Here is a 72,089-nt window from a genome sequence, read left to right on the forward strand (position 1 = left end):
AAACAAGTAATACTTTACTATAAGAACAATGTGTGTTGAAGATCTGAAGACATGGCCCATCGCAAGATCATCTCCAACGTTAAACTTACAGTAGTTATATCTATATATATTGTCTCTGTTAAATATAGTGTATATTTAAAGTATATGCATATAACAAATAAATGTCAAACACACACGTGTTTTCCTAAAAGGCTTAAGCATTGTCTTTGCTTATCTTCTTCCAATTGTTAAGTTCTCCTTTAAACATGCAAAGCAATGTTTGGGAGTGAGCGTGGATGATGGCTGTCCTCTAGGAGAACTCTACCCACTTGTGTGTAGATATGGTTGGTTACCCTTGGCACACTGATTACTCAATGTGCAACAGGTGGGCAGCCTCACCCAGCCCCAGAGTCCAATCAGACTGGGCCAGGTGAGGCTGCTGAAACCAGCCATCAGTCAAACACATACTCCCACACAATGCTTTCCATAATATATTTCATACATACAAGATACAAATAACCTATGCAGATCCATGCAAAATTCTATCTAGTTTAAAATATTGAAAATGTCAAATGTTTTGTTAAACCAATAGCTATTTCCAAATGGTGAAGAGAAATATATAATGGACTTGCTTATGCAAATTGACACAAAGTGCCTGGTGATAATTATTTGTGACTTAGTCGCTTTTATAAGTTATACCTTGGCAAAATTGCAAATCTACCAAATTGCATTCCCCACCAGAACATGATTTTAAAACCACTGAAATGTTTAGATTTAATCTAAACATATATGCATAAATAATAATACCATTAGGTTGAATTCATGCTCAAAATTAGATACAATTGTTCTGGCAACCTCTGAAAATGTAATGACCCCCTAAATAATATGCAGATCAATTAACAATAAATTTACCACAGATTAACCTTTTAATACAGCATTGATTTATTAGTGAACTGTACTGTTCATACATCATACATAAATGTCAATACAAATTCACTAACTTCTTCAATAACGCACACACACACACACTTGCTCCATGTAACATGGTGGAAATAACTAAAATCTTGCGCAACTTGCAACAATGTTTATGAAGGAAAAGGACCATATAGGGGAATTATGAACAGCTGCCCCCAGAATTGTATAGCTTTTATGTAGAGAACCCTTTGATTTACCTACGATGTCACCGTGGCGCCCTGCACTCGGGAACACCTGGAAGCTGGACCAGACGGGCCAAAATGCGTAGGTAGATCCGTTCCTTCACTTTGACCTCTGCCGATCTGATACAGCCATCTGCACTGGCCATCAGCTTGACCACCCTCCCGACAGGCCAATGAGCTTGCGGCAGTTGAGGGTCAACTATCATCAACACAGTTTCCTGGGCCAGGTTTTTGTTGGGTCTCTTCCACTACTGGCGTACTTGAAAGGTTGGCAGATAATTGAAATTTAACTAGGACTAGAAGTGGTCAGCCCCCATTTGGCTGTGGCGCCTGTGCCGCTTCACCACCTGTAGGGCCGTTTGTAAAGAGTGTATTTTGCGCTCCCAGGTGCGACAATAATGGGGAGCGTTGGTAGGTATTGAGTTTGAAGGTGATCTGATGTGCTGCCAGATGCTCCTGTAGCTGGATCCATGGTGGAGAAAACTTCCTTCAGCTCCCCTTACGCACCTCGGAAATGTGTTCCCTGATCTGACAGGATCTCGGAAGGGGTGCGTCTGAGTGATAAAAAACAGTCAGTAGTCAGTGGCAGGAGAAATGCATCTGCATCCAGACTGTTCAGGAGATCCAGGTAGACGCACTGTGCGGAGGCATTTAAATATCAACCCCCAACGATTCTCAACTTTTTTTTCCATCAAATTGTCAACAATTTGACGAGGTATAGCCCAAAAAAAACGACTCTGGTTGAGAAGAATCGAGTGTGGCGACCCAGCCCCAGGAATGTCTCTCTCACACAGAAATCACTACACGTCAAGACCCGTTGAAAGCCCGGTAGGGCGTTAATTCATTAAATAACGGAAAAACCCGCGGGGTCTGAGCCACGGTGGTGGGTCAGCTCCAGTTCGCCACAGTTTCAGGAGGTTGATGTGGTGAAGCTGGGTGGATTTGCCTTTCCCAGGTTGCCGTACCCTATAGTTCACCTCCCCAACCCGGTCGACCACCTCGTAGGGCCCCTGCCACTTGGCTAAGAACTTGCGCCCTGCCATCGGTATGAGTACCAGAACCTGATCCCCGGGCTGAAATATGCGCAGCTGGGCTCCCCGATTGTAGACCCGGGCTTGAGCTTGCTGGGCTTGTCTGAGATGGTTCCTGACGATGGGCCAGACCTGCGCCATGCGGTCCCTCACCTGCTCCGTGTGGTCCACCATAGTGCGATGGGGGGATGGCCGACTCTCCCACGCTTCCTTGGTGAGGTCGAGGAGTCCCCTTGGTCTTCTCCCGTATAACAGCTCGAAGGGGGAGAAACCCGTGGAGGCTTTCCCGGACTGCGAACAGGACATGGAGCAGGAGCTGGTCCCAGTTCTGCCCGTCAGTGTCCATGGCTTTCTTAAGCATCTGTTTCAGGGTTTTATTAAACCGTTCCACAAGCCCGTCAGTCTGGGGGTGGTACACCGATGTCCGGAGCTGCTTCACCTGGAGGAGGCTAAGCAGTTCTTTCATCACCCGTGACATAAAACAAGTCCCCTGGTCTGTGAGCACCTGGCTATCCCCAATAGTGTCACTATCCCCACCCGACTGAACAGGAGCATCAGCTCCTTGGCGATCGCCTTGGCAGTGGCGGCGTGGAGTGGTAGGGCTTCTGGACACCTGGTAGCGTAGTCCACTAGCACTAGAATATACCTGTGTCCCCGGCTGGTCTTCGCGAGAGGCCCGACAATGTCTAGAGCTAACCGATCGAATGGTACTTTGATTATGGGCATGGGGATTAACGGGTTCCAGGCCGAGGGTCTCGGGGCAGTACGCTGGCAGTCGGGGCAGGCCTGACACTATTGGATCACGTCTTTTTTCACCCCGTGCCAATAAAACCGGTCTAAAATCCTTTGCTAACATAGGGTCGGGGTACCACTAGTTGTTCGGTCACCGTTTTCCCGCTCTCCTACCCGATACAGCAGTCCTCCCCTTGTGCTGAAGTGAGGGTGTGGCAGGCAACTCACCGACTCCCTCGCTTGGCCGTCGTGGGCGAGGACGTGACTCCAGGCGTGCTTCAAGGCGTCATACTGCAGCTGGGCACTGGCGAACTGTCCGGGTCGATCCGTTCCTCCCCCCCCCCGTTGGAAGGAAATCCGAGAACTCAGTGAGAGGCGAGCGCTCGGCTTCTCCTGGTGGGCCGGTCTGTTCGGTGGCCGTCAGGGTGTCCAGAGTGTCCGGGGGGGGTTCTGTGGGTTCCACTCGGGGAGTTCCTCCCGTCGAGTGGCCTGGGGTGCCCGGTGGGGTGGGGCCATCTCCCTCGGGTCCGTCGTCCTCAGTGGACGATTCTGCTGGGGTTTAGTGGGCCACCCTAGCCCCGTAGGCGGGTCTGCCGGTTCGAACATGTCGACATGGGGTGCGGAATTCGGTCCTCGGCCAGGAGTTGACGGACGGTATTGTCTATCAGTACCCTGTCCAGGAGGCTGGGTCCCTCTCCGTCCGCTAGCCATCTGCGGATCAGCCTCCCGTGATTTGTGTCCGCACGGTGCCCCGCCAGTCAAATCGCCATTCGTGGAAGCGTTGGGCCCTGGCGGCGAGGCTATGTCCATAGTAGGCAAATATCGCCTGTTTCAGGGCCGGGTACTGGCTGACGCGCTCCGGCGCCAGGTCTTGGCTGGCCTGCTGTGCGGGTCCGGTGAGAAAGGGGGACAGGATGTGGGCCCACTGGTTCTCCGGCCAGCTCTCCCGATGTGCTGTCATCTCAAAGACCTCCAGGTAGGCCTCCACGTCGTCGTCCGGACCGAGCTTGGTGAGGCGGCTGGTCGGGGCAGAGGTCGGGGCCTCATGAACTGCCTGTTGTGTGAGGCATAATACCGCCTCCTGGAGGAGGATGAGGCTCTCAGCAGTGTCCCTCTAGATGGTGGCGGCCAGGGCTTGGTCCCGCTGTTGATGCTGGCTGGCGGCCGCGGCGGCCGCCCAATCCGGACTCTGCATGGGCATGCAGGTTGGTAAGCCTGAGTGATCCGTAGCGTGGTCAGGTTGCCTGCATTCTCCACCATATGTGGCGACCCGGCCCCAGGAATGTCTCTCTCACGCAGAAATCACCACACGCCAAGACCTGTTCAAAGCCCGGAAGGGCGTTTATTCATTAAATAACGGAAAAACCCGCGGGGTCTGTGCTCAACGCGAGAAAACCTAAAATCATACGGATGACTCCTTGAGGCACGGTCTCTCCGGCCGGGCCGGTCTCGTCCCTGGGGAGGGAGGTCACACATCCCGTCGGGATGCCATCATCCCGTCTCCCAGCCTTTCCCTGGGAGAACAACAAACGGCCTTTTAAAGGGTACCTGATCTTCCTCCCCCTCTGCCGGAGGTGTTCTTCATTGCGTTGATTAGAGTTACGCAATGGATGGTCTCTGGCTCCGGCTGGTGGATATCGGCGGTATACGCCATCCACCACCTCTCCCTCGGGCCGCCTGGCCTGAGGGTTTGGGGCCGGGTTGCCACAGGAGGTTAAAAGAGCCATCTCCACCTCCTGCATCCGACACAATTGCTTTGATGGTGTCTAACTGCCTGTCTCCAGCATAGGACCCAGTACTGCCGCCGACGCTCTGCGAAGACCCTGTCAGTTGCTGGGTGGAGTCTACGCCTGTCCAGGGTGTGTAGGCGTAGGGTTTATTCTAGAAGTTATTCTAGAAGCGTGCATCACTCCAGTTAAATGCCAGTTAAGCTGAACAGTACATAGGTCAAAACAAAAGGTCAAATTTGTCATTTTATTGACCCAGCCGATCTACCGCATTAAGTTTCCTACCAGAAAGACCCTTTCAGACTGTTTTTTGCTGTTTTCTTCAACATGGCTGTTAATAAATAGCCATTCCTTTCCCAGTGAACGGCCCATATGCAAGCTCTTCCTGACGGTGCAGCTAGACGTTCTGATCAGAGGCACTGGGAAAGGCCTGCACCTGCTGCCCCTCTCGGGGGATGGCAGCATAGTCATATATGAGGTAATGGTTCTCCTGCCATCTCTGCAGTCATCTCTGCCATGGTCAAAACTGCTTGAGTGCCTGTTGCTTCCCGGAGGGTACTGCCCAGTGAGGAACATAGGGACTTCTGGTCAGAAGCCACCAGCTTCTTCTATAGCAGTAAAACATCCTTTTTAATGTAGAGTCAGTAAAACAGGAAAGTATGGGAGCGAGGGAAGACATGCATGATGCAGCAAAGGACCATGAACAGGAATCAAACCCCCGTTGCTGAAGTAAGGACTGGGCTTTAATGGTATGCGCTCTACCCAGTGAACCACCGCACTGCCCCCTACAGCAGTTATCCTTAATGCAATGATGCAAATGTTCCCAAATGTGTCAACCCTTTGTCCCAGAGATTTGTTTATTAGGCACAACAATGGAAAAGTGTACACACTTTTTAGGAGTTGGAAACAGTACATGTGGAATTTTATTTTGTTCATATATGAATCTTGGTTGGTTATAATATGCTGCCCCATTGGAGTGACTGGATCTCTTCACCAGTCTGATCATTTAACAATGCAAATGAAGTCTTTAGTGTTCAGAAAGAACGTCCCTTGTTGTGTATCTTTAATTTAACATGCCAACATACATTTCCTTGTTTTGTTTTAAGTCTCCAGATTCATTGCATAGGCTACCTCTCACAACACAGTTCCAAGGCGATTTTAATAAAAAGTTTGCCCACACAACGTCTTAATTGCACATTTAAATCATAATCACCAAAGCGGATACTGGTAGCTCATGGCACTTCCATTTTAAGCTTGTTGTAAGTCAAGCAAAATCTTAAACTACAAACTTGGAAATAACTGAATGTCGATGAGCCTTCCTGGATACGGTCTTAAGAGCATACTATCGTATCATGCATTATTGCTATTATTACTTATAGTACTAAAATGATATTTAGTATTACAATTGTTATACAATATTCTATAAACATTCTGTTCACAAGATACTATGCATAATATATTCAAATAAATATTCATGTGCATAGCATTTATTTTGCATTGATGAAAAATTAATACTGCATTCTTTTTCTGTCTTGTAATTCTATCACGGTCACAAGAACTTATGCATCTTTAAACTGTGCTCTGTACTGATATGCATGGATTGGATCAAGATGTTCAACCTGACTCATGGAATGTATTGGGTAAGGGATGAGAGTAGGCTCATTTCTGAACTTACCTCCTTGGATCAAAAAAGTTTTATCTTATGTTATTATTCATATGCATAGTAGAATGATTGCCCTATTCATTATATCGGTTTGGTTCAAACACTTAAGGAAATGTAGATACACAAGGAGAGAGAGAGAGTGTGAGATATATTATATATGTCAGAGACCTACTAGCGGTACATATACATGTGAAAATAAGGATGCAATGAAACAGATCTCTTCTTTCCATAGGTTTTCTTTATTACCTTATTTTGCGGCGATAACTTAATGAGGAAGCAAAAAATATACCAGACAATAAAGTACTAAAAATCTGAGATAGAAACCATTCCTGAACACAAACCACGCGGATTCCCCAAACCCCCCCCCCCCCCCCCCCAATCCCTCTACAACCCCCCATCCCTACCCCTCCCTCCCCTGACACACACACGGCTGTGCTGCAGGCGTCTATGTGGCGTATCTCTTGGTCCACTGTTTGGCCGTCCGATCATGTTCTGCTCTGTTGGTGGTGTACTGGGTGGCGATGCTTCCCACGAGGGGATCAGCTGCATGGGAAACACACAGGAGGTAGCCATAAATACTAGATGAAAGTGGAAATAGGCAGTGAACACCGGTTTGGAACAATGAGAAAGTCCTCCACATTATGGGTTTTAAGGGCAATCACACTAGGCCATCTGTACCGTGCCAAAGTCCGTTTCACACCTGTACTGTGCTCAAGTATGATTGCCTCCCCCCCCACTGTGCACCGGCCTGTGCTCACACTAGGCAATCTCAACTGGGCCCGAGTACGGTTGCCTCTTGTACATACGTCACCACGTCATAATACGTCATCATCAAGCGTCCGCTGCTTTGTAGAACAACACAGAGAACACAATTTACACTTTTCTTACTTTGTTGCTTATTTGGAGCCGTTTTACTCAGATACAGCCCTCTCTCACTGAGTTTTTACACTGCCAAATATGCCGTTTTATGCACGCCTTTTTCGCGGCATGGTCGGCGCGTTTACACTCCACAAGGTAAATTGCTTGCTTGAGCTAGAATCCCAATTTACCCTCCCGGAGTAGAGCTGTTGCTGCGCTGTCTCCACAGAGAAAACGCAGCGATATGATCATGAGCAGTTATTGGAGAGAAACTGGAGAGGAAAGTGAAATCCGCAAGCCTAACTGGAGAGAAAGTGAAATCTGCAAGCTGCTGAGAATGTGAGAGAAGGTGATGCAGTCGTATTAAAAACAAAGACGTTGAAAGATGGTGCGATCTACGAGAGAGACGCAGAGGAACTGTCCTTACGAGGTTTTTGTCGGGATCAAAATCAAGTGGTCAGCAAAATATGTTGCTGAATATGTTTTTGCACTTGTAAATAGTTAATCGCGTTTGTAGCCTACACTCAGCCGTTAACTTATTCTTGCATGCGGGTGTCTTCAATCATAAAAAAATATAAACATTCGAAAGTATGCAAATTATTCTAAGGAGGTCTAAACTCCTACCGCCTTCTCCAGTGAACCAAGAAAGCCTGTGCCGTGACGAACGGGGGATTTTTGATCAAAAACTCAACTTCACTATCGCACCAACGTGAATCGCTTGCCGTCATGTTTATTGTTTAATGGGAAAGAAGGGTCGCATGGACTATACGTCATCCGGCTCAGGTTGCGTAGCCGTGTGTGAGTGTGTGTCGGCTCATTAGCATCTGTACTGTGGCCTGAGCACACCTCTCCGAAGTGTGCTCAGGCCACGGATCTGAACTGTACTTGAGTACGGTTGGCGTGCTTACACTAGCCAAACGATCTAGACTTCAGCACAGTACAGGTGAGAAACGGACTTGGGCACGGTACAGATTGCCTAGTGTGAGTGCGCCCTAACAAGGTAAATATCCTCCAGTATTCGTAAGATATCAAGGTTTAACTTTTATTTTGAATAGTGCCTTTCCCAGTATTTTGAGTCTGTGTTACATATAAGTGAAATAAGCTGACAAACAAGTCTCAGGCTTTGTTGGAATCAACACTCACAGCAGTTGATATCCCAATAGAGGTGCAGTGCTTGGTTAGCATTTAGTTCAATGGCTCTTCTTAAACACAACATAAACACTAGTTAATCTATAGCATGCAGTTATTATTATATATATATTTATGTCTCTGTGTGTTCACCTCCCTGGGAATTGTGTTCCAAGCTGTAGCTTAATATAGGCTGAAGGACTTTGCTACCGAACTGTGCTTGGTGGGTTTAGGAGGGTTTAGGTGGCCCTTACCTGGGTTACAGTCTGTGAGCAGGGAGCAGATGGACAGCAGGACCTTGGAGATGGTGAGGGCGGGGCTCCAGTTGTCCTTCAAAATGTCCAGACAGATCACCCCCTGGCTGTTGATGTTGCAGTGGTAGATCCTGGTGCGAAAGGTCACCTGCACACACAATAGGAAACAGTCAAAACCACCAGTGTTAAAACGATCAAGAAGTAGCTATTGTAAATGTTTTGGTGTCCTATAAAACACTAAAGCAAAAGTATAACACAAATATATTCAGTTGGTGTGATATTTTAATCTTCCGAACTTGCATGGGGTCACGGAAGCATTATGATTCTGAAATTAACTACTGCCCTCTAGTGGTGAACAAGAAAGCAACAACTAAACAATGGAACGGCTGTACAATAGAATGAGTGGAACAGTGGAACTCATGTGTAACTTTCAAACGATGTACAAAAGAGAAAAACTACTTTCTTTTTTAAGCTGAGCTATTTACAACTACTTATTATCATACATAATTAGGGACATATTTTGCAAAGAGGATATAGTTTCCTATGTTGAAAGAACTCAAGCTCGGATTTTTAACACTCTTTAAAAATGGCTCATTATGCGGGTTTAGTCTGGCTCACCTTGGAGGGTCTGAAGTTTTATTCTGGCTCATTTTAGGGGCATGAAGGGGGAGGGCTGTCACTTTTAAGAATTTTCCCATGCTCTAAGCTACGGTGGCTCATGGCAGCATTTTTTGTGAAAACGACTGCATTTCTTTAAATGTTGAGCCCCAGCCCCTTACTGAATTAAGGATTCTGATTCAATATAAATAAATATAAGGCTTTAACTGGTCTCTTCTAGGTCAGCTAGATTTACTATAATTAAGCGAGTACATCACTGAGAATATTAGTGAACGTCAACATGTTAAATCAAAAAACCTGAATTTATCTTTTTAATTCAAGTAAAATTAGATGCTGTTTTGTGTGTCTTGGTTCCGGGAGGCTCTGCACTTCAAATGAGGATGGAGCTTTATGATATTCTACATTATATAATATAAAACAAACTTTGATGTGGAAATCAAGTCAGGTTGAAGAAAAAAGATGAAAAACTCAAATTTTAATATAACAGGGGTTTTCTTTGCGGTTATGCCGGTAGTTTTTCGTCCACTGCGGTGGCCTTGGCAACAAAGCTATATTGCAACGATGCAATAATGTGTTTTTTACGTCAATCCTAGTATTGAGGCTTACTTTGAAGGGTTTGAAGGGGAAGTCAGGCTCACCTTTGGGGGTTTGAAGGGGTAATGTGCGCTCACCTTGGGGGGTTTAAAGGGGTAGTCTGGCGTGAAGGCGATGTCCAGGAAGAAGACTCCTCCCTCGTACACGGAGCCCGGGGGGCCCAGGATGGTGGATCGCCACTCATAGATGTTGTCTCCTTTGGGCCCGGCACTGAGGGAAACATGTCAAATCAGAAGATCCTTTATAAAATAATAATCATAATAGATAAATGAACCCTAAATTATTCAAAGACGAAATGGAAACATAGATTCATTCAATTTAAAGGCAGGGTAGGCAATGTGGATAGACCCGGCCAATGAGGACCGACTCTGAGGGCTTCCCTCCCTCTATAGGTCTGCCTGTCCTGTGGAAGGACAGACTCTGAGGGCCTCCCCTCCCTCTATAGGTCTGCCTGTCCTGTGGAAGGACAGACTCTGAGGGCTCCCCTCCCTCTATAGGTCTGCCTGTCCTGTGGAAGGACCAACTCTGAGGGCTCCCCCTCCCTCTATAGGTCTGCCTGTCCTGTGGAAGGACCGACTCTGAGGGCTCCCCTCCCTCTATAGGTCTGCCTGTCCTGTGGAAGGACAGACTGAGGGCTTCCCTCCCTCTATAGGTCTGCCTGTCCTGTGGAAGACTCTGGTCCAGCTCACTTAGTGCCAGCCCAAGATGGCAGGAGGCCGGGAAAGTAGGCCATCCAATCATTTAATTCGGCCCGGATTAAATGATTGGGCAGGTTTATCACAGGTATGGGACAGTGACCGATAACGGATGTTGGTGTTGATTTTTTTGTCAAAGCATTGGATTTATTGATTTATGTCAGGATGTAAATAAATCGCCTACTCTAGCTTAAACCAGATGTATAGATACCAATTGTAATCCAAACCATGCCATATGTTTATAGTATACAGCATTAAATAGTTCAAATGAAAGCAATAAAGAGCAAGAAAACACTGGACCTTTTTCTGAAATAGTTTCAAACAAGACAAACGTAGAGTTCGGGGGAGGGAGGGGGAATCAAGTGTATTTAAAGTCAGAATCGTTTATCTGTAGAGCAGCTGATGAAATTAAGTCTTCGTCTCAATTTTAAAAAGAAAATAAACAGACTTCTCAAAGCGAGCTCCAATATAAAGCAGAATACTGAATACCAGCATGTAAAAAAAAAAGACACAATCCTCTCTTTTTCTCTGGTCCATCTGTTTTGACAACCATAATAATTCCCCTCCTTGTTTCTTCCTTCTAGAAGACAATAACCAAGGAGCGACAACAATATACCACAGATGCAGTTAAATAGGAGCACTTGGAAAACCACTAGCTCCACCTGCCCAGCAACAAAGAATTTTTGCATCTTCATCATTGAAAGAAGTTCCAAGAAGTCTGATCATTCTGCAGATTACATGAAGTCTTTGAACACACACACACACACACACACACACACACACACACACACACACACACACACACACACACACACACACACACACACACACAGGTCAAAACATTCAGTCACACTATGATTCAGAGACTGGAGCCATTAGTCAAACTATCTGCTGCTGGTTAGACTGTACTGTTTCCCCACCAGACAAGCCAGGATTGGCAACCAGCATGCAATTCAAATGGTATCGCCATCAATAGTCTTGATAAAGCTTACTAAAGTGAAAGTTATTCTTTGTGTGTGCCTGCAGTTGTGATAAACATTCATTTGAAATTATATATACCTGAAATTGTTGTGAATATTTCAACACAACATAATCAACACAAAGTGGGTATTTAAAGAGCCAGTTAATCATATATGACCGATAACATGATGGGAAAGAGCCTCTCGGCTGCGCACGAAGGTCGCGTTTTTTTTTGTTTTGTTTCAGAGGTAGTCTGACGTCACGACCAGGGGCACCGGTGGCGCGGTGTGTGTGGACGTGCAGAGCTCTGTCTTGGCAGAGGTTGACTGCGTTGTCCGAGAGAAAGTTGGGCTTTCGTCCACTTCCTGGACAACTATAGTATAACGCTACGAGGTGTGATAGATTTCATATACAACCTTGCTTTTTACAAAGCTCATAACACTTGCAAAACGACGGTAGTAAACAGGTATCATAAGGTCGGCATGGGCCATTACCATGGGAATAACACAGTGTTGAATTCCATCTGAAACAGTAGGCTCACTGGCTCTTTAAACTCAAACAGTGTGAGAGAGACGTGCTCTCCTTCCTCAAGCATGTTCATCCTCTGTGCCCTCTCGCCTTCACACTAAGTGGGTATTCTTGACTCAATGGTTCCTCTCGACGGTAGATCAAAAGAGGTCAGCCACTACCGGAAGTAGACAAAGCTGCGTTAATTGCGCAGCTTTGTTTTTTAACTTCATTAAGATGAACTTAATTTTGACTGCACTAATTATTTGTTAACATATTTAAGAGTGCAGAATCAAATGCAAGCATTGTAACCAAATCAAAATCAAGGTGTGATTGAGGAAGTGGGGGTGAATGTGTGTGCTAAGGTTTGCCTCTGCAGCACCTCAGAAAGGTAACATGAAACATGGCACTGTGAGAAATTAACTAGTTCACGAATTCTCAGAAAATGTTTCTCGGCAAATATGAATAGACAGCTCAACATGAACCAATGAAAAATAAAGCAATAGGTCAGGGGTCAACCCACCTGCAGTTTGGCGGAGGGTCCAGTGTGATATCTGCCAATTCCTTCTGAATCCTGTGTGCGCAGACAAACACACTTAAATAAACCAAGCAATGTATTATTAAAGTGCTCCTTGAAAAACAGGGGAAAACAAATAAAACGTTTAATTTGAATAATTAATGCATAGTTGAACACTAGTATGTTTGAAGAGGGAAAAGGTGAATTCTGGAGAATGTTCAAAGAGAAATACCACACGTTTATTGATGGTGATGTTGTGAATGTATGGCTTATTTTACTGCACAAAATATAATTTGGTGGACCCTGGGTCAAAAGGCAACCCCACATAGTTGCTAACGGCATGCAGAGGTTTGAGAACAGGGATGCTTGCGCTACCTTTTGGCACTGGTGGACAGTAACTTGGAGGTCTTGCTCATGCTGGCTTTGCTTTCCCGTTTCTTGCAAGGAGTGTCCCTCTGGCGGTTCTGGATGGAGGCAGGAGACGGCGAGGAGGAGGAGCTGGTGCTGGCACGGGAATCCTCATCCGACATACCGGTTTGGATTGGAGAAGAGCCAAAAAACCTACACATGATATTGAAGAGCCATGTATTTAATAACAATGTAGACATGGACCCAAACTGTACATATGAGAATCTAGGTCTCCTCAAGCATCCACCTGGTTAACTTATTCAAAATGCATTGAAGATGTAATGAACCAAAAAATACGTCAGACATTATTCAAATAAGAATTATCCATTTTATAGGTTACAGACATGACTTCGTCTTCACCGGTCTGGTGAAAGGCTAGTCAAATCTGGGTCTCTTCGGCTTTAATTTCCAAACGAAACCATTCTCTGATATGAAATACAGCTGCATGAATCCTGTGTGTGGCGATCAGACCATGGGATAATTGAGTGGCTATGGCTCCAGCAGGGGTCTCGGACGGGTGTTTGGTAGAGGGAGGGGTCAAAACAATGCTAGTTAACTATTTGGTCATCCACACGCAACGATAACTAGCCTAACCAAAGTTAGCTTTCTCCAGCGATGTGTTAGCTGGCAAGCTAACCTGCCACTGTGCTAATTGTATTCTTTGCTAACGCTGACCAGTAACTCAGCTGGTCAGCCGATGGACTTATTGGCGTAAGAGGGAGACATGGTCCCACTATGAATCGTCCACTGGCAGAGGTTGGCCATCAAACTGATAACCCGATCAGGCCTTGGGTCCGACTACTCCCTGGAAGACTATTTAAACTATGGCGTGTTGAACATCTGACCAAAACCTTCAAAGAGAATCGTGGTGGTGTCATATTGTCAGTTTTGAGTATACCATGGTTCGCAATAAGGCTCAAACGATATCGTCACGTCATTGCCGGTTGGCATCGCTTAATGTATTGATGATATAAGCCAAACCAGCTCCGTCCCAGCAAATAGTCAGTGCCCTTATGGAGCGATTCACTAACCGGGAACGTCTTGTTTATTTGCTTCTTATGCTTAAGTCCACATGTGTAATAATGTTATATTTGGAGAAACATAATCATGTCCCCCTTCTGTCTTCCGGGATATAGCTTACATTCGACCTACAATCATTTTAAAGTGCTATTTTGGCTGAAACTTACCCTCTCTATTGTGTCTGGACCTCCGCCACTGTCTCGGTTGGTGCCTCTCGCCTGCTGCGGAACGGAAGTACCGCGGCTTCAGTGGGCTAGTCCCTTATCCAGGGTAGGTGGTCAAATTAGACCATAAACTGATATTTTCAGCTAATACATTATTAAACACACGGGGCCGTCAACATCTTCGCTTTATGTACGACTATACGTGGTATAAAGATACAAATCAAGTTCGTTTTGGTGGCATTTCATTAGGATCTTCTCTAAAGTCATGTCCTGAAGAACTAAATAGACTAAAATAGGTCATATGTTTGTGACTGAAAAGGCATGCATTATACTTTATTATATCCATTAGAATCGAAGCCTTTATGCTTAACTTTGTATGATTTATTGTTATTGCTATAGTTAATAATATGGCTCTTTGTTTGTATTGCTTAAAATGATGTGTCTTGAGTGTTTAAGTCTAAACCTGTGTAGACAGAATAAACACCAAGCAGAGACAGAACGAGCGTTGTCACAAGCCAACCACATTGTGTTTTATTGGGTGCTTCAGTAATACAAGTGCACAACAAACCACTCTGTAATTGCAGAGGTGGCGGGTAGCCAGTAAATATACAAGTCCTGCCTCTTTCACGGGCAGACCTATACATTTGTGGTCTGCCTCCAAAGCCTTTGAAAAAATACATACAGTACAAACAAAATCAGTGGGGAGTCGAAAAAGCTTTGACTTTTTTTTTTCTTCCATTGATGCAATTCCTCCTGATTCATGCAGGTAACATACTGTTGACAGAAATACAAAATGAAAACTTTAAATGCGCCAGGAAAAAACTAAAACGAAAGTAGTAAAAGCATATAATCTGTATGTTTTGTTCCAGGTGCCACTAAGAAAACAGATACATATGTATAGCTGAAGGACGACGTGTAATGATAGGTATATTTTTTTTGTTTCTTAATACAATACTTCCAACATTCTGATGTTGAAAAATAAAAATGCCAATCTACTCTTTGTATAAAAAAGAAGCTTTCAAGTCAACAAGGAACAAAAGACAGTTCTTTACACAGAAAAAAGGTAGATAAAAGGTTCAGGAGGGAGGAGGAGGAGGGGCAGGGCAAGGTATATCGTTGCACTTAGTGGGTGTGCTTTGACAGACCGGGGAAGAGAGAGTGAGAGAAGAGAGAGAAGAGAGAGTGAGAGAGGTAGAGAGAGGTACAGTGAGAGAGGGCAAGGGTGTTTGAGGGAGCGAATGGCTGGCATGTAGCAGCCTATGTAGCATATCTCTTGGTCCACTGCTTGGCTATTCTGTCATGTTCCGTTCTGTTGGTCAGGTACTGTGTGGCGATGCTCCCCACCAAAGGGTCCGCTGCAGAGAGGGAAAGGGATCAAGACAAAGAGACAGGAGAGAGAAAATAACAGGTTATGTTCCAAATTGATGCTCTTTTGCATGCAATTTTACCTATTGAACTATTTCTGGTGTGATTTTTTTCAATCTTTATCTTAGTTTTGGAGTAGACTACCAAAAATGTATTGTACACATTTTTTAGTATACAATACAAAAAATAGTAAATATAATATTTCTCCAAATAAAACAGCATGTGTATAAGCTCATTAGCTTTAAATCGTGTGCAATTTTATTTATAATAAATAGCTGGGTATGCGCCAATGATGAATGGAACCAGGCTGAAACATCTTATTCTAAACACCAATAAATATCATTATTGATCAACCACACATGTGACATGCGTGTGACATGTCAAAAGGAGACATTAAATGAAGGCTAAAACTGTAATTCACCATGTTCTAATGACCTGGAAGAAATGTTCAAATGATTACACGTCACCAAATGTGATGAACTGAACTATCGCTTTGATAGAGCTTCTGGACACTGTTGGCACAGCCCATACAAAAAGATAGAGAATCTCCATCACAAAACGCACTGCTGGTGTATAGGGCGGGATGATAAATCAATATTAATATCTATTGCGATAAAAATCTGCCGCTACAACGGGGATATTTTTCGATACATTTAACAGCATCGATTACTGACTCCACCCTGAGTCGTCGCAATGTGTTAAAGCAGAATACAACACGCTACATCAGTGGGTGAAGACGAACATCCACACAGCGACCCACAAACAAACTGAGGGAGTGCCCCTTTTGGAAATCCCAGTACTCTGAGCACCGTTCAGGTCATTTTGTTTGCAAAATGAGTGCCCCTCACTGGGGCTAGTTGATGCATGTTTGCAGCCCCTCCAACTCACGGTGACACCTGAGTGGTCATACTACTGCTCAGAAGAAAATGACAGAGTAAACAGAGTGAGAGGAAACGAAAGGATGACGAAATTGTACCCAAGAAAGGTCATACCACTTTAGATATTTGGAAAGGGTTCAGCTACCATAAGTATGAGCTCAGACTGGGTATTGGGTGCAGAATATGTCTGCGACCAGTCCTCAGCAGAATAGGAAACACCACCAACCTCTTCCACCGTCTCAAAAGGAAGCACCCCACAGAGCACTCTTGACAGAGCACTATGGTTCCAGCAGGAACAAACCCTAAATAATCTTCGAACATTAATAATATTATAAAATATATACTGCGATGATAATTAATATCGGTCAATATAAAAAAAACATATCGTTATGTGATTCTTGGCCATACCGGGCAGCCCTACTGTTGAACATAGCAGGCAAAAGGTATTCCCCTTACTTTACCGATTTATATGAAGTTTAAGTGCTGGCATAACATTCAAGGTTTACTAACGTACCTAATTAAATAATCCTACATCATCAATCAGGAAACCCTTTCAAATGAAAACCCAACCCACCCAACCCCTGCCTTTAAAAGTGCTTTCTGTTTATTTTATAATACTCTGGGACAGGGCAGCTGGCATCCCTGTGAGGAGGAGGCTGCACAACGTGAACCAGCTCAGCTCTGAATCGTGTGTAAGAATCTCCAGCGAGGGCACCACAGACTGAGGGTCCGGCCTTGGGGGGGGCCTAGCAGGGGGTCGGTGGCTCTTACCTGGGTTACAGTCTGTGAGCAGGGAGCAGATGGACAGCAGGACCTTGGAGATGGTGAGGGCGGGGCTCCAGTTGTCCTTCAAGATGTCCAGACAGATCACCCCCTGGCTGTTGATGTTGCAGTGGTAGATCCTGGTGCGAAACGTCACCTGCACAACAAGGATCCAGGTTTAATTCGCAGAGCACCGAGGATCAGGTCAACTGAGGCACTAGACATCATCAGGAAGGTGTGGGGTACGGAACGTTAATCAAGGCTTCACACATGTGTAAAAGCCTTTATTTCTGAATCATTAATACGCTCACCCAAATATCTACGGTCTCTATGTAGGCATCAGAGAACAAGACACCAAACCTCAACCAGACACATATCTGGAAAATAATTTACTGTCTTGGATGAAAGCGTCTGCTGATTGACTAAATAGTAAGTCAAGACAAAAAATACCAGATATCTTTTTTTTCATCATCAGCTTTTCTTCAACAGACGAACTTCAAGTCAGGAACACACAAAATGTTCTAATACAAGTAGTGTTGCTTGCACATGAGGGAAAGATATGAGACGCTTTCTTGGTCGGTATGAAACCAGATCATTTACATTCAAATTAGATGTCAAAAGGTCTGAGATACCAATACGATTATGATTTTATCTAGCTTTATATATCCTTATCAGCCTCATTCTTAGGTCTACTTCACACCCTGGCCCCCACGACGCAGCCCCACAGTATCCTGAGACAGCCTTGAGCTGTTTTCAACCGTTTATAACGCCTGGTCGTCCATCTGAAGTCTGCTAAACCCACCTGGTCCGTCAACACAGCTATCTGAGCCCACTCTTAAATACATGGAGAAATACTTCGATAATAACGGTTTTCTGGGGATAAGGGAGATTCTGGGATTGGGTTCAAATGTTTCTTAAATCGGTTGATGTAATTATCGCTGGTTACCAGATTCTAGAGAGGGACATTTCTGATGTAGAAAGGCGGCAGGCTTTGAGGGATTTTTATTCAAACGTTTGTCTTTAGTGATCTATTGCTGGTTATGCTTACATTTATATTGGAACCAGACCGAAAAAAGATTACTGAAGGGAAAAAAATCATTCTAATTATATTAAATATGAAATAGACAGAAAATACCACTGATGCACCACTAGAGGGCAGCAATCGTAATAAAGCCTTTTATCACTGTAATGAATAATGAATAGTGAATAGTGCTTGTGAGAGCTAGACAGTGCTGGAGCACTAGAGCAAGAGATGAGAGAGCAAGAGTGTGCCTTTGGGCGAATTAGCAATTTGATTTACAAGCAGAGTGACACCAACACCGTCATTGACCAAACAGTTTAGCCAACCTTGCTGTCCACCCCCACCTCTCTAGAAGCTGGACATCTGTCCCATCCCTCTTCCCAATACCCGGGCCCAACATCTGTCCCCCCCCCCCTTGCACCCCAACATCTGGAAGCCACCTGACCTGCCTGACCCTCCACAGGAAACGTGTAATGGACCTTTCGGAGTGCTGGACGCTATAAATAACCATGCCATGGCACAAAGCCCACCCCTCCTCCCCCGCCCTCCTTACTTCTCCTCCCCCCATCCTCCTTACCCCGTTCTCCTCTGCCAGCACCTCCACCCGCCTGTTCCTCACCCCTTCCTCCTCCTCCCTCCCAGATCCCCGTTGCTAAACACACGCCCATGGTGAGCCAGCCACGAGGAGCGGGCGGGGGGGTGGGAGGAGGAGGCGGTGCAGAGGAGAGAAAGCCGCTGTAGGACTGACTGCTTCCAGTCAGCCCAGGGAGCAGCAGTGGTTGCACAGGCCCATTGTGCACCGGAGCTCTGGGCCTGGCCATGGAGGGGGTGTTGGATCTGGATCACAGTGTGTATGTGTGTGTGATGGGAAGGGAGCTGTAAGGGAAGGGGAATGGGGGGGGGGGGGGGGGGTGGGGGGGGCGGGGAGACTACAGCCCTCCGGCTAAAGAAGCAGGCCGAAAGCTTTTGGGCTTCTTTGATTCTGCTGTCAAACCGGGAGGGAGCAGGGGTGAGTGCAAGAGAGAGAGAGAAAGAGAGAGCGAGAGAGAAAGAGAGCGAGAGAGTGAGAAAACAAGAGCTGGAGAGTGTCTGAGTTAGGAAAAACGTTAAAAAATGTACACAAAAAACTCAGTTGAAAGAATAATTGAGTACAGAGTGGGACAAAGGAGGATCCACCTCGACACATTGAGTTGTCAGTGTCAGCATCCGATCAAATGGCCTGAAATATGCTGGGGCGAACACGGAAGAAAGTAAACCGTTTTTTTATAATAACAGAATCTGAACTAGGTTCATGCATGACAACAATTTATGATCGATATAAACAAGAAGGAAGTACAAGCAGATATAGATGAACACGCAGTCACAGACATTATGATAATAAATAATCATAATATTGTATATATGTTTGGATGTTCAATACACCAGGTCTACTATATGCCTTTGACTTCTTTTTATTTATTTTTATTGTATTTATTTACTACTATTTAGTCATTTCAGTGGACACTTTTACCCAAAGCCTGCCATGGAGTCATTGAGCAACGCACTTTAATATTGCATCGTTCGTGGCTTTGTGGCCTTGGTCGCTCAGACACCTGCTGCCGATTCATCGCCGTGAGTGACGAGTGACTGTATCGTGTGCGGTCAAAAGCCTGTGTGTGGCAGCTGTTTCGACTTCCTTAAGGCTCACCTCCAAGGGTTTTGAAGGGTTAATGTGCACTCACCTTGGGGGGCTTGAAAGGGTAGTCTGGCGTGAAGGCGATGTCCAGGAAGAAGACTCCTCCCTCGTACACGGAGCCCGGGGGGCCCAGGATGGTGGAGCGCCACTCATAGATGTTGTCTCCTTTGGGCCCGGCACTGAGGGAAACACAGAGGGACACGAGACATTGAGATGTGTCCATCAGCCCGGTGCAGCCCCCCCTCACCATCACACAGACCTCACTCAAACCGCCTGTGAGTGGGAACCAGATGCTGTGTTCTGACAAGATAATGACGGTAGATTGCTTGACCCCAGGGGGGTACCCTGGCAGCTGAGGCTCAGGAGGCATGAGCATGATTGTCTCTACAAGAGGAGAGGGGCTTGCTCAGAAACCTGAAGCAGGCAAGTGTCTGGTGTAGCCGTTGAGCAAGGCAGTAGTACAGTATCGTCTTTTAACAAGGTGGTTGTGACCTTGGGTGGTTTGACGTTGCTGTGCATTGCACTGGACTAAATAAAGTCCTGTTTATTTCCATAAGGATTATATAGCCATCTAGTCATTATTTTTTAGATTGCCTTGAAGCCACCTGTGGAGATACTTTAGATTCAGGCACCAGACAATATTTTGTGCAGTAAAACAAGCAACACTTTCTCATCAGCCTGGTTAAAAAGCAGATAAACATTTCTCTCGGTAAACGGATATCCGAACGGATACAAATGTAAGGAAACAAGGCATGTGAGCGTGCATCTATATTTTTGATAGGTATGTTCTTTCTCGAATGTTTCTGCGGCCTACCGAGCGACCCACTTGGTCCTCTGCTGCGACCCACTTATGGCTCGCGACCCGCCACTTGAAAACCGCTGACCTAGATCATCTCCACGGCGTCTCCCAAAATACAGACATCTTCAAACGCGAAGCCCCCTTTATCTGCACACCAAGAGGCGGCGGAGCACAGTGCGACAGCTCCACAGCGGCGGACCACGGGGCCTCCTCCTCGAGAAGCCCACTCATCCTTCCTGACCAGCGTCTGGGCTGCACAGCGCAGGACTGAAGGTCACATCTGTTCCATAGGTCGGGTAATTAATGCCCCTTCCATATTAAGACCTCTTTCCCTCCCTCCCCCGTCGGCGCTGGGCGCAGCAGGACTCCCGAGCTGGCAGGGGGCCAGGGGAGAGCCTGGGAGCGGGTCCAGATCACGGGGTCTAGTTCAGGGCACTCCACCTCCCACCCCCTCCCGAATTTCATGTAATTGCCGTCCATGACCTCAACCACACACACACACACACACACACACACACACACACACACACACACACACACACACACACACACACACACACACACACACACACACACACACACATATATAAATGGTGTGGTTAATTGTCATTACAAATCTTGCAGTCCTTTGTGGAAATTGCGTAGTCAGTCATCACCAGTACAAATTGTGTGGTGCACAGTAGAAATTTAGAGGTCCTTTGTGAATATTGGGTGGCGAGTCTTCAGTACAAATAGTTTAGTGCACTCAATCAGGAGTGCCGTCAGTCCAAATTGTGTAGAGTCATCAGTACAAATTGTGTTGCGAGTTCTCAGTACCAATTGGCTAGTGTTGTCACTACAAATTGTGTAATGCTCACTGGAAATTGTGCAGTGCAAATTGTGTCGGCCATAAAACATATTGCTTAGCCCTTTTGCGAGGGCCAAGGAAAATATGAAACGTTAGTGTTCAATAAAATGTCATTATGCTCAAATGCTGTTTAAACGGGATACAGCATTTGTGAAATGTGTTTCGATGTGTGTTAAAAGCACATGTCTCAATTGAATCAGCATAGTGGATAAGCAAAAGACCATGCGTGTCTGAAACCCATGAGCAAATTCCAATTGTTTTTTTATAGAAATTAATAGAATCTGTATTTTATTCAAGAAGGTGGCTGGAAGGAATGTTTTGTCTAGTTTTTTTTTCACTGACAAAAAAGAGAAATCTTTACCAAGAGAAGATAATTTAAATATTGACATCTTTCCGAACATTAGGATCCGTAGTTCCCATTACTAATCAATTTCAATTCTTTAAATCTTCAGTACAGTTCAGTAGTGTGTTGGCTAGTGGTAGGAAAATTATGATTTAATCCGATTCTCTTTGTGTTGCAGCCTGTGAGATATTTCACAGTATATTATCAGGCTGAACGAATCAATAATCACAATCAGGACATCAAAATGGAAATCTCCACTGAACCGAAAAATATCAGTGCAAGGGGAAACTGTGATTCAGACCATGGAGCACTTCTTGCAGGCTTTGATCCAACCACACACCAGCACTTAACACACAACCTGATAATCAGCCAGAGATGCTACAGCGAGAGGAGCAGGTTCCAGCAGGAGGGCGTCTCAAGCGTGCCAGCCCAACACACACCCTTACAGTGGCAGCACACTGAACACACTATGCATGAGTCAACACACACACACACACACACACACACACACACACACTTCCCCTTTGCCACTTGGTTACACTAAAGCCGCCCTTAATTAACACTTTATGATCGAGATCTCCCTCCCTCTTTCACTCCCTCTCCCTCTGTCTAGCTCGCTCCCCCTCTCCATGAATCTCCCTCTCCAACCCTCTCTCTCCCTCCCTCTACCGATCTCAGTTTCTCTCCATCGCTCAGGATTTAACTGAGAGACTCCGCAGTCTTTCAAATCTCTTAATCTTGGCCGCTAGTGTTTTCAGGGCACAAGAGCAAATCTAAGAGGATTTTCTTCAGGCTATGTGGAGAAACATCAAAAATAACATTATTATAACGGGGAGGGGGGCTACATCATCTGTTACTGAGGTGTTATGAAGATAATAGACCCATGTTGGCCAATGGTTTACTCTGTGAAGCCAAGGTGTTGAGCAGTGACTTCCTGGTCTAAAGGATTTCACAGTCAGGGCATTAGTTTTACGCCTAGGTATTACGCACAGTGTAGTGTTCAGGCATTATGTAACAAAAAACCCATCCATATGGATCTGAGCCGTTTCCCATTCAGCCTGTGAACCCCGACATCAGACCGCACTCATATTCCCCGGTCAACCGCGCAGCGGGAGTAACTCCTGAAGATACTCGCCATGCAAAGCGCTGCACTGACGACGAGGCTAAGAGGGGGAGATATTGTTCTTTCTAAAGGCTTGGCATATCAATCCAGGCGCTCAGCAACACTCCTTACCCCCCAGTCTGCATAAGACCCAGGCTGTGCTAGAGATGAGCGGGCAGGGTAACCCCCTTAGCTTAGCGCATGCTGGCCACTGGGAGACCCTTTGACAACCGCACCTTTAAGAACACCTAGGGGGAGAGGAGGGGGAGGTACACAGAGCTGGACTGCCTCCTCATCCAAATGCAAGAATATATTTAAATAAGACTGTTTGCATTTAACATGCATGAATTAAGAACGAGATAGTAATGTATATCCCGTTTTAATTGTTATTACTGTCCTACTGCAATTCCTTCTTCGTACTTATCTTCAACCACCATCACCACCTCTGCATGCAGCTCATCCAACTCCACCTCATTCTCAACCTTAGGGTACGACTACATGAGATGCAGAGGAAAAGTTGACTCCGCCCCTCTCCATTGTTTGCCTATAGGCGATGCTGCGCTGAATGTTCCGTAAGGGGAGGGGCCTGCGCCCGGCCCCACGGCGCAGAGCTGTGGCGGGGACTGGCTTTGAAGTCTAAATAATTTCTACTCTGACCGGGCAAGTCGCACGAGGTAATGCGCAATCACGGTCCAAAAATAATAATCTATGAAGCTCCCCCTCCACCCTCCTTCCAGCAGTTTGCTCCATGCATTGCTGGAGAAGCTTAAGTCCTACAGGTTCTACCCCACCTGCGGGGTGTGAAGTAGTGCTAGACAGAGGAGACAAGACGGCAAATCCTCCTGTTACAAGAGCAGACTCCACTGGGGATTCGGATTAGCTGCTGATGGTGGTTAACCATCGTATGCTCATTTGAGTCACGGTGATTCGCAACTGCAGAGTCATCCCATACGTCTTATTTGTATAAGCCATGAGAACGGTATATATTCAGTGTAAAACCTGGATACAGCTTTCATATCATGGCAGTGTATTAAGTGGTTATTAGCCAGCCGAGAGAGACCTGTTACAGCTGGCAGCTGTCTCACCATCACCACCTCTGCATGCAGCTCATCCAACTACACCTCATTCTCAACCTTAGGGTACGACTACATGAGATGCAGAGGAAAAGTTGACTCCGCCCCTCTCCATTGTTTGCCTATAGGCGATGCTGCGCTGAATGTTCCGTAAGGGGAGGGGCCTGCGCCCGGCCCCACGGCGCAGAGCTGTGGCGGGGACTGGCTTTGAAGTCTAAATAATTTCTACTCTGACCGGGCAAGTCGCACGAGGTAATGCGCAATCACGGTCCAAAAATAATAATCTATGAAGCTCCCCCTCCACCCTCCTTCCAGCAGTTTGCTCCATGCATTGCTGGAGAAGCTTAAGTCCTACAGGTTCTACCCCACCTGCGGGGTGTGAAGTAGTGCTAGACACAGGAGACAAGACGGCAAATCCTCCTGTTACAAGAGCAGACTCCACTGGGGATTCGGATTAGGTGCTGATGGTGGTTAACCATCGTATGCTCATTTGAGTCACGGTGATTCGCAACTGCAGAGTCATCCCATACGTCTTATTTGTATAAGCCATGAGAACGGTATATATTCAGTGTAAAACCTGGATACAGCTTTCATATCATGGCAGTGTATTAAGTGGTTATTAGCCAGCCGAGAGAGACCTGTTACAGCTGGCAGCTGTCTTGTGAAGATTTTCCAACGTCAGACAGGCCATAATACTTTCAAAGAACCATTGCATCAGCAGGGCCTGCCAAACACTGACCTATTCAAGGAGCGTGAAAAAAAAACACACCAATTTTAAGAGCGATCTCCAGCAGCAGTAAAGTGGCCAATAACAGCCCTGGCGGGAACCGTATCTGTTCCCAGAGTTTCCCATTACCACAGTATTATTCACAGTATATCTCAGGAGCCACAACATTGCTGCAACCTTACCAATGGCCGTGGGCTCAGTTCCGAAGGCTGAGCCATTTCCCTGGTGAAGCACGTGTGAACATAAGACTCCCATTGGTGTCTTTATCAAAATGTTACCATCAGTGAATATGAGCTCGGACTAGCAAACCCTGAATCATCCCGACACCCACACTAGAAACTGCCATGCTACAATTAGCACGATGGTGCCACTAACACCTACCCCCACAGAACAGGATGCTCTATATATCTAGCCAAGGAAAAAGACAGTTTCCACCCTCAGACACACACACACACACAAACGAACAAACCGAGCGCCCCCTGGGGCGTGAGACATTGTTGAACAGTGACGCTGATAGCGTCGTCCTGTTTTTGTGAGGACTCCCAGTATCTGTGGTAAACTCTTTGTATATGTGGTTAAAGACATGTCTGTGAGGACCCTCTGTATCTGTGGCATCCTCCATGCGTTTGTGAGGACATTCTATATTTGTGTTATCCTCAATGTGTTTGTGAGGACCCTCTGTATGTGTGTTATACTTGATACGTTTGTGAGGGCGCTCTGTATCTGTGTTATCCTCAAAGCGTTTGTGAGGACTCTGCATGTCTGGTATCCTAGATGCGTCCGAGAGGACTCTGTGCCGATTCACCGGTATCTAGGGCCTTGTTTTAGGGCTATGGGAGACATTAGAGCGGGGGGGTCCGTGAGAATCCTGCTCCGAGCCCCCCTCCACAGAGATTACTGCATGTGTGGGAACCCACTTAGGGCTCTGCAGCCGCCCTTGCATCAAGCCCCATTTATGCCTGCTCGCATGTACAGACACACACGGGCAGTGTGGATTTTAATAGTGTGTGTTATCATTTGTGGTGTGAAATGCTTAAGCTACACCATGATGTGTATTTAAAAGAGATTGCCGACACATTTCCTCTTGAAGATAAAACCAGCAGAAGTAGTCGAGCGCTGCGCCGATGCAGACAGACAATATAATAGAGCATCAGTATCAAGGAGAACGGTCAGAAGGTAGCCATTAGCATTAATTAGCGTTTGCGGTGTCTGCTACCGGTGATTGCTTCTGCCATTGATCTCCTTACAGGCTGGGCAAACACCAGCGTGACTAAGTACACAGGAGACCAGACGCTTAAAATGAAAATAAATAGAAGAGCTAGTCGGCTGGGGGCGGACGACAAGAGTGAGCGAGAGAGAAAGAGGTGGTGAAAGAAAGTGAGCAACGAGAAAAGGAGAGAAACGGGTAGTGAAAAAGTAAGGAGATGAGGGATATTGCGATGCTAGGAGAGCGATTGAGAGATATTGTGATTGCAAGGAGAGATAGTGATTGAAAGAAGCGGGAAGATCTTTAGCCTTCACCGGATCCCCTCATTTATCCTCCACCTCCCCCTCCTCCTCCTCCTCCTCCTCCTCAGCCCTGATTCCTCACTTCCTGTTACCGCTCCAAGGAGACCGGGGAGAAGGGACGAACATTTCCATATAGATTGAGTGACCTTTCCCCGCTGTAACACAGTAGAACGCCCCCACCGTGCACTGCTTCATCATCTGTAAAACCTTATTTTCCCCCTCACAAAAGGCCACTGTGCAGATTGGTGCCAACTTCGTGCTAACCTTTATCTTGCTGGACGACCGCCCAACGATCCCTCACCTGTCCCGTCGCTATAACGTTACCCTGGAATCACTCTTTCAAGACGACACGACAGCGAATTAAGGTGGAAGATGTCCCAGAGTGATCACGCCTCGTCGCTTGGCCCGGCGAGGACGAGAGAAAGTTAGCATTGGGTTTAAGGTTCAAAGACTGTATTAGTATTTGTATCTGTATGATCTGATTGGACAACCCATGGACAGCCAACATTGACATGCAGCATGTTTTCAGATGCTTCGTGTCCACGTATTTCTGAGCTGGGACATACAGCCGCTGTCTCCCCGTTTCCACACAGACAGGGCAGACTCTGAATTTTATGTCTATTTCAAGGAGTACATATAACATTATTGTTACTACTTCTACAAACGAGTTTTATTCATGGTAGAAATTATTCATCAGCAAGAATTTTGGATTACTTATTCAGTATTGTCACCTCTATAAATGAGACTTTTAAATGGGCCTCTGTCGTCTGAGCAGGTCAGAATAAACTGAAACACAGCTTGTTCCTTTCCATTCCGTCCTTAATAAAAGCTAAGAGCCAGTTACTCCAGCGGTTATTTGGTCATAAATTATAGCAGGCAAAGGTTACACCTCCCATTCATTCAGCTCTTTGTGAATCTTTTATAAATTAAAAAAAGGTTAAAGCCAATACAGACAATACTGGTATTTTAAGTTCACAGCACTTTGGTCTCCCGTTTTAGTTTTGCATACCAAATATAATCTAAAAGACTGAATATCTGGAGAGCCAACAACAGAATTACCGACAAAATAATACATATTTCAATAGAAGCGATTTAAGATAATTTTCCCTCATATTGAATTTGTCAACTCTGTAATTAACATTAATTAAATTAATTTTGATTTACATGCTCCAAGATCTTATTTCATGAATAGATTTGGCAAAACACCTCCCCAAAACAAAATCTAATCACCAAGTCATTACTTGGGCATTTTAAATTCCTCAAAAATTCCTCCAGGTATAAATAAAATGTTTAAAACCACACCACTCCAAATATATCTGAAGTCCGACAGCAGATCGTTACAAGTACAGCACAGCCTATTTAAAAGGCAAATGCTAAATAAATATGATTCAGAGGTTGTGATGCCTTGCGTAAATAAAGTCATTATTAACGTTATTTGCCGTTCTGCTTCATTTCCCCTCAGCCACTTTCCTTAGTTTTTCCCCCCTCATGTGGTAATGACACATTCATACAGCCACACTGGTCCAATCAGCTCTTTTACTGTGGCTATCAGTGCAGTGACTCTAATGAAGCAATACTCTGCCTCCCTGACTGTGAGACAGAGCCCCAAGACCAATTACTGTGCAGCTCAACAACAGTACCCCCTTCCTCTCCTCCAACTCTCCAGCCCTCTTCGTCTCAAATGACATGCTTTGATTTTAATCCAACCTTTTATTGTTCATGTGTACAACGAACACCGTAATTACCATCTGGATGGTTTCAACGGCAACCACCACTTTTCCGCAAAGGAGAAAAATGGTGGAATGTGTGTAGCGAACAAACGCTGTTTGATTCCTGTGAAAAAGTGAATCAGTCTATTTGGGGGGGGGGGGGGGTGGGGGGGTTGATGGGAACTGAGAATGAGTATACAGTTTGGGAACCTACTATTACTATATAGTTATTTAGCAGATGCCTTTATCCACTTCAACTTGCAGTGCATTTTAGAAACATTATTAAGGAGCAGGCGGGGGCATCTTAAGCTCTACAATGCCAACTGGTTGACGTCGGACATTCAGGATCAAAATCAGAACTGCCCCCTAACCATCCTCAGTTGTTTTGTTTCATGGTAGTTGTTTGTTTTGGTATTTTCTCACCGGGCTGTAAGAGCCTGGTTTTACAGCGCTGTATATAAAATGTGGGATCTGCTTGATGTCCTCAGTGTTGTATTCTTATTCAGCGAGAAGCCTCACGCCCGGTAGAGACTTTGATGGTGTAAGGACCCCTCCTCCTTCTCACTCTCTCCCTCCCTGTTTTTGCACACTCTTTTGCTTCTGATCGCATGCCTGCAGTAAGAGCCTTATGCAGCACAAATGTTTGCCTCTGGCTACAAATGAATAATGCAGAGCGTGTAACATTAGCATAACACACAGGCATCGCATACATTCTCCACACAACAACATGAGTCATTCAAACATCACTTTATTCCATAGTGTGTGTGTGTATGTGTATGTGTATGTGTGTGTGTGTGTGTGCAACAGACAATGTGAAGAATCTTAAGTTTCTGATGAATGGCAAACTTCAAAAGCCACAAGACATTTAAAAAAAACATTTCTAAGAAAGGGAGGAAGGGAGAAATCGAACAGCAGAAAGGAAAGACCTTTCGTTACATTCGAGTACACAGTACACGGATAGTGTTTTAGAAAGCTGTCAAAACCAAGTTCGCTGAAAAAGTTGCAAAAAATACTGCAACACTCAGAAAAAGATCCCTACTCAGTTTTCACTGCCATCTTTCAAGTACATTTTTGTACTCAGGAGAACGACACAACCATGATTGAAGAACATGGTTGAGTAGCTAGGACTCCCTGATTTACCCCCCCCCAACCTCAACCTATGGGCAGTCATTCTGCCCCTAATGGCCAAAGGTCTCCCCACCCCCAGAGGTCATTGATGTGAAAAAGTGGTTCCATAACCCCACAGAGCATGGTACATCATTAGTCTAGCAGCCTGCACCATAACATCAGTCCTTAAGTTTAGCACAAGGATAAGATTATGGGAAAATCCAAACAGTCCAGAGAAAAGAAGGAGTGCCCCCTAGGATTTGATTTATTGGGCGTCATTCATTTGAGTGTTTATAAAATGGACATTATGAGGTCACTCAGACGGCAGGTATGTCTTTGCAGCAAGTGAAAAGCTCTAAAGAAAGGGCCATTATGTGTATGACTGTAGATGGAAATACATCAAGTTTTGAGATTGGTTTCCCCACTAAAGACATAATAGAAGCTTAAGAGCCCTTGTTTATTTTAGCATTTGAGGTATTCGTGTGCATGCCAAAGATTCCTCTGTTTGCTTTGCTGGTCGCCCACAGATTATCACGTCTGATGCGCTCAAAGTCTTAAAGTGCTTCCGTAGAACTGCTGTAATACCAGCTTCTATGTTGCCGTTTCATACCCAGTTTCTCCAGGAACACATTAATAACCCCAATGCTTGCAGGGAAAAGGGCCTTGTGAAAGAGGACATTGAGAATCCAATGGCTTGCATGAATCACCCGAGCTATGTTCGCTGTCCAACTAAACGCTGCAGTGAAAAACACTAAATAGCAGATGAACATATATCCACGTTGAAAGTCTGGAACAAGAGCAGCTGTTTCTCTACTGAATTCAGACTTCCTTAAGGAAGGAGTTAAGGAAGTTCTAACCCTGGTTAGAACTTAGGGTCTGGAATTTTGGGTTGTATGAGGAATTCTGATTCCAGTGTTTTCTTTGGCAGAACAAACAGTAGCAATATAGCAGAGTGGTTCAACATCGCTTCATCTCGAGAATTGGATTCACATCAGATGTTCACAAAGAGCTGCAAACAAACAATATTTGTTTATTTGTAAACAAACAATATTTGTTTGTTTGTAACCATTCATTAACCAACCATTCATTATTACAATTACAGAGGTACAGCCCAGTGTTTTTGATAGATTTCCATCAACTTTGGTATTAAACTTGGTATTTATTATTCAGTGTTTGATGACATAGATGTTTGATCTGTGCAACGATGAAATAAGTCCATATTGAGATGATGACGCTTTGATTGAAGTGCATCCCTCCCACAAATTCGTGATTGACAGTTGACTGCATTCATGAAATCCTTTTTCCCTCCCAGTCAACCAAGTGATCCACCAGGCTCATGTTCACATCACAGCGATCGTGAGCAATAACCCAATGGTCTTATCTCCAGTAACCGCAAGTCCTTCCTCAGCAATTATAACCAATGGCATGATGGCCTGCCCATGTTTACCATCGAGAAGAATGTTCTCCACGCTGAAGCGCCACGAGCATTCTGGCAGCATCTACCCCCCCCCCCACACACACACACACACACACACACACACACGAGAGCCTCTCGCCCGTTACCACCCCCCCAGACCGTAACCCTCCTCCCTCCGCCTCCTCATGCATATGGATGGTTCCCCCTGCTGTGTTTAATGGCAACGCTGTGAAAAATGATGCTAGGCATGTCACTCACACACTGAATTCCCCAGGGGCCACGGCATGAGGGCCATGAAGACCCAGATCCCATGCCCGGGAAGACCCCAAGAGGTTCAGAACCAACTGTCGACGGGGGGCAGGATAAATGGGAGGCTGGACTCTGGCAGGGACCCTGTGATACAGCAGAGATTTGTATTCATGTCCTACTATTGACCGCAATGTGGTCGATTTGTCGACACTTATCCAAAGTGGCTTACAGGGAATTCAGACATGTCATAGTATTTCACCCTAAAGCTACTTTGCCATTTTATCTTTACTTTGGACATGCATCAATTGGAAAGATCTCAAATTCGGATTGCATGCTGAAAGAGGAATGAGAAGCATAGCCCCCGTTAATATGGGGGGGGGGGTGTCCATCTTACCATCTCCGTACCATCGGCTACAAGTCATACATCTTAGGCACTACACTGTCCTTTCCCTGAGGATACGGCCACATCAAACAAAAACACCAGGTGGCCGTCTTGTGTAACCACCTTCCCCTTTCTGGTTTTAATGATGTCATCGGGGAAGGACTCTGTTTCAGACATTTTAAGGTTATGACATCACGCTGGGTGGTCTTCCAGAAAGAGGGCCCTAGGGAGGCAATTAGCGGTAGGATCAGGGTGTCTTATTCTCCGTTTCTAGTTCAACAGGAACATCACTTGTGTTCAAATGGTCAATATATTTGAATACGGCCTGTGTCTGTTGATCATGTGGATACCAGTGAGCGGAACAGGGGAAATACACTTGAAATGCCTGCACCACCTGTAAAAGTGAGCCACATACAACAGTGGAATGGATGGGTCATGGAGAGAGTCTATACATTTTTACATACAGGAAAAGATTACCTGGAGACATTTAAAGCAGCTTGTAGGACAGAGAGCTTGACAATCCAACAGGCAGAAAGGGTAAAGACAGAGAACAAACAAAGGGAGCCCATTCAATCTTCAATCATCCATATTCCTTCAAGAATACCATAGCTGTTGTTGCCTTTCTATGGTCCTTTAATCCATTTCTTTCAATCAATGTGATAATATTTGAAGTGTATTCCAACTGGTCTAGACCTGCTCTGTGGAGACATGGAGGTCTGTTTCTGAAGATGTGTGTGTATTAACGGCGTTATCCACACACACACACACACACACACACACACACACACACACACACACACACACACACACACACACACACACACACACACACACACACACACACACACACACACACACACACACACACACACGAGTACCGTTTCAGAATACTTTATGGGGAAAGTGTTTTCTGCATTCAAACAGAGAACCCTGCCCTGCATTGCCTGGGGTGCAGGCGCCGGATTCGTCAGCATGACATGTTAATAGAGAATCACAGCTTCACGCTTCAGGGAAAGAGTTCTTACAGTTCCAAGATATCGATCTCATCCGTCATGAGTCCAAGCAACTGGTAAATAAAGATGACCTCTCTCAAAGTGCGACCAATCATAGCATTTTTAGCCTAGTGTTTTTTTTGTCCTCTTTGAAATATTGCTCATATCTCTAGACTACTGTGCTTTGTTTTTCCAAAGGGCCGATACCGTCTGTCTCAAAGAGGAGGACCCCGTGGATGACATACTAAGATGAAAGCAATGGCTGTGTCGATCGTCCTTGGTTTTCAAAAGGACCCCTCTTCCTTTGATGCACGACAATTCCAAGGTACCAGGCAAACTGTCACAAGACATCCAGGGAGATGAGGCGCAGAGAGGTATTCATACACGCGGCAACATTCTCAATTGGTTTCTAAAGAACCATTTCAAATCGGTTTCTAAAGGATACCTCTTATAATAAAAACGAGAGAGTCATTCATGATGACCTAGTGTGAATGACACCTCATAAATATGTGATCCTGAAACCTTGAACTAAATCCTGACTCGTCTACCTCACAAATACTACTCAGCCATTCAAAATACTTCAATCTAGAAACCTCAGTAAGATTATATTCCTCTCCCTCAAAGACTTGTGTTCCACCTTAGAAAGACCTCAAGCATCAAAGTCTGACAAAGGCACACAAAGACACCCTCCCTGAACAGTTCACACACACACACACACACACACACACACACACACACACACACACACACACACACACACACACACACACACACAAACACACACCAGTTCCAACCAATTACTATTCAGATATTTAGCAGACACTTTTATCTAAAGACTCACAATTAAAATTCTTAAGTAGATAATTAAGGAAAAGGGGGATATGGCATCGTACTCGTAAGGAGGCAGACAGAATGGGCTGCTTACATTGGCGATTTGTTGAACAGAGTACATTTTGGCTGAGAGTCAACCCCTAACCAAAACACTATCCAGTTCTTCCAGCAGTGCAACGTTACCACCAAATAATAACAATCTCGTTCCCCATCCTGGTGCTCAACTTGGGTGGGTGGGGGCTCAACCCAGCACTCTGTGGGAGGACAGCAGTCAGTTCTGCCTGACGATAAGGTAGAGAAACCCTGCCTCTCCACTCACTGGAGCTCAGCCAAGAACTGACTGACAAGATGTATACAATGTAGTATTTATGTAGTGTGAATGTCAATCCAGAGAGATGGAGACAGATAGACAGCGAGAGAGGGAGATGGACGGGGCGGGGGGGGGGGAATGGGGAGATTAGGAGTGAGATAGAGTGCGAGTGCGTGAGAAAAAGCAAGATATAAAAAGGGCAAGATAAAAAAGATTGTGAGAGACAGAAGGAAAAATGAGGGGAAGAACAAGATAGAGTTATGGGTGGTGAGATTGAGAATAAGAAAGAGCTAGATGGCAAGAGAGGGAGACGAAAAAAGAGAAAAGGGTGAAATGGTGGGAGATGGGAGAGATTGGAAGGAAACACATCATCGTCTCCTGGCTTGGTAGCCAGAATTCACCAGGGAGAGAGAGGGAGCTATTCTACCCCACAAATCAGTGTCCATCTGGTGAATTGTACCAACAGGCCGTGACTCCATTTGTGGCGGGAATACGATGACTAACCTTTCAGCTCCCGTTCAGCCAGGACGGGCAGGCAAGCTCAAAGAATAACAACACTGGCTCCAGCCCTAAGCCTCCAGTCAACAACCAGCCTAGCAAACACACACCAAAGAAGCACATCTGGCTGATGCACAGGAACAGCAGAGATAGATTTGTATTCGTCCATTTGATATGAGTAACACTCAGATAAATACAGATCCCAAGGGAAATTGTTTCCGCTACAAGCGCTCTGAGGAAGATAATGGAACCCATTTGAGTAGCTGAAAAACTTAATATGTAACGAAAATACATATATGCATGCATAGACTCTGATCTTCCCTAATCTATTTGGATGTTGTCGAAGACCGTTATTTTATTAGGATTTGTTGCTGTCCACTGAAGTTTACAGAACAGATTAGGGGGCGGGTGATCATGATTGTTTCCCAGGCAACTCCCACCCCTGCCAAGATGGTGGCTGTGAAACGTTTCTGCCGACGATATTTTACTTTGAATGACTTGTACAAAGTAAAATAATAATAATAATAATAATAATAATAATAATAATAATAATAATAAGCCTGTGTACTCGTGCTTAAAAATGTTAGGCTACATAGTTCCTTCCACCTCCTCCTCCTCATTTTCCTCTGAGTAAGAGGGCTTCTGACTGTTCATGGTCCTTGAGGAACCATCTTCAGCTTACAGTGCAATAAAAGCAACTCAGCCTAGAGTAGAGCTCAACCGACTAGCCAAATGTGTCTTGATGCGCCACCGTTGACGGCGTCAAAACACATTTGGCTAGTCGGTGGAGATTGAGAGGGGCTGATTAAGACTAAAATAGTCTCGGGGAGTAGCGATGCCACCTCACCGGGAAAACAACCAACACATTTTGTTCAGAAAACACAGGGATCCGTGAACAACACAAAGCCAGTTTAGGAAAAAAACAGCCAGTCCTTTTAACACACATCAACTTCACAGCAAATAATAGTATCACACAAAGAGTAGCACACAACCAAATATACATCTTTCCTAAAGTACATATAGTGTAACATACATGCATAAACCTGGCATAGCAGCATCCTTTTCTCCTTTTATTCGCCTCAAAGCAGTAATTTTGGAGGCGACAATGTAACAAGAGTTGTAATCAATGAAACATTGCTATATGTTCAGCACGTGAATAAAGCACATACACACTCTCCACAAAGGCTTACCTCTGGCCTCTGTGCGTGCGTGTGCGTGCACCACGGACAATGGTTATTGTGTGCCGCAACGTGGCTGTGCTTGTTTGAGGTAGTGATGCACGAGGGACAGAACACACAAACACACAAACACACACACACACACACACACAATTACACCGCCCGACCCCCACACATGAACACACACACACTTAACACCCCTTCTAATACAACTAACACAAAGTGAAAACATCACACTTGCTTGCTTCTGTTTGTACAATAGCCTGCTTTATTTTCCGTTTCTTACAACCTTCACCCTCATGCGCTATGGGCCACACGGCCGTGACCATCTTCAAGCAGTGTCCAACTCAGCTGAACCACTTTAATCCCCCAGATTACCACTGCATCCAAACAGAAACCCTCAGCAAATAACACCAAAACAACCGACAGAGAAACAGAGAGAGAGAGGGAGATGGAGGATAAAACCAACTCTACCACCTAGAAAGCCCTTGTTAATATGCCTTGTGTGTAAGGCATATTAGGGCCTCAACTCCGACCAGGAAGATCTAACACATCTTCTGCATGGTGTCTTATAGGTGAGACGTGGTGACGCGGCAAAGAGGAACTACAAGAGAGTGAGTGGGGTCTTACCTGCAGTTTGGCGGGGGGTCGAGTGTGATCTCCGCAAGCTCCTTCTGAATCCTGGGAAACAGACAGACACAAATCAAACACGCTGCACTGTTTTGACTTTGATATTTTAAAACTCGCTTTCAATGTGGAGAGGCACTGAAGGATGATTTTTATAAGAGCTTTCAGCTGGGTTATAGATCTGTTCTCGAAACAAAGCAGCAATTAAAAAAGAGCTTGGATAGGACATGGCATTGTAAGTAATACTAAACCTTTTGTGTCTACATAGTATTATCACTGCCATGAGAACTGAGGACGGTTTGTACAGAACATTGATAATAGATTTTGTCAAGAGAGAAACTCACACCACCCCTCCTCCATGATGAAAAGATTCATTGTGAAGTAAAACCATCATCCAAATATACAAATGCCCTTTCAGCTCGCTGACAATCAGTGTGTCTAATCAGTGATTGAATTCAATTTTTTAATTCATACAAAAATATAAACTGTGCACACGAACAAGGTGGGATTCAGCCCAAGCGAGAGGGAGATTGGAGGGGACTATAAGTGTCACTAAAAAAGGAAGACGTCGGCAACATTGGTCTCTGTCAACGATAGCTAAATATACATAAAAGACACCCTGGCCTCGGCCAAGCCTTGTTAAACCGGCTGCAAAATTCTGTTGTCACCCGCATCTCTCAATTAATTACAGAGGTGTATGTGTGTCTCCATGCACGTGATAAAAGAGGTCTTTATTCATAGTTTCACAAGTTCATCCAGAGCCCGGGCGTGCCAGCAATGTGTTCTCCATAAATTACCCCCACAAATAGAGTGAGGCGTTCTTCCTAAAATAAGGCTGCCTGTCCCCCGGAATAACTCCCCAATCCCTGGCCACAGCTCGCCCCTATAGGACCCTGCGGTCCTGGACCCACCTCTTGGCACTGGTGGACAGTTTGGCGGCGGTCTTGCTGGAGATCTTGGTCTCCTTCTTCTTGGGCTGGGCCTGTTCGCGCTCCTGCTCCACCGGGAGCGACTCCCTCTGGTTCCCCTCCAGGTCAGAGCTGCCCCCGCTGGTGCTGGGGCTGTCGTCAGGTCTCTGGGCTTCACTGGACATCTTGGGCCCTTGAGGGATAGGAGAAGCATAGGAGATGATGAAGGAAAGGACGACTTTAAATGGTGTTGATAATACACATGTGACGGTGGACGTGTAGATGTAGATGAACCTTGGGCAGTTTTATCAGATCATAAGCTGTGAAAACATAAAAAATAAATTTGTCCGACCGTTGTTTGTCATCTCACGATATGAAACTGGTTGTAGACATTTATAATATAGTTTACAATAAACTGGTGTTTCACAACGACTAGTTATCGGCGACATTAATTACTGTCCCATTGTGTACGCATTTAATTATAAGGCTATTTATTTATTGATAATAAAAGAGAAATGGTCCGACGCTGTCCAGTTTTACGTCCACGTTTAGCAACTGATCGGTTACTATGATCTTCATGTAAATAGTGGTACATTTTGTGACCATTAGATCAATGTGAGTGATGTAATGACACATAATGAGCGCGCCGATAGGGATATTGTGCTTTTTAAAGTGACGGACGGTGTGTGTGTGTGTGTGTGTGTGTGTGTGTGTGTGTGTGTGTGTGTGTGTGTGTGTGTGTGTGTGTGTGACCAGGATCCCTTCAAGGGGGGCATCCATCTCCACTAATCTGCCAGGAGGAGCTCTGTCGCGGATTGTTATGTCAAGCGGACGACAAAGAGCTAAATAAACATATTGGGTAACGCATAACTGAAACCGAATAGCATATGTGAAAACCTCACGGAGATGGAGGCAGTTAATCAAACCATAAGTAGCTGCGAAACGCTCGCCTTTCCCGGGGGCGTTTCTCGATGGGGACATCAACCCGGGGATATATCTCCTCTTCAGATCGATGTATTGACTTCTCGCATTCAATACAACGTCTACGCCAGGTCATTTTGCGCGGATCCAGACCACGATCATTCAATGTTGTTTACTATTATTCGATATTATGCAAAGCAAAGACACTACTTCTGTAGCCCATCTCGAATAATACCACCGCAACGGGTTTCCCTCTGCGCCAGGGTGATCATAAACACAATAGGTCGAGGGACCCCCTGTGGAAATCGATCCGGCCACAAACGCGATACACACCATCGGGGTTTATGGGGAATCTGCATCTGCCGCGGGTATTCGAAGCCTACTGCTATTGGGTACTTAAATAGAACAGGCCTCGTCGTTATAAAGTGCAGGGAAATGCGGACAGAATGGGTTTCAACATCTGAAACACGGGTAACTAGATCCTCGTCGGAGACAGTCGACGTCCCGGATCAGACGAGCCAGTCGGAGATGTGTGTGAAAATGCTCAGCGATTCCTGAGTGTCCACATTGTGCATGGAGAGCACTGACCCTGCCTCGGCACAAAGGGAAACACGTCCCACCCACCCCCAACCCACCACCCCCCTCGCACTGGAAAATGCCACTTTCCCGGGACATTGACTTACTTTTCTAAACATCTACGAGCGCCGATGAAATGCATGCATCGATATTACCTTGAAGATGGCCGTCGATGCGGCAATCCGAGTTATAATCCCAGGTAAAAAAGTAGATATCCTTCCACGGCCGTGTGCTCGCTCTCGTGTCCTTGCTATTTAACTGGAGGTAGCGACAGAAAAGCGATTACAGAAAACAGCGCCGGACCGCCTCCACGCGCGCTCCCGCTCCACGCGCACTGCTCGTGCACGGGGACTGCATTGGAAGGGCAAGTGGACTGCTCCAACTGCTTCTTTTTTTTTTAGTGTTTAAAAAAACATGCTTTTATTTCGTAAATTATCTCGGATTTTCAGATGGGATACTACTAAATCCCCTGAACGGCTTCAATTATTGCGTTGGAAAGGCCAGACTCTGAACGATGGATCCGTCACTAAATGCCCTGCTGCTAGATTTTGCAATTTGTGACCAGGGGCCAGGGCCGTTATAAAATGATACTGCCTAATAGAGCTTTTTCTATTTAATTGCATTCAGAATGACTATTATTAAATATACTAATTATCGTTCATTGTCCAGTGCAGTTAAAGGCCAAATATAATGCGCCAACCGTTTTTATTTAGGCCTATGTATTCACTTTTGACCTTGTGGTTTGAAAGTCCGGGTGACTGTAACTTTACCTGTCATGTCGGAGCTTTGACCCCAGACATGACATCCCATTTGTTCAGCAATAGTGTGTGCGTGTTAGAGAGAAAATGTGTGCAGAGTATGCTTGGGAGAGAAAGAAGGTTGGTGAGAGAGAGAGAGTGGGAGGGTTGAGGTTGAGGGTGTGTGTGTGTGTGTGTGTGTGTGTGTGTGTGTGTGTGTGTGTGTGTGTGTGTCTGTGTGGTAAGAGGGTGTGTGTGTGAGAGAAAAAATCTCATTAAAATTAAGTCATCAAAAGTAATTGGGCTCAAGGTATATAATGTCAACGGGGGAGGCGTTCGAGTCGGCTGGTCATTATTTAGTAACAATGGTCAAAGTTAAAGGGTCACACTCCTAAGAGAGATGTTAATCCGATGTTAGGCCAGCTGTAAGGGTGTTCCTGACCCAAACTGAGAGGTTCTGGGTTCCAGAACCGATGGACGCAATCCAGCCCGCCGGCGTTGGATTGGGGGCGTTACCCAGGCGTTACCTGCAGCTCTTCCTCTCGCCCTGGGCTGTTTGTAAAAGGAAAACCATTCAATCATGGAGTCCCATAAAAGCTGGCTCACAGCCGGCTGTGGTTGCAGAACGCCACAACGGTTTTGTTAACATAATGACATATTGGATTGTAGACATTTATATTCTCTCTGAAGTTCATGGAGTTATTCCTCTCTCTCTCTCTCTCTCCCTCTCTCCCTCTCTCTCTCTCTCTCTCTCTCACTTCCTCTCTCTCCCTTCTCTCTCTTTCATCCACTCTCTGCCTCTTCCCCTCTCAACGGCTCTTTCTCTCTCGCTCCCTCTCTGCCTTTCTCTTTGCCTATCTTTCTTGCTCACTCTTAATCTCTCTCCCTGTCTCTTCCTCTCGCTCTATTCTTTCCTCTATATTTCTCTTGTGTTTTCTCTTTCAATCTCTATTTCGTGAGAGAAAGAGAAGGCTTAAGTATTTAAACTCAACTCAACACACATGCACACAGAAACTCACACGCTCACGCACAAAGACACACACAGACAACACACACGCGTGCACACACACACATACACACACACACACATGCGCACACACGCACTCACACACTCACACAAGTTACATGCATATAAAGGAGAAGCAGAACAAACCAGTGTACCACTTGAATGATCTTGCTGATTCTACCAATCCCACGCAGCCTGAGCTCGTCTGTTAGTCGAGAAGGAATCGTCTGTCTCTCGGTCCACGTGGAATACATTTCATCCCTTTCATCCTCTCCTCTTTCATTCCTCTGTCTCCTCAGCTCACACAAATACATCCCGAGGTGGCTTTTTATTGCTCTACAATCTGCCCGACAAACACCACGCTTGTTTGTTTTCACGCCATTAATGGATATGCAACGTTTTCACCCACCGCCGCCCGCGCGGCCAGAGGAAGCTGTAAGGTTGTTGTTGATAGGGTTAATTCTGTTTGAGTGAGTCTTCATTGTAGATGTTGAACTGCATTCTAGAAGATTCTGGTGTGTATTACAGCAAATAGAAGAAAATGTGTACTGAGTTTACTTGAATGAACCCCCATTAGAAGTGTAGCACTTTTGGCCAGCCACCACTACACAGATATATACAGACATACATAAACACACACACACACACACACACACACACACACACACACACACACACACACACACACACACACACACACACACACACACACACACACACACACACACACACAAACACACACACACACACACACACACACACACACACACAAACACACACACACACACACACACATACATAAATATACAGACATATATACACACTGTAGCACTTTGGGCCAGCCACACACACACACACACACACACACAGACACACACAGACGCATGCAGGCACCCCGGCTCACAGCCATCCTCTCACACACAGAGCCAGCTCCATCCTCCCCCCCCCCCTCCACACACACACACACACACAGACACACAGCGCATGGATGCATGGCTCAGAGTTCACTCTCACACACACAGTCCCCTCCACCATCCCATACACACACACACACACACACACACACACACACACACACACACACACACACACACAACCCACACACACACACACACAAACACATAGGTGGTCCTTTCAAGGGTACTGCTCACCTTATTGAGCATCCTTCAGAGCTGTGAAGTGCACAAGTGTTGCCCTCTGTGCCACACGGCGGGCAGCGGGGTGAGCCACCCTACTGCCCGGCCCGCTCGGTGCTTCACGTGCACCCAGCCTTCTTCTGTACCCCACGCCCTCTCGGTCACCCTTTCTGGTCTTCACATCAGCATGATAAAGAGACGCTGGTTGTGTGCGTGTTTGTGTATCTGTGTGTGTGTGTGTGTGTGTCTGTGTGTACAAGTGAGTTTGTTTGTTTTGTTGCATGAGTATAGATAAGTTGCATGTGTATAGATAAGTCTGTGTGTGTGCATAGGCAACTTTGTGTGTGATGAGTGTGTGTTTGTGTGTGTGTGTGTGTGTGTGTGTGTGTGTGTGTGTATTTATGCATATGCAAGTATGTGTTGGGGGGGTGTGCGGGGGTGATGGACAGCGACCTATAGTCCTCTCTGGGAGAATGGTGCAGGGCTTAGCTAGCACACTTCCTGGCAGGCTCCGGGGTCAGACCCCTCCACCCCCTTCCTCCCTGCTAACAGGCTCCTTTCTCATGCAAATTGACCCCAGGATAAAGTTGAACCCTAGAACAATCCAGACGCTGGCTGGCTGGTAGTGCTGGATATCTGCTGGTTATAGAGCAGAGTTGATACTGGTCCCAGTGTTGTGTGTGTTGTGGAGTAAACCATAGGGATGTTTTCCAATGATGGGTTGGACATGGAAAGGTTGCGGTTTAAAAGGCAATACAGTGTGGTTATTGGTCAAGCCATCGTAACCATCGTAACCAAACATCTGTTACCAATTTAATTTGTCAAAATGACTTTGTTGCGCTATTTCTAAGAGCCTTTCAAACGAGTGTGCCTGCAAAGAACTTAAAGGTCCCATGACATGCCACCAGGTGTGATCCAGCACACATCTAGGTGGACACGCCCACATGTGATGTCATAGGGGGCAGAGTTAAACATTTTTGTAAATTACTTCAACATTATCAGTTTTTTGTGCACAGACTCTGTACTGAACAACAGGCATTGATTCTAAAATACAGAAGTGAAATATTGTTCAAAATCATGGTGAGAGCCGTCAACTTTCTTCTGCAGCATTGTTGCAAAAAAGTAATTTTGGCAAATGATATTGGTAACAGAGGTTTTAGTTGAGCCAGGAGATGCGGTTATGCTGTCCTTCAAGATGGTTAGGTTAGGGGTTAAGGATGGCTAGGTTTAGGGACATTTTAATGTTTGACTTGCTAGAAGTGTACAAGAACAGTGCATTGGTATTATATTCTAGGTATGTAACACAGATGTTAGAGGGAGTGAGAGACAAAGAGAGAAGGGGAGAAAGAGAGATTGAGTAAGAACAAAAAGAAGGAAGGGAGAGGGAAAGGAAGTGAGTGAATGTTTGAATCAGTGAAAAGGAAGGGCAAAAGAATTTTAATGAGAGAAGGGAAAGGAGAGCAAAGAAAGTAACGAAAGAAAGGAGAGAGACAGAGATGGGGAAAACAGAGAAGAAAAAAAGTGGTCAAGGCATTGATTCCATCTGTGATCGTGTGCATGAATGATGAAATTATGAACAAAATCGGCTGAGCGTGGTAAACACAAAACTGATTTATTTCAAAGCATGGACACATTTATGTTCCGTGTCCAGACACAATTGACTTGTTAGAAAACAAATGTTTAGTCACACACATGATACCCTAATGCTGTACAATTACCGATATCTATCTGTCCAGTTGAATGATGAAACCCCTTTTGTAGGACCTGCGTTTTATGTGAACGGTTCCTGGAACTAAATGTAAAAAATCGGCCTGCTGCACAAGATAATGTGATGACTTTCTCGCTTGTTTCCCCACACACCAAAAGGAGATTTAGAGCGAGATTAAATCCATGTGCTGACGGGGCCCATGGGCAGATGAGTTCTGAAGACGCTCATAAGGTTTAACTATTTGGACAGAGGTGATGGCATCAGTGAGAAAGGGAAGGTTTTGTTAAAGAATTTTATCATTCAGCAGTTAAGTGTTAACTGTAATGTCTGAAAGGAAATTCCTACCTTAAGATGAAAGTGAAATGGGAAAAGAGATTACTGTACTAACCTCTACTGACCATTCAGACAACTGCTCTGTTGTCTACATTAATTATATTAGTAGAATAAGTACTGCAGTCAATGTTATGTCCAGTAAGACCACAGTAAAACTCCAAACTGTATTGACCTGTGTTCACTTGTAAGAATACTGTAGTAACTGCATTAAACACTATACTGCAGTCATATACCTGTACTGAAATAACCAGTATTATAAAGTCGGTCTCCCATTTAGCTCTCTAGTCATATTACTGAAAACCCATGGCCTCTTATTACCGGAAGAGCTTAAGACAGATGTTTTCAGCAAAAATATCACAAACCTTTTCTTCCTCCTCTGCTCATGTCCTGGGGCCTGCTCTGATTTCGCTATGCTGGGTCGTACTGCGGTACAAAATGCTGATTCCCTGCAAGATAATTTCCAAGAAAATCCTATCGAATTTCCTGTACACAGAAGTAGGACTACTTTAGCACAGTGCTTATCTAAGCAATATGTGCTTTTATAAATCCTGTCTTCACGGCTCGTTTGTCACAGTCAGAGACACTTTTTTTAATCGACACAGAGGGCTTGTAAGCAGAACAGGTGGCACCTGGTTGTGTCTGATATTAATATCACATGACACATGTGATTTGACAACACGGGAATAGTACATTCTCTGCTAATTTGTTTGCCCTCTACTTCACACATGCACGCATACACACTCTGTCTTTCTCTTTTTAAAAAACACACACACACACACACATACATACACACACACAACCACACTCACACGCACGCACGCACGCACACACACGCACACACACACACACACTATTGCATCACACACTCTGACCTTCTCTCTTATTATTTATAATATTTTTTCATGTCAATACTAATTACCTTAGTGTGCCGTTTCTTAAATGTGTGTGGGTGTTTGCGTGCGTGTACGCGCACGTGTGCGGAGTAATTACCATCACTCAACTCTGCAACCGTTTCAGCTGTTCTATTATTCGCCAGAAGGTGGGGCTGTTGTACCTCGATTCAGACCTATACACTTCGGACGACATGGTGAACATCAGCGGATAGACAGTCTCTGACAGTGTTTTCCAACCTATTGTATTGTACGCATATCCCCAGTTGGGAATAACACTGGTCTATGATATCAGCCAGGCAGCCTGGCTTTTCAAACAGTCTCCCTGCATTCCTTTCCAACCATTCTTCTTTGATATTACTATCTCAGGCCGTGTGGATGCCACACAGGCAGTACTGCTGTCATCTCAATGTCATGGTGGAGTGGGGAGCGCAGGACCCACAGTCTCCAACAGCCTCCTGTATGGCAGCCCTCGTCAGACTCTCGGTACATTGATTGGTCAAGGCCAGGCCACCATGATGACAAGGTGAAGCGAGACCCTAAAAACACCCAAGGTCACTCTATAAACGTCCCACTGTCTTTTCATTCCAGACCGTGTTGAGGTGTGAAGAAAGAGGAGCAGGCCTTTAAACTGGACACAGACTGGAAGTATCGATGGAGTGATGCCTTCCTGGTAAACAAGGGTGCTGTATAAGTATTCCATTGTTTCACTGCATTGGACGACCCTTGTTCTAAATGTCTTGTAGAAAGGCATTCAGGCTTGCCCTATCTTAATACAAATGAATCAGAAACGATGTTAAAAGAGTTTCATTAAAATAACCCCAACAATGTTGATTCATGGATAACTTTATATTAGTGGAAGATTAGGACAGGGAGACAGACAGACAGATTTGTTAGAACATATTATTGCATTAGCAGTTAATAGTTGTTTTGTCAAACTCGTCACATATTTCTCAGTAGTCCAGACATAGCCTAGGGTGATCTTTTCTGCTTCAGTAATTCTGAACTGTGATAATTGCTGTTCTTCTGCCTGTATGGAGACCAACCACGCCCTATTGTCCCCCTCCTGGGCATCATGTTATTTGAATTGAAAGGCTGGTCGATATACCGCGTTGGCTCGCATGCCATGGGTTCTGCCCACCCCCCTCCCCCAAAGTCATCCAAGCGATTTTTCAATAAAGAACACATCTTAATAACATTTTGACACTCTAAAGGCAGCCTTGCAGCCACAACGCCTCAGAAATAAATGCCTCACTGCTGTACAAGTTAAATATTTAACATAATAATCGTTTTTTCTGTATCACGGCGCTGGCACTGAGGTATTTTCACTAGCTTTTCCAACACTACCAAACACTCTACAACTATCAGCTCATTTCATTCATGTCGTTGGGGTCAACCTGTCCGACTGTGTGTGAACAGTTTGTAATGTTGCGACTTTTAGAAAGAGAGAGGGTAAGGCTACAGAGTAAGAAAGAGGGGAGACGTTAGAGATAATCTCACTGTAGCCAAGCTTTGTTCAGCAACCAACCCCCATAGTCCACATAGCCGAGCTCCATACTGAATCCCAAGAACCTAATACACTTTAAGATTTGTGAATGCCCAACCCCTTAACGTTTCCCTATAAAACCACTCTGATTCCCACCGTGGAGTACTTGGTGACCTGTCATGTTAAGTTAGTAGCCCTTAAACTGTCATGTATCTAACACAGTCTCAGAGCCCAGTGTTAAAAGGCCCCTAGAAGCCATTCATAACAAGCCCCAAGAAAACATAAACTGTGGGCAGTGTTTTCGCGTGTCAGGACTAGATCAATGGTTTGTTTGCATTCCCTGGGCCTTGTTCATCGTTTCACTGCCCCAGAAAACACAGTTTTGTATACATAGCGGCAGAATAATGGAAGATAAATGTGGCATAAAAAGGATTTGGTTATCCCAGGGATCGCTGTGTGGCTAAGCAGCACAGGAAGGATTTTGTGTATAGATCAAGTGAGTAATTTCTTTCCCCTTTCATACAGTTTGCTTTTCCAAACCTCAGTGTGTATGTGTACAAGATCGACTTGTGTGTCTCCAAGTGTCCAGCTTTGTTAAATTAGCTTATTTGGACCCAACAGAAACAAACGTATTCTGTAATTGGTTGCTGAAAGCGAGTGTCACCATTACGTTAAACGCAAAACGCGAGGAATGTCATCGTTATAATTGGTGTCTGTCACCAAAAGCAACTGTTAAACAAACACGTTTTGTTGGTTTACATGTTAACAACATTAACTTATCTTTCCCTCTCGTGTAGCACTGCCAAGACAGAAGGATTTTCTATGATGTGATGAAATAACTAATCAGGCATATGGGTGCAGGTCTATTGCCCAAGGACAGCCAAGAAATTGAACCATCAACCCTCCAACTGTCGAAGGGTCTGATTTGTGTCTTATTTCAATGGCAATTCAGATAATAGCCTATTATAGCTTATAGAGTATTTCACTTTTCATATTGATTTCAACTTGGACACTGCGGACACTGGAATGTATGCATAATGTAGTTGTATTGCATTGTTAATACATCCTATATAGCTTTGTTGTAAATGGGTTAACCAAGCAATTGTCTGTGCTTGGCACTTAGTTCCATGAACATTCTTACTATACCGACAGCGATATATTGTTTTCCTTTTGACAAATGTTCTTATTGTAAATGGCTTTGGATAAAAAGCTTCTGCTAAATGCCCTAAATTTAAATTTAAATTTATAACCCAGTGGAAATCCTGGTTTTGTGTTTAAGATTAAAATTAATTAAAATGGTCCAATTGTATATTGTTCATTATTAACATGGTTGGTGAAAAATATGGCTAAAACTTGTGCTTTATTCATGGATCGGTAAAGAAAGGCTTTATTTTAGTTGAACTTGCAGGCGTTCTTTATATTTTCAGAGGTGAAGGGTCACGGGAGAGGGAAGGAGGCAAGAGCAAGCCAAGGTAACGGGAGTCAGTGTATTAGCTAGAATGTAGCTTGGTATGTATTTTCGAACAGCTGGTTATGGTGTTACATTTTCCCAAAAAAATCCCAAAATAGACACCTAGGAACCAGTTAGCTTTTTAAAGCATTAAAGGATCAGATAGACGGTTTGTTTTGGTAACTCGTACACAGGTCAACTTACGCGATAGCGAGCAAAAGCCTCCCCGGTTCCCTTGCCGTCGATTGGCGGCGTGCGGACCCAAACCACCTACGGCGTTACCGGGCATGATCCGGGCGTTACCGGGCATGGACCGGGCGTTACCAGGCACGGACCGGGTTTTACCGGGCACGCACTCAGTGGCCCAGGTCTGAGGAAACAGCTTCTTCTGCTGCTAGGATTCACGTGAGTGAAATATTTTGTTTGCCTTAAAATGTGACTTCTATGCTGTAACCACAAAACAGTTATTATTAAACAGCACACTTTTATGTTGCAACCACAACGCACCTGAGGGCCGTCGGGCCTGCAGAGTAGAGACAATGGTCAATGCCTCTGTGTGTTTTGTGGTGATTCCCTGACGTGGGATTTGTAGTTTATCTGGTCAACTGTATCGACACATTTTGGCAGGGGTTATATGTGGTCCTGTTGCATGAAACATGTAAAATCGAACTAAATAACTTTTGGTAACGTTTGAATAAGCTCTTAGACGTTTAAGCATATTTCGTTTTATTCGTCATACATTAATTGCACATATTTAAACTTTTTGAGTTTAATTATGAAATGTTGGTAAACAACAGTTAAAGGGAAACCCATAAACACAGACAAATCAGTACCGGTATTCTGATGGTTATTTTTGTTTATTGTTCACTAGAGACAAACATCAGCACCTGCTCTCTGAACTGTTGTTAGGTTAGTAGTGCTAAACATGAAACATCTTCTGCAGTTTTTTCTAGAAATCTACACATTTTGCACTGCCCAATTGATTTGATCTGATTCCACCGATTTTCTTAGCTTCTTGTCATAATATTATCTGACATTTTAGACTTCATAAAAAATAGACCATCCTCTTGCGAAGATTACATTCATAGCTTGGGTGGCCCCACTGGGAATCAAACCTAACCTTGAGAGTGTTACTTCCAATGGAGATGGACAGTACCAACACAATAAGTAAATCATAAAAGGGAAGTTGTTTTCCCAAACAGCCAATTTGAGGACAGCCATAGATGTTGTCAGCAGTGCTGTGCCTGGCCTGCAGATGACAGCAGTAGCATATTTAAAGAATGATACAAATATACACTGACATAAGAAAACACACACACATACAGTACCATGCACATTCACATAAATAAACAGGCACACACACACGCACGCACGGGCAGACACACACACGCATACACGAAGATCAAGACGATAACATTTCTTTCTATATTTAGTGTCCTCATGTTCTCAGTCTAAAGATAATCTAAATTTACTCATTCATCATTACAGGCTGTGACAGGCTACAATTCATACCACTGGTTGTGGCTTTGAGGCGGTTTATATTTCACCTTGTCACCACGTACAGTCTCTAACACACAGCTGACCCCTGTGAGGGATCCAGCTATCGCCCTTCCCAGCGCTTGGAAATGTCATCTTGACAAGAAACCAACCAATCAGCACGTTTTTGTATTCTCATGTGACAACACACACACTCACAGAAAAAAACACCCATTCCAATTAAGTTATGAACTGACTTTTGGACGTTTTTGCACATTTCAATAATGTTTCTGATATCTTAGCTGCTGACAGAGCACTCTAACGTCCTAAGTGGCTCTCACTCTAACTCTTGGTCCCTTTCCTTGCCCCAGGAACCCCCCCCCCCCCCCACTCCCCGCCCACTGAGACATCAGCAGAGAATTTGCTGAGGGTTCACTCTGGTGTTTACAACTGTCAACCATAAATTAAAATGAAATTACTATTTCTTATACCTTCGTATCCAGACGGTATCTGATTTTTATGACAAGTTTATTGGCTCGATAAAAGAATAATTCAAAAATAGTGGAGCCATCAGTATTTTTGTCGAAAGCAGTGCAGTACGACAGTGCCACGGCCACCAATCTTGACACCCGAGACCAGCGCAGCAACATGGAAGATTGAAAAATACATTTATTTACGCGTCAGGGCTGTGATCTGTTCGTGAGGAATAACTGCTGATGACAGCACAGGAAAAATAATCCTCCTACTGGATCATAGAGAGGCTGAGCCTATGGAGGCATTCAGCCAGAAAAACACAAAAAAACTGAAAAAAGGGAAAATAAATTGTTGGGAACAGTGCAGAGGGCGGCAGTGGCTGGCTTTTTGAGGAGCTATAGCAGTGGAACGAACAGGTAGAGAGGTAGAGAGGAGAGAGATATGTGATGGGGTCCATTAGGTAAGGTCTTCCGAGAGCGTGGAAAAGACACTATAGGGTTGCTGCAGCACCACCTACCAACTCTGTCTGCTAGGATTAAAGGTGCTTGCACACTGCCCCAAAATACATCAACATCCCGACTATAAACCATTGGCCGAAGTTGGCAAACTGAGTTGACATGTTCAGATAGAAACCTCCGGCAACAGACAGCAACCACCAACAGGTCTGGAACAGTACCTTGTGTTGGTGTTGGTTGGGGCTGTGCATGCACCTTAACTTTTAAAAGGCTTGTTTGTCTATCAAAAATAAAGAGAGAATTAGGAGTAACCTCCAGGGAAACGAAAGATTATTTTCATATCTTTCCAAGATAATTATGGTAGTCTTGCACTGCTATGATTATTATCCATCGTAGTGTCAGTTTAGTGTCAGTTTAACACTCTCTGACGGTTGATGAGTTAATGCTGTGTCGGATGTCCCAGACATCATCGGATGTCTGGGACGTTTTAGTTGGAAAGGTGAAACAGGATAACGTTCTGTCGACCAGAGCCACCATCTGCTCGCTGACACCCTGACGGACCACCCAGAGGGTCCACAGCCTATAACAGTAGGGCCTCGAGCAAGGGGTTAAAACAACTGGACAGTGAATACGAGGTTTATGTAGAGCAGTTTAACTTTGACCTCTAAAGGCTGCCAAGAGGGAGAGAGAGAGAGAGAGAGAAACGCCACGAGCCGCATCCATCATGTATTACAGCCTCTCTCTTTTATTAGGCTGTTGGAAGTAGAACACCCCTCGTAAAGTCACTTTATGTGACTTCAAAGAACTCTGGACCTGAGACAAGCCCGAAAGGAATAAAAAATACAAAATACTGGTTTGCCGCCATGCGAGAGGCCAGCCTCCCCTCAGAACGGCTGAGAACAGCGGTGCCCTTGGTCACGCAAATGTTAATTGTCACACAGGAACGCGTTTTGCGAATTAGCGAGAGAATCAGCCCTGTGTGTACCCTGCGGTGGGTACGCCCCCGCTGCCATTAACGTTTAGCCCACATGTCAGTTGGTCTCCTTTCATTTCTTTGTCTTCTTTTTTTTAACACTTGCTAGTGTTTGAAACAGCGCTAACAACCTTTTAGCTCGGGGCCACTCTGAGGCAGGGCGAGGAGATGGGCCGTGGGTCACGGCGGGCGAGTTGGTGATGGGGGTCTTTTTTGATTTGAGGGCGCAAGGGAGATGCAGGCGGGGGGTGGGAGTGATATTAAGCAGGAGAGACGTGAGTGAATAGTGTTTTGTGGCCAGAAGGACAGCGAACAGAGAGCGTCCTCTTGGGTTGATGCTTTTCTCCTGGATAAAGATGGAGGACTGCATGAGAGCAGAGAACCATCAATGTCATTCAGCATAGATATGAAACTCCCTCCTCCATTGTGTCTACACTGCTGTATGCATATATTGGGGATATATACAGTATATATTGCCCCACTGTATATATTTATTTATGGTTAAATATATATTAATAAATGAATATATTAACTAATTAATTAATTAATTAACTAATTAATTAATATATATTCTTTTGCATTGGGTTTCTGTTACGTTCAAGGCTACTGGCTTTTTGTGTGGTACCCTTAAATAACCTTCCCCACCGCAGTGTATTCCTAATGGAATACCCAGTTTTCTGAAGGAAAACCTGGTTGCCAGAGAAAGTCTGGATAGGCATGTTATAACCATCAGTCACACAACTGGTGGTGACTGATGGTTATAACATAACCAATCATCTCAACTCTGACTTTAACTTGGCCCGCCAACCTGTGATCCATTTGGGTCTTGTAACAGTCACGGTTGGGTAGCAGTCAATCGCCAGACCGTTGCCAGTGGCGTATTGATGTGAATTGGAATCTCCAAAATGGCCTAGAATATAACAAACTGCCTGTAATATTCCCAAACAATACTGGGCTTTTCATATTTTCAGCGAGTAGTCATATTTACCAAACTTCACCCGTTCCCATCTGCTGTATTGCTGAAGAATAGTAGAGTAAGCATGCAGTCCTGTATTATTATCAAAAAACGAGTATAAATTCCCTCATTGGTAGTAGTGGAGAAAAGCTTAGAAACTTTAGCTGTTTACATGCATAGTATGAAAGTATAGTTAACAAGCAGGGTTTATTAGCATAGAGTACACAATATCCTTTACATCAGTAGTACTAAAAGAGAATAGTAAAATTGAATGTAGTATCCAAGGACTATGAAGCTCACATAGTAGTTTATCAGAAAGGCATAGTTTACATTCAGTCGTTAACTCCAAGTATTGATTACTTGCAGCATTGATAATAGTACAGATAGTACAGTTGAATGTAATACCAGTAGGAGTCGTAATCGTAGAGAACGTAGTTTCAGCACCAGACATACAGACAATCATATCCCTAGCGATACTAATTACTGTTGTCAGTAACGTGGTGTAGAATCTGTGTGTTGTTACTCTGTCATCCCCTGGTGAAAATAATCTGCGTAGGAGTTTAGATGTCAGACTTCCTGCCAGACCTCAACCTCGAGAGAGGAGATGCGAGGCACCCCAGTGATAAACACCTATGATAAACGGAATGCAGCACACCCACCAACACATGCACCCATACACACATTCACACAGCAACACATGCACCCATACACACATGCACACAAACACACATACGCACACAAACACATGCACACAAACACAAACATACTCACACAAACACATGCACCTATACACACATGCACAATATTGTAAACACACATGCTAGTTTGCTTGTTCACATGGCGGCAGTCATATATATATTTGTACACACTCCGTAGTACATGCATGTAATCTAATATACTGGCATTTGGTTGGCACATCAAAAACATCTTGCAATACACTGAATGCATACAGGCACTTGCATGGATGGCCCCCCAGTGAGGGAATGTAACCCCTAGCCCTCCCCAGTTATTGCAATGCTCTACCTGTTGAAGTAGACAATGGCATGTAACTAATTGCAATGCCAAACATTTAAGTAAGCACTGACAGACAGACAGACACAGATAACCTCAGGATCTCCATTGTGCAGCATTTCAAGCATGCATCTCTGTTTTTCCGTCCTCCCATGTGGACACAATTGTCTGCGTTCCCCTCCCGCCAAACCCCGCTCTGTCTGTTCCTAGGCTGGCGGCTGTTTAAAGGCTGGGCGGGCGGACAGGACACTCAGGGAGATAAAGTGGGGGATAATGGCGAACCGCTCGCTCTTTTTGTTTCCTTCTCTGCGATTGTGGTGAGGAATGGAGCGGTGGTGGAATTGTAAAGTGTGTTTTATCAGTCTCAGACGAGCATCCCCCCCCCCTTTACCACTGCTACTGCTGTGAATAATTAATGCCTCTGAGATAATGTGTCTCCCTCGGTAATTCCCTGGTCCTCGGGCCTAGCGAAAGGCTTGCCGTGTCCCTGGGCCTTCATCCCGGTCGTGATCGGCTGAGGGGTTGTGATGATAGAGATGGATACCGAAGGCTGGGAGATGGTGTTGGGGACGGCAGGGGTTAGGGGTTTGATTCTCACTGGGGCCACCCATGCTAAGAATGTATGCGGCCATGATAGTGTAAGAAACTAGGATTAAAATGTCTGTGTTATTCCAAGTGACCGACAGTGTTTTCAGATACTTGTCATTACATGCCATACATGGGGGGGATTTGGGATTGAACCCAGAACCTTTCTGGTTGGAGTCGTACTCCAGAATCGGGATTACATTATCCAGTACCCCAGATAGATACTACAGCACACACTGCATCATAATGTGCTGTCAACACTGAACACAAGAGGCTGGGGTGGGAGGGATGGGGATGATTTTCCCAGCTGGAATATATTAGTAGAAGCTGGTGGTGGGGCTGATGGTGAGCTCAGTGGAAGAGACAAAGTAAGAGAGGTTTGAACGAGAGGGAATTAATTTGAGGAAATGGACACTGGCTTGCAAGAGCGGTCTGTTGAGTCCACACATCCAGGGCAGAAGTGCACAATTTGCGATCCGCTGTAATCCCGGAGAAACCTCACTCCAAACAGTACTCCTTCCTTAATCTGCAGTGTCAATACCAAATACAATAAGACTAATCCCTCACGCAGATGCCCCTGGCCTTACATCACAGTCTCCTCCAGCACACTGCCACCCTCCTCTTATCAGATAGACAGATGGATCAAAAGAAGGATTGTTATCCTTATTTTGATCCCAATAAGAACATATAAGCAAGAAAAGGAGAGGGAAATAGAAAGTTAAGACAGACTGACAGAGAATGAAAGAAAGAAAAATAGAAATTAATACAAAGGAAAGAAAATTAGAAAGGAGGGGATAGAGAAAGAAGACATACACACACATTAAAAGAGAGGAAAGTCTGCCATTGATTACAACTAACTACGGATGCAGGAGATTAAAGAGAATTAGGAGGCGTGCTGGCCTCCTGATCCTTGTTGGTTGTATTTGTTTATGGGATGTTTCCACAGTGGTCAGCTCGTCTGTAGACATGGACCTCTGTTTGATCTGGATCCTACTTCTACCCCAGCCCAAACACACCACACGCTTGGTCGGTTTGCCCACCGGCGCTGCGAGAGTCACTGCGGAGGAGAGAGTTTTCTAAAAGCCCCCATCCAGCAGAGGTTTGGTGAAGGTGAGGGGGAGAAACTGTGTAGTTTTAAGATGGATTTTGCTGTTCTGTAGTGGATTATCGGCTCTTGTCGCTAAGTCAGTTCCTTCTGGAACGGCTCCAGAGGTCAGGGGTTGATCCGTGGAGATTTAGTCACTCCTTATCCTGATAAGAATGTTGAAATATTTTATCGCCTTATCCTATGATATATTGACATGAACATACTTTTTGTCATATTTTAAGGTCATTTGTATGGGATTTTTGTCATTTTATAACCTTTGTTTTTATTTTTTTTAATATTTAATCATCACAAATGTTTGAGCTGAAAGTGACAACAAAAACTACTTTTTTTCTGTTTGGCAAAATAGAAACATTAATATATACTTATAGTTGCACGAAGGTAGATATTTGACGGCCCTAGCCTGGAACATATTAGTTTACCAACTTTCTCTGAAAGAGTGAATACCAACTTTTAGTTATCGAACAGGGAAACAACCTCAAAACTAACGTCTACAAAACATTAAAGAATGCACACCCACTTATTATAATCCTCCTCATCCGCACACTGCCATTCACGTCACTATTGTAAACTTGAATTAAATAGGGAAAGTGCACTATAATCAAATATATAATCCTATGCATATAATAAATGCATAGGATATTTGGTGAAAGGACAGAGCACAAGCTAGTCTTAAATAGGTCATATAAGATTGAGGACTGAATCCATCTGTCTGTATGACCGGCGTGGTTCTTAGTGCAAAAAGCTGAATATTTGCGTTTTTAGCAAGTTGTGCTGTGTATGTCCTCTCTTTTGACAGCCATAGGTGAAGATAACTTGTTACTCGACGATACCAGGTGTTTTTCCCAACAACTGCATAATTCTCGATTAATAATGTTTATATTTCTGTAAGAAATAATAAAAAAAATAACTGTGACAGTCAAGTCCAATGTCTGAATATTTTTAAGAACTGAATGGGATAAAATGGTCAATATAGGGGCAATATATCATCCCTCAAATGTAGATTCTTGACAGGCCTACTCAGGTTTATTTGTAGAAACCAAAATCGCATTTGCAGTCGCAGAGGGCTTCCAATACAAACCCCACCACCTCCCCCAACCCTCCCCAAACAATAGTGATTTTATTTTCCTTTTTTAATCAGGTCAGGTTTCCCTGGAGGTTCTTCCTAATTAATTTGTGATGTTGTGATTCATGTAAACCTGTCAACATGCTTTTTATAACCACAGTCCCATCAGGCACATGGAACAGGTTTGTGTTTGGGCCCACAAGGGGACATGGAGAGTCGGTGCTGTTACTAGCATGTATGTGAGCGTTCCAGAGCAGGGTAGCTAACCCCTTATCAATGCTGTCTGTGGCCCAGGTTGTTTGGGAAACAAGTTTCTCCTCAACTCTGTCACTGACTTATCACTCCAGCAGCGGTTGTAGTTTCTTGGATGGGCTTATCCTGCACAGATGATCAGAGAAAAGCCCGTCTTCTGACATACGGAGACTGATGTCCTTCCTCTCCTCTCTTTATCTCTCCTCCACTCTCATTTCTCACCCTCCATTTTTTCTCTTTAAATCTCTTCTGCTTCCTTTGTCTTCCCTCCTCTCCTCTTAACCTCTCCACCTCTCCCCCCCTGTTCCTCCCCCCTTTCCTTCCCCCTTCTCTATCTCTCCTTTCCCCTTTCACTCCCTCTCCCCTCCACTATCTCTCCTCTCCCTCCAACTCTCATCTTGTCTCCTCCCCTCCCTCCTCCTGTGCCCTATCCGGGCTCACTGGGGTCTTTGTAAAGAAGGTCTGTTGGTAGTAAAGAACGAAGTCCGCTCTTACAGCATAACAAGCAGGTTTTAACAATCCCACAATAACATGACAATGCACCTTTTTTTTTGTCTATTTTGTCTGAAACTTGCTCGATGTCCCGGCTGACTATGTGTTATTGCTGTGACTCTGACAGCCAGGAACATTGATTATTAACAAATAAAGCAGAAACAAATTGCGGAGACAAGTGAGCCGGTGATGTGGCCTGACTTTCATGGAGCTAATTGGCAGTGTGACAATAGTTAGTCCCGTGACAGAGGCAACATATATGATGGCGAAAGGTGATGGACAAAGGTAAACAGAACGTGAGTAGCTTAAGTAAACCAAAGTTACAACTACTGATCTAATCAGGCATCTTGCAAACTATAGTAGACATACTTATGTCTCTGCAAGTCATAAGTATATGTCTTATATGGGAGAGGCATAAGTATATGTCTTGCAGAGAAACACTCATGCGCATACTTGAATAGTGATTATGATTTAACGATATTCTATGAGCACGGCCACTTACAGTCAGGGATTTTAGACAATTATCATTCCCGGAACTCGCGTCTGTGAAATGATCCGAGTCCCGGACAAAATGGGCCGCGATGCAACACTGTTTCGGAGGGGTTGTCATGGCGATGATAAACCGCAGCCGACATACCCGACGAGCTGTTGACGACAGCACTGTAGCGTTCACGACGCGTACCAGCCAGATGTGACTTGTGCTCGACACATCTGGATAAGATCAAATCCCAGGCGAATATTCATTTTGTAAGACTGTGACTCTAGCCCTCTGATAATTACTCACAGTGGAAACATTTTAGATGTATATTTGTTCTAATGTGCTAGACAGATCATGGCCTATCTGCTTGCAGACCCTCAGACAAGTGGTGTGGGGTGAAGGATTTCTCTCTCTCTCTCTCTCTCTCCGTCACGTTGTCTCCCTCCCTCCCTCATCTCTATCTATATCTTTTGCTTGTTTGTTTCTCTCAATTCAAACTTATACTCACTGTCGATCAATAGATGTGTATATAAAGCGTGGTTTGACTTCACCCTGGAAAGGCAGCCCATCAGTGCTTTTGTCTAGGAAAGCTGTTTCTAGGAAATACAGTGTTTTTATGCCTTTGAAATCGTCTTTTTAAGAGATGTCTGTGGACACGGCCAACCGCTGATTTCTTCTATTAGCAAAGATATTGGGCCGATGTGCAAAGTTGTTTATTTTCTCTGATTTTGTACTTTTTCCACAATCAATCGAATTACAAATCTCTCAACAGTCTGTTAATGTAAACACACGCATGCCTGACACACATGTGGACATGCACGCGCACAAAGACACACAGAAAAACCCACATGCACACAAGGAGAGACACACACACACACACACACTGACATGCATAGGTAGGTACACACACCCAGGCATGCCTGCATGCATGAATTTTAAAAGGTACTGAAACCTGGGTTTTCCAAATTTACTCCCCCACGTAAAGTAAAATTGACATTCTCATCTCTTACAACGGCGGTCCCTTAAATCACCTTTGGTCGTCAAAGCCCCAAAGTGTGAACACTTTAACTACCCCGGCCAATCTGATGTATTATGTGTGTGAAAGGCTGTTACATGGTTTGATTGGGAAGACCCCATTCCATGCCACACACTTCCTCCGGGTTATGAATAGAAGGCAGCTATGGAGGAAGAGTCAGTGAACAAACGGTACAGGTTCCTTTATGGGAAGCAGTCGCAGCTTGCTGGCTTCATCTTTCTCCTGCGTCCATCCGCCAGACAGCCAGGATAATTAGATATTGATAGCTGGGGCCGTAATTAATGGCCAGACTCCCCAGCAATATTATCTCCCCCGCTATTCCAGCAGCGGACGGCGCCATCGGATTGGTCCTTGGGGTCACCTCGTCAGAGCCAATCATTTGTCAAGTCCAACCCTTCCCCTCCACCCACACCCCCCCGACCTGGATGTGGGGGTAATGGGCCAGTGGAGCTTGATGGACAGCCCAAGCAGGGAGAGCCATTCATGTTCATTACTTACAAGATGTTGAGAAGAACAGATCAGAAGCTGGAGGACGGATGCAGTCGTACCGTCAAGCTGAATAAAGGGTGACGGTGCCATTGTCGTTGCTGGCACAAAGCTGAGGAATTGTCTTTCATGTTAGGTCTGCTCCTTCTATGAACACTTTCCAAGTCCCCCTGGAAACCTCGGTTTTTCACCTGGAGTTTGAATCAAATCGATGCATTTTGCATAGCGTGCACGTGTCGTTTATCTGTATAGCTGTACATCACTTTGGTCAGACCTGGTTGTTTTTTAAATGTGCTTCATAAATAAATTGACTTCCATTGAATCTGGTTGTCATTGTTTGGTGCAGTCTGATTCCTCTACTATTGTTTGCTGTTTGCATGACTCTATTTACCCTGTTGGTTTCTAATATTGGGCGTTTAGGGTTGAGTGACTAGTCTGGGAAAATATATAAAATCGAATTCAATAAACCAAATTCGATTGGTTTTAGACCTCTATGTTTTTCCCACACATTTGATGAGGAGGTTGGCTTATTATTTAATTAACCTTGATTGTTTTGTTCATTCCCACTGGTACAAAGAAAGGACAGTGGTGTACAGTGACATAGAGAGGGAGAGTACAAGTTAAAACGAGAGAGAGAGAGAGAAAGAGAGAGAGAGAGAGAGAGAGAGAGAGAAGGATGTAATTGCAAACATATGACCTTATGTTTTCTGTAATTGCTTGAAGCAACGACTCTACTGTGACACTGTGGAAGATTTGTGTGTGATTTTAGTAGCACTACTGGGTCTACAGATCTGTTTAGGGGTGTTTATAGGTGTGTGTTTCTGTGTATGAGAAATCAGGAGAGCGTGAGAGTGAATGAATAGGGTAGTTGCCTCTCACTGTGGGGTGTGGGTGTGTGTGTGTGTCAGCAGCAGTGCGTTTGTGTGTGAATATCAGTGTGGTTGTTATTGCCTTATGTGTATGCCTGATGATTTGTGCCAAAGTGTATTTCTGTGTGTGTGCGTGTGTTTGGCGGTGGTGTCAGCAGTAGTGTGTATGTGTGTCTACAGCCGTGTGTGTGTGTGTCTGTATCTGTGTATTTGTGTGTGTGTGTGTGTGTGGTGTGTGTGTGTGTGTGTGTGTGTATCTGTGTAGTGTGTGGGCAGTGGTGTGTGTAATGAACAGTATATTCAGAGCCTCTCTGCTGGTTCTCTTAGCAATCCCTCAACCTGTGGCCTGGTGACCTGGACATGATCAGTTCCTCTGCCCCACACACACTCACAACACAAGCGCACTCACACAAACACACACACACACACACACACACACACACAAACACACACACAGACACACACACACACACACACACACACACACACAAACACACACACAAAAACGCTCGCAGACACACAATAATACTCACAATCACAACACGCACACGCACATCTGATTACACAGGTAATCAGATGTGCGCCGAAAGACAGACCAGTGTGTACTTGTATGTATGCATGTGCATAAACAAACACATGAGTGAACTCAACAGGAAGTAGTTTGAGTCAATAGGAAGTCAGTTCAGGGGATGAGGAAGAGGATCTTCACTATTATACTCACACTTTAATTTGACAGATGGCTGGCGTCTGTCCCCGGATACACATCATAGGGATAAAGTGTTTTTTGAGGACCACTTTAACGACCCAAGAACAGAGATTTCTGAAAGAAAAAGGCAGCATGAGGAGAGGTACAGCGGAGGTGAGGTTAATTATCAGCCAAAGACAGTGGGAGGGTGATTTATATCAGGGCTTTAAACATCCACTCTGAAGGTAATGACTAATTTCAGCTAATTTGTTAGGAGAGGGGATGAGTTGGGGACCTAGCCACTATTAACGGATATTTGATGGAAATACGACTTTTGAAATGGTACAGGGATCATTCACTGTTATGCAGATTAGAGTTTTGTGTCCTCGGTCCTTTTAGGATTCTGAGTCCATTCAGATGTCAATGGTTCAGTTTGATCGTCCACTAAAATCCATCTGACAGACTAGACTAGACTAGAATAAACAAGAACAGTGCTGACCAGACCAAATGACTAGACATACAAACATACAACATACAAAACCAAAGCGAGGCAGACAGGACCATCGGCTAGACTAGAACAGCACAGACCAGACCATACAAAACCAAACAGGACCAGATGACAAGACCAGGAGGTACACAACATTTCTGTATCAAAATATCTACGGCTAGACCTATCTTATAGATTTTGTTGAGTTGTGTTCTTACATAATACCAAATCTTTCTATAATGTACAAACCAAGAGAAACACATTGTTAAGGTAACTATGCTTTTTATTTGGTCGCTGTGTACCCCTAAACATGGGAAACAATAATCCAGAAGAGACCTTATTTATTTATATAATATTTCATTATCTATGTCACTACAATGTGCCAAAGGCTCATGCCAGCCAAACAAATGTGTACGCTAACGTTATAACGTTACAAGAACGTTAACAATTTTTTTGGGGGTGATGATGTTTTGTGCACAGAGCAGCGCTGGTCAACCCACAGTTTAATTTGCCAGATACCGTTTACTACCCAGCTGTATGGGCATTTGAATCAAAATTACATTAGCTCTTTTCGGTACTGTTGTATTCACTGGAGAGATCCTGGTGTTTTGGGGGTAGGGCGGGTCATCCACTGCCTCCTAATCAATTCAGTTCTACTCCGGACATATTTTGATGACATGACATGACATTTAAAAACAAATATTTTTAAGAATGTAGAAACAGGAAATGCAACTCAATAACTGTAAAACACAGGTGGTTTCACTTTCTTTAATTAATCAAGTCAGCTTTAGGTTTAGGTTGATTTGAATCAAACCCTTGATTTAAGTATTTTAAAGGGATACTTCACCCATTCAAAACCGGCGTTCTATCATTATAAAATCGCTATTGTAATATATATATATTAAAAAAAAAAATTCCCTCAGTCTAACCCAGTCTTCCCTTGGCCCAGCTTTCCTGATCAAATTTTCTCCTGAGATGACGTCATATGACGCGTTGTAAAACTTTGCCCTAACCTTGCCTGCTAGAAGGGTCGAGGACTACAAACCACTGATTCTGCAAATTTGTGAGCCCACCAATAAGGAATGAGAGGGGGCGGGAGCTCGCGTACGAGACGTAAACACAATGTCCGCCATGTTCCTTCACCGCTTAGCTAGAGAACACATTTGCAATGTGAAACAGCCAAAGTGGATTTTGAAAATCTATTGTTGGATTCGGACATTCAGGGCTATTTGTACAGCCAGAAATAATTGACACAAATAGAGGAGGAGGTTGCTGCGGCTGCAGCTGAACAAGCCTTGCCTGTTGCCGAGGACGAGGAGCCGGAGCGCGCCGGTTGGCTCTGTTCGCCTATAGACACTAACACAGAGTCCCTATGCTGCAGCGAATCTCAGCGATGCCAGTTTCTTCTAGAATAAATGGCTGAATCCGGCGAGGACGGGGCCATGTGTTTAACCTCTCACCCAGGCTTTATACTGAACAGTTGGGTATTTTATACATATTTCCGGACCTAGAAAGTGAACTGGAAACGTCAGCCAAAGCCCGCCGGGGAAACAGGCGTCTGAGCATAGAGTAAGTGTTGTTCTTTTTACTAACACATTGGCTACAACAGTTTTGAGTCCCGGGGAAGGTGACAATGTAGTTATCCGAAAGTAGCCGATCTTATTGGCAGAGCATAGGCTTCGTGATGTTAGCTTGAAGGCATAATTTAGCTTGCTTTGCTAATGTTGTTCTCTTTCTTTCTTAGGCGGTATCGGCTTCCTGTGTTGTCCAGGCCATCAGAGCTAATAACCTAGCATAAGATGGGCAGTACCGTGGCTACCAGGAGACAGTAGATGTTCAAGATCAGCTGTGACTATTTTGACTCTAGCAAACACACCCTACCCGTTTTATTTTTCTAAATAGTTCATATTTTTTCATGAATAAAACTTCAAATTCATGTTGGTTGTTGTGATTTTTTTACTAACCCAAGTGCTGTTATACTAAAGTAGGCCTACTGTATAAGATAAACACTTATTTCAACTGGGGAGAAAAGGTTGAGTAAAAATACTTGATATGCTGAGCTACTGTAATTAGCAAATGTTTTTATGCTGTACAGTAATATACAAATGGTGCGTTCGAAAAAACGAGGGCAGAAGTCTAAACTAGTCAACGTATCATGGGGATATGTTTACACAAAGTTTGCTCGTGCTACCACTCACTCGTGCTAGCCTAGTATAATGGGTCCTTCCCCCTCCAAACGGAAACAGGCGGGCGGTGCAGCGAGCGCAATGCACTGTGGTAGTTGGAGGATTTTTTTTTTTTTGCACATTTATAATACATATAATTATTTACTTAATATAACCTTCATATCTCCACCAGTGAAGTATCCCTTTAAGTATTCTATCTAATCTGACTTTTATGAAACCTTTCAAACGTTTAACATTATTATTCTAACAATGATATGTTATTTTAATCAAAAATAGATCAAAGGACGATAGTTGATGGGTCAGAAATTTCCTAACCCCCTTGCTACTCCCGGCTAAATGAAAGCTCTGATGACCATACCAAAGCTTAATGTGATAAGATACTGATGATCTTTTCACTTATATTCACTGGAGAGATCCTGGTGTTTGGGGGTAGGGCGGGTCATCGGCTGGCTCCTAATTAATTCAGTTATGCTCCGAACATATTTGATATTATTAAACTAGACTCGGGGGCTTGCATACTCATTTTCATTTCCACATACAAACAGTGGGAAAACAGCATGTTCTTGGTTGCAAGCGAAAGCGCAAACCACACGCATATCACGCAACAACAGAAGCCTCTCATCTGCTCGAGGATATTATATATTGATATAATTGATCATGTGTTATTTATGTGTTGTTTACTATAAGATCTTCGTAGGGGGAAGGAGAGTGCAGTGCTTAGGGTTTGAATGGTTGACTCCCAGGGTTGGGCCACCATAAATCTGCCTGCACCAAAACGCCCCAACCCCAAACTGATCTGTGTTGACATGTCTCTCACATTCCTGAACAAAGTGGAAGACAATTATAATTACTTAGTAATACAAACTGCAGCCAAGCATATTTAACAATGACTAATGCAAGTTGACTTGGTGTATAGGATAAAGTATAAAGATTAATGATATGTGATGCAGATAATATCAATGAGATAGTGTAGGGGGAGTAAACACTACATTATACTTTCCAGAATATTGGCATATCTTATCATAGTAAACAGCTGTGTAGGACAATTAGTATCTTCTCCTTGATGAAAACATCTGTTTTGCAACATCGTATGCTCTTAATTAAATGTTGACTTTTACAGAACTCTCTCTCTCTGAAGCTGTAAATTAACCAACAATAAAATGCTATGGCTTACAACATTAGACGTTAAAACATTTAAGTGACTATGCCCCTATTGGTTGCTTACAATAACTTTAACTAAACAACAACATTGCAACTGCTTTTTGTCTAAAATGGACCCTCCCACTTGCTCTATAACAGCCAGCACCAAAGCCATCAGTCCAGAAACGTAGCAAGACTCAGATGTGACAGTTCTTCATTTCTCTCCACCACTAAAATCCCCAAATTCTAATCCTGATCCCTATTTTTGTCGTTTACTTTCTTATACATGCACCTACATTTTTTACATTGTCATTTTCATACTCCTAAACACAAGATCAAACACAACAAAGCAAATAATCAGGAGACTAATGATTAAATGCCTCTATGAAGCACTTATTCATGAAGTATGTGAATGCATACATTCATACATTTAGAAATGAATATTTTTAAGAATTTAGTAACAGGAAATATAAGTTAGTTAGTGTAAAACACAGGTCGTTTCACTTCCTTGCAAAACAATGAGCAAATTATTTAAGTCAGCTGGTTAAAGTTGATAAAGCTGAAACAAACCCTTGATTTAAATCAACCATCTCGGCTGTTACATCACATGGATACCACTGGCTTAGAGCAGCCACTGAATAAACAGACAGCAGTAGTTTAAAGTAAATTTCTTTCTTAATAATCTCTGACTTTTATGAAGCCTTTCAAGCATTTAACATTATTATTTTAACAATGACATTATTTTCATAAAAAACGGATCATCAAATGACGATAGTATGAGTCATAAATTCCTGACCCCCAATGTTCCGTAATATTCCATATTGGGTTCCGACAAAGACACACACATACACAAGTTTGGGCAACACTTTAGTAACCGAACCAGAGGGGCTGGCTTTGCTCTGCATATGGCCTGCACGGGGGCCTTTTGTGGTAGAACTAGTATTAGCTGATGGAAAAGTCCAGATAAATCAGTTAGGGACCTCCCCGGTCTGTCACAGCTCATGCCAGACTGGTGGTCCTGGGCCAAATCCTCTCTTAACATGGGTCAGCTCTAATAAATTCAGGTGAAGCCAGGTTGGCAGCACCATGGAGGACCCAGGAAGCAGTCCAACGGCTTGCTGTGATGCAGGCCAGACCCCACTCAATACCACCATCTGTGCGGAAGGACAGGAAGTTGATGGTCAATGTTATTATTATTCTGTTGATTATATTATTCTGATCTTTTCTTATTATTATTGCCAGTACGGTTTGAGCTACTAACAGTAGTTAAAATAGTTAAAATGTGAGAACAGTATAAAAGATGGTACTCGGTACTAGTACTATGGTATGAAGTAGGAAGAAATGTTGGAAAGACTTGAAAAGAACATACTGAATGCTAGCTGCTAGCGATAACACGCTGCTAGGAGTAGCTACGGTAACTACTAGCGGTAGCCCCACCCCGAGCAGTCTTTGAATTTAATAACCTCCACTTGTTCCAGACCCTCACAACAGCTGGGGCCAGGAGGGTGGTCAACCCCATTCATCAGCCCCCCTAGATACATCAGGCATACTGCTGCATGCGAGGGGAAATGTGCAAGGTGGGCATATAGGGAGCGGGGGAGGAACCATAGAAACCAGAAACAGCAGAATATAAGAGATCTAAGATCACAGGCTGGGGATGATCAGACCAGTTGGCTTTTTCCCAGGTTTCCACCTGTCACCATGCTAAGATGTGCTTATTACCGGGTGTGTGCGCGTGTCTGTGTGTGTGTGTGTGTGTGTGTGTGTGTGTGTGTGTGTGTGTGTGTGTGTGTGTGTGTGTGTGTGTGTGTGTGTGTGTGTCTATGTGCTGTGTTTTTGTTGTGACCCACATTGAGTTTGCCAGCATTTCCTTTGTAGTGATTGGAGCGCTACGTGACTGATGACTTGATTCAGGTGTGAATGCTTAATTGAAACACGCAGGCTGAACCCTGTCCGCCTTGCCTACATATACCTGTAGGTATGCTGCTGGTGGTTTTGCTTGTATTGGGGTTAACATAGGTGTGGAATGTTAATATATAGTAATGCTGAGGCTGAAGGTCCTCAGGCTTTAAAACAAACTCCAACAGTTGTTGATGACTTAGAGACATTCTTCTGCACTATACAATCCATTCCCTTGTTTTATTTAGATTGTGTAGGCTTTATATTTTATTAATTAACTGCATTGCCTATAATCCAACCGTATTGTTGACCTTTACGCTGTTACTGGTTGTACGCTGGTTGGTGTTTGTGTGTATGTGTGTGAAATCTCTATATTGTATGTGCAACTTTAATATATATATATATTTTTTTTAAGGAAATTATTAACCTACTTTATTACCAGGGAAGGTAGAGGGCTTCAGTTGAAGTTACGATTGTGTTTTTTTTTTTTCTAATGGCCGTATTCGTCTCCTGTGTCTGTTTATTTAAAGCCGTCCTCATCACTTACTCCTGCACTCCATCTTTGTTTGCCCTTGTGCGTTTTAGCCGTGACGCGTTCGGATTACAAGGAGCTCCAATCCCAACTATAGACCCTGACCGCTTCCATATGTGAGCATGGAGATCGGGTTCTCCTGCGAGTCACTTCTGTTCATCTAAACCGAGCACATCTTGTGTAAGTAGAGCCTAGTGTCGCGACACCAGTTGCTTTCAATCTGAGGGTCGCAAACCCAAAGTGGGTCATAGCACTTGGGGCCATGGGATGGTGTTTAAATGATTCTACTTTTTCACATCGGAATGAGAATGTATTTATTTTATTGCAAAAAATAGTAGATACAATCGGCCCCCTAGCATAAGGAGACCCTATCTTGTAGGCTATCTCGACCTTTGTATATCTAGACTTGGTTTATATTGAATCAATATCTAGACCAAGCGTATATACAGCCTGATATATCTACACACCAGCACCTCACCTCCCAATGTAAACTATCATGAGGAGTAAGCTACTTTACGACGTCATGTCAAAACAATTCTGATGCAAAACATGTGTTTACTTTATTTTCATGGATTTGGTCGGAAGGTAACATGTGGTTAGCTACTTCTTTCACAGCTTTCCACTTGGGCTCTTAATGTTTCCATTATTGGTTCCATTATAGACAATTAGCCAGACACATGGCTCATGGAATATGAAGAACGACAGTTATGTAATCCCTACAATGAACAGATCATTGTTCGAGATTAGTCATGTTTTCTCAGCCCCCAAGTGTGTCTCTCTCTGTCTCTATCTGTCTCTCTCGTTCTCTCTCTTTTGATCTGTATCTCTCTAAATCACTCACTGTCTCTCTTTCTGAATGTATCTCTCTCTCTCTCTCTCTCTCTCTCTCTCTCTCTCTCTTTCTCTCTCTGTATCTCTCTGTATCTCTCTGGCTCTCTAACAGAAGAGCTGCCTTGCCATTATCAAAGAGTGCAATCAGCTGGATCTAATGGCTACCAGTCAGTGCTTCTGGGAAGCCCAGGCCGGGGCTGTGGTTCGTCCTTGCGGATGCCTGCTCACAATGTCATTATCGTGGGGAATGTGAAGCGTTTTGGCCCCGCTGAAGCTCCGCTCATAACAAACCTATCTGGTTACAAAAACGGAATGTCGGGATTTAATCTAATTACGCTTCTGTTGCACTTGTTTTCCACACACACACACACACACACACACACACACACACACACACACACACACACACACACACACACACACACACACACACACACACAACGTGCATGAGTATGTAAGGAATTTTAGGAAGAATATTTGCATACTGTAAAGTTTGTTCATTTATTAATCAGGCTATTAACTATAAATTGTTATTATCTACGCAAGTAGGACACAGACTGACTTCATTTTCTTCAGTACTTCAAGGCATGGCGGATGTATTGAGTACCTTTCAACACCAAGGCGATTTAGAGTGTGTTGACAGCCATTTCAAACAAATTCAAATCAGTTAAAGACAATCGTTATAATTTGAAAGACAAATCTGAAATAAATGTGAAAAGAAAAGTATTGTGGAAATGATGATCCAATTTTTTATGATAATTCTACAGTAAGTATTTGCAGATGGCATTATCTTAGGGATACCGTTGATATTAGTGTTGTCACATTGCTATTATCTACAATACTGTAGTATCGTAGATAGTTCCAGTGAAATAGGGCAGGCGATGATACTGTAGTATATGGCCGGTCATGATACGCTAGTATTGTAAAGGTGCCTTATTCCTCTGCAGTAAAAGCATTGCTTGGTACGCTGGCAGCTGTGGAATGCGTTTTCATTTTATGAGACATGGGCACGATGCTCTTTCTTGTCCACATTCTTTCCAGGCCACGGCGAGAGAGAGTGCACGTGAGAGTGTGCACGTGCTTGCCTTGTCATATTGAAGAATGGCTCTTTTTTTCTCTGGCGTTTAGCGTGCAATGCCCTCGTCTTCTCTTTACAGATCACTGGGCTGGCCTCATTGAGACGGTGCTGAGTCAGCTCACCTCCAAACACGCAAACATAAATATAAAGATAATATTGATATATATAATATATATGCACACATGTATATTGTCTACACCTATACCAGAATACAAGTTTCTTTTTAAGCCACAAATGCAACAAATATGTTTAAACTAACTTGTTTTCGGTTCCTAAAGCAACTCTGTTCAGTTGTTGTTTTGGAAAGTCTGTCGTGCAGAACATGCAATTATTCTCAGATACTCCAATTTTCATTTCATGTTTTGATTGGTCTCAGCATCGTTGGTTAGTCTCTTTGGATCAAAGTGATGTTTGCTTAATGAGTAAATGTAAACATCTCAAACGGAAATTCAAAAAATGTAAATAATCTCTTTGCAATCCAATCAACATTATCATCAAGGCAAACTAGATGCCACCACACACACAGAAGGCATAAACCACAAGGATGAGGGACGTCACGCAAAACTCAAGAGGTCCGCATTGCAGCTCACAACTTTTCTCAACTATCTTTTACACTGGATGTGATTGTGATTGACGTCATGTTGCTTTCGTACTCGATGTGTGAACGGCCGGGTTCATGGGGTCAAAATCTTGCAGCCGCTCCGCCCAGCCCCCCGCCCCCGCCCAGTGCTGCGAGGTAGTGATACACTGCCAGCTCCCTTCATCTGTGTCTTTAGCCAACCTTTGGAAGATATGGATCGGCTCCACAGCTAATGGAAGGACTTTATTCAGCGGCGTGAATCATTCATGAGCGGGCCGGTGGACTGGTGGAAGAGCAGGGAGCAGACCAGCGGACTAGACCTTAGCTTTTCGGTCACCACGGAGAGAGAGGGAGGGAGAGAGAGATGTGGCAGGGCCCTCTGGACTGGATCCCGGTACTGATATAGGCCCTGGCACTAGCCTAGGGCTGGATGAAGGAGAGAGGGAGAGCAGATGGCCTAATGGGGGAGAGAGAGGATGGCTAACCAGGCAAACAGAAGGAGAGAAAGAAAGAGGTAGCTAAGGGAGGGGCAACTGACCATGCACAGGAGAGAGTACACATCAATGCTCCCAGCTGAGAGAGAGGGAGAGATCGAGAGAGAGGACGGCTAACCTTGCGTTGCGTTAGAGAGAGTACACCTAAACATGGAGAGACACAGAGAGAGAGCTAGAGAGAGAGAGAGAGAGAGAGAGAGAGAGAGAGAGAGAGAGAGAGAGAGAGAGAGAGAGAGAGAGCAACAGCTCCATTGGTAGAGGAGCGATCCATCCAGTAAGGACAGGGGAACCTTCAAGTCAGCAGGACCACATTGTCCAGTGAAGGTTACTGGCATGGGGGAAGGTAAATAAGGGGACACTGGGAGGGGGGGAGGAGAGTGAGAATACAGCACAGCGTGTCATGCGGTGCTCTCTTCATAACCTTTTGTACGTGCTTTGCCTCGTCAGTGCAGACTGCAAGCTCACACATGCTAGAGGACCACACACACTAGACACTAAGGCCCAATCCCAATTCACCCCTTAACCCTGACACTTAGCCCTACCCTTATGTTTAGTTTAGGGATGGGGTGTCCTGATCCTTGTTTGGATAGAGGGGCAGGGCCAAGTGGTAGGTCTACATGGGCCTCCAAACAGAGGCTTTTCCGAGGCACACTGAAAACCGAGTATTATCAGACATCTCACAGAAAGCCTTGTTAATCAACGGAAAGGTGGTGGCGAACAAAAAAGCAACAAAAGAAAAACATAAATGTATTTTCTTCGTTCATAAAGATGAAACAATTATGATTACCATGATATTATCTTAGTTAAATTACGTATCAGTGTATTATAGACCATGTCTTTATAACAAGCATAGCAACAAATCATTTCTCATTTCCCCCCTTTGATGGTAGCCTGGTCCTACCAGACTCTCGTAGGCTACTTCATTTCATTTGTACAGAGAGTCTGGACCTACTCAATTGACAAACATTAACTCACTTGAAGGCAGGTGTCTGTTGAAGTTCAAAACTATTGGATCTGCCCAGTGCCCCTCTGGATCTGCCTTAACCAATCACTAAAGTTTGGCCGGGAATCATGTTGCGTGCAGGCTGTAAACAAACCAAACACTGTGCATGAAGATGTCCGTCAACGAGAGCTGACTTTAACGTCATTGATCTCAGCCACTCCCTTTGTTCGCTGATTGGACGCAGAAAACTTAGACAGAGAAAACCCACTAACATACCGCAGACCCAGACCTAGTACTGAAGGGAAATTCAGATTGAGCGGAAGTGCTTCGGCAGGCGAAGCCAGGCTACTTTGATGGCATATGGCACCCAAAGTCCATCAGCTAAGTTGCTGCCCTTATTATGGTAGGAGTGACTTGTTTGATCACTCGTGAGAGTTCATGCTTTCCTGTCTCGATCAGATAAATTGCGATTTTCAGGGAGGCAATTTGATGACATGCTGCTGACAACCATAAAAGGATGCCTACTGCCCAGGCAACTGAATCACCACAGCTGAATAAGGCATTGTGAGATTCAAAATAACTGGCAACAGACTAATCGTGTGTCTACGTAAACACCATCGATGAATACTGCTGATGTCTTGAAGGGTTGTTCAATTTCACAGGGAAACATTTCAACCACCACCCTTTGTAACTCTTTTCAGAGGGGCACTAGAAAAAAGGGCACAAATAAGAAATGGGATTGGGCCAAAATCTATCTCCTAACAGCAGACTGTTAGCTCATACATAACCGAGACCCAAAGACACTAGAACCTAGCTAGGCCATTGATTGGTTAGTTAAGATATTAGGCGAGAGATGGATAACTTTAAATATTAGGTTAGAGATGGTTAATTTCAGGCAGTAGACTAGAGATGGTTAGTTTAGGTATCAGGCAAGATACGGTTAGCAAAGGTCTTACATATTATGGAAAGAGTAGTAGCTTAGAGATGGTTAAAGGTAAGCTACAATAAGGGTAATGGAGGACAGGAAAATAATCGTAGGGAAAGCAATGCATCATGGGAACAACCACAGGTTTGCTAACATTCCCCCTGCCATGTATTCCTCTCTTCTCATGCCTTGTTTTCTTTGGTTATGGATAGGACATAAAATAAGCTGGTGAGTTACTTGGACGTAGGTTCCCAAGACACACTGTGTTTGTAGCACGAGTCCATTGTCCAACGCTTGACATGCTCTGGCGGGTCTCCCAGACCCAAACAACACAATACAGTCGCTGCTCAGGCTGAATCTGCTCCCGATGCTGCCTTGAACTGTGTGATTAAAAGTAAACAATCGGATGAGAAAAAGCTGAAAACAGGAGAATGAATCAGTCCCTTCTATCAAAAACACAATCCACTTTCCATTTCCCACAAAGGCCCGCACACAATGAAAATGTGTGAATATTTTTGGGGGTAGAGCAAAATCGCTCTGCCCTTCTGCAGCCCATCAAATCCTTATATGTTAATAGGAAATGACCCTATTGTGTACAGCTTCCAGGGGGTACTTGCTTTGTTGTACCTACCAAAAAGCAATGACAACATAACATGTTCATGTTTGTTGAACTTGTTTATCATTGTATATACCGATTGTTGTTGATCAACATACTCCTATTTCAAGACTAGAAACAGAATAGAGTAGTATACCTCTGCCTCTTCACTTTTGAACACAGATTCCACTACTTTATAAATAACAATGCTTATAGGCGATAGGATAACATTGTTAGCAAGGCCACTGCAATATTAATGATACATAAAGGATAACTCTATAGGATCAGTTCATGGAAAATCCCTTGTGGTTGGGTGTCCATGCAGGGGAACTTGAAGCCTATCGATGGGGCTGGTGTGGCAGTACACAAGACCAAAGGAAGGCTCAGGACCAGGGTTCTGACGGACAAACACTGGGCCTCACTGCATAGTAGATCACAGAGGGACTACACAGGAACAGCTGCTGGGACAGCCAGGAGAGCGAAAACATTAGAGCAGAAATCCCCTGGACAGCCAGGCCTGGTCTTCATTACAGGAGGCTGATGGGAGGCCTGCAGAGCTTTAGGAGGCTGCAGGGTGATGATGGCTTGAAGAGCTTTAGGAGGCTGCAGATTAACTCTGGGATCAAAGACCCGAGCAAGGATAACAAACAGCCCACAGACCCCCAACACCAGGAAATACAACTGTCTGGATGGGTGGTTGGAGGGATAGAGATGGATGGACGGGTGGAGGGGTCTATATATAGATGCATGGATGGGTGGAGGGGAGCTATAGATATATAGACAGATGGATGGGTGGAGGGATAGATATATAGATGGGTTGATGGGTAGAGGGATAGATATAGACGGATGGATGGGTTGAGGGATAGATATATAGATGGATGAATGGATGGGTGGAGGGATAGATATATAGATGAATGGGTAGAGGGATAGATATATAGATGGATGGCCGGTGGAGGGATAGATATAGATAACATTATATACATAAACCATACATTTGTATGGGTTAAGTAACATAACCCATATAATTATGCCAAAGCTATAAGGTACGATAAGGTAAAGGCAAGCCTTGTGGCTTGCCTTTTTTCATTCTTACATTCTTATCATTCTTACATTATATACAGCAATTGAAAACCAAATCTTCTCAAGAGTTTCAAGGGTTTTGTCACAAAGTAACCGCTTCTAAATGTCTCATCCGACCTGTTCTTCCCCTCTGGAATCTCAATGGCATCCCAGACAAAGCACGAGCAGGGCCTCCCCCTCCTCCGTCTACCCAGCCACCACTGCTCCCTGGCTGGGTTCAGACAGTCAGCAGAGCCCTGTCACTGGAGCTGTCGCTGAGACATGCTCTGGGGCCGTGCAGGGCTGAGTCACACTCACAAACAGGAAACACACAACCCCACTGACACACACATTCGTATAGTGGCACAGTTACAAAAG

The 72,089-nt window shown here is 44.3% G+C and overlaps 2 protein-coding genes across 2 annotated transcripts; both read right to left on the bottom strand.

Moving 5' to 3' along the window:
• Positions 1 to 6,693: 6,693 nt before the first annotated feature.
• Positions 6,694 to 14,083, bottom strand: LOC307079661 (ubiquitin-conjugating enzyme E2 E1). Its single transcript, XM_079742114.1, has 6 exons — positions 14,016 to 14,083; positions 12,796 to 12,981; positions 12,427 to 12,477; positions 9,819 to 9,951; positions 8,530 to 8,677; positions 6,694 to 6,832 (listed from the first exon to the last, which is right to left on the bottom strand). Exons 2-6 carry the CDS (start codon positions 12,948 to 12,950, stop codon positions 6,735 to 6,737), a joined length of 585 nt encoding a protein of 194 aa, XP_079598240.1. The 5' UTR covers positions 12,951 to 12,981; positions 14,016 to 14,083; the 3' UTR covers positions 6,694 to 6,734.
• A 429-nt stretch (positions 14,084 to 14,512) lies between these two features.
• On the bottom strand, positions 14,513 to 38,100 carry ube2e2 (ubiquitin-conjugating enzyme E2E 2). Its single transcript, XM_079742104.1, has 6 exons — positions 37,974 to 38,100; positions 36,325 to 36,514; positions 35,417 to 35,467; positions 19,760 to 19,892; positions 17,027 to 17,174; positions 14,513 to 15,367 (listed from the first exon to the last, which is right to left on the bottom strand). The coding sequence occupies exons 2-6, from the start codon at positions 36,504 to 36,506 to the stop codon at positions 15,270 to 15,272; spliced, it is 612 nt and encodes a 203-aa protein (XP_079598230.1). The 5' UTR covers positions 36,507 to 36,514; positions 37,974 to 38,100; the 3' UTR covers positions 14,513 to 15,269.
• Between the last annotated feature and the right edge of the window lie 33,989 nt (positions 38,101 to 72,089).

The sequence above is a fragment of the Pollachius pollachius genome (genome assembly GCF_949987615.1).
Source record: "Pollachius pollachius genome assembly, chromosome: 1".
Taxonomy (NCBI): domain Eukaryota; kingdom Metazoa; phylum Chordata; class Actinopteri; order Gadiformes; family Gadidae; genus Pollachius; species Pollachius pollachius.

Excerpts from the sequence above, each read along its gene's own strand:
- ube2e2 (XM_079742104.1), bottom strand. The coding sequence starts at position 36,506 with ATGTCCAGTGAAGCCCAGAGACCTGACGACAGCCCCAGCACCAGCGGG. Across the intron at positions 35,468-36,324 it reads CTGTCCACCAGTGCCAAGAG|GATTCAGAAGGAGCTTGCGG; the intron begins GTGGGTCCAGGA and ends TCTGTTTCCCAG. Across the intron at positions 15,368-17,026 it reads GCTCACAGACTGTAACCCAG|CGGACCCTTTGGTGGGGAGC; the intron begins GTAAGAGCCACC and ends CCCTCTCTGCAG.
- LOC307079661 (XM_079742114.1), bottom strand. The coding sequence starts at position 12,950 with ATGTCGGATGAGGATTCCCGTGCCAGCACCAGCTCCTCCTCCTCGCCG. Across the intron at positions 8,678-9,818 it reads ACCCCTTTAAACCCCCCAAG|GTGACCTTTCGCACCAGGAT; the intron begins GTGAGCGCACAT and ends TTGTGTGTGCAG. Across the intron at positions 6,833-8,529 it reads GCTCACAGACTGTAACCCAG|CTGATCCCCTCGTGGGAAGC; the intron begins GTAAGGGCCACC and ends TTTCCCATGCAG.